The sequence below is a fragment of the Orbicella faveolata genome, unplaced genomic scaffold (genome assembly GCF_042242905.1).
Source record: "Orbicella faveolata isolate gen_17 unplaced genomic scaffold, um_ofav_v1 contig_2, whole genome shotgun sequence".
NCBI classification, from domain to species: domain Eukaryota; kingdom Metazoa; phylum Cnidaria; class Anthozoa; order Scleractinia; family Merulinidae; genus Orbicella; species Orbicella faveolata.
In genome coordinates, this window is record NW_028301547.1 from 13967317 (window position 1) to 14037500 (window position 70184).

A 70184-nucleotide genomic window follows, 5' to 3' on the forward strand; every position below is an offset into this window, starting at 1 on the left:
ACAAGTACGTCCGCTGCCGACAAAGCTTCTGCGAGAACAATAACATCAAGTCTCTGCTTAATTCAACAAAGAAGATCCGGGCCTAAAAAGTGTAGATGTTTAATCTGTTTAGCTAAGTTTTCACTGAAGGACATGTAAAGGAGAAAAACAGGCAAACATATTGTTGACTGATGCAAGTTGAAAAAGGCAACTGACACAAAGTGTAAGTCAACATTTTCTTTTCAAAGATGTAGGACAATGGGTAATGGTATACACTGTATTGAGCTTATGCTATTTCGTCTGTAATGGTGAATAAATCGCGAGAGTTTTAGTTAGAACAAACCTCGTCAACAAAGGCAACGACAGGATCGCAAACGGACAGTACGTTAGTTGTTAACTTATTAATAACGTGAATGATCAAATTCTGGCTTTCATAGAGGACACAAACGTGAACCACAAATTTTTCCTCGCAGAATAAATCATTGCTCTTTCAAACAAGATGCTTCACGCATCGAGAGGCAAACGGAAAGCACTCGTCTGAGATGCTCAAACTTAAACTTTTAGTTAAAATCGATCGAATGAAACATTGTTATGTACAATTTAGGACATGACAAGGCATATGATCTTTGTTTGAAATGAGTAGGAAGTGAGGCAATATACTACTGCTCAGGGGCCTGCTCAAAATATAGATGGCTATGACGAACCGATTGCTATTGTCGTCTTAATTTCACGACAGATGATGTTAGTGTCCTTCCCTATTGTCGCTTTCCAAGTAGCAACTGATTCAACAAAAATAATCTAAGTTCCCTGATAGTTTTCTGTTTATATCTACAAGTCCACGATTTAAAATAAGAGAACTGTTTTGGACATAAGAGCGAGAACCACACCTCAATCAAAACGATCCAGCGTGAACCAAATGTTCTGATGATGTCCTTTTTTCCTTTTTCGAAATTACTTTTGGCAATTACTACTACTACAAACCGTTAAAACTATAAAACTATATATTTTCCCCCTGTTTTAAATTTTTCTTACACTGGATGGTAAATTAAAATGTTATGCCTTTTGTTTGTCTATTTGTCAGCTTATCTCTGTGCTATCGTAAAAGTAGAAACTGTCGCTTCCTGCTTATGTCAATCTGGGTCCTTGAGTTAATTTCATATGCTCTCATTGGTTGAATTTATTATTCCATAATAACATGTAATAACAGTATTTGCCTTGCTTGATTTAAACAATTTGAAACATCTTTGGGGACCTAAGAAGTATATCTGTGATATGCAAGCAAAGGAGAATTCATGAAGATGGTGAGGTAATTTATGCCACAATTTCCAAATCTCTTTTTCTTCGAACCTTTACTTTTGCGCTCGAAAAATCAATAGAAGAAACAAAAAACAACAACAACAAAAAAAACCAAGGCCAGATAGTAGAATATTTGTTTATTTGGAATCAGCTTCTTGTCTAATCCATTGGTGTTGCTGATTTCAAACTGTGCTGTGGCTGTCAAAAGCGGTACATTTGGTTGTCCTAACTTGTTTAGAGAAGCAATCTGTTTCCTTTACGATCGATAGCTGAGAAAATAGCCATTTATATTTCTGGAGACCCCATTTAAGATAGCAGCTGGAATTTCCAATCATTTTCTTTCACATGACAACTGCCTGCAGGGCTGTGGTAATCATCGAAGGGACAGTCGGTACTTTTAGCATGAACAATGCCCACAAAAAAAGAAGAAGAAGAAGCAAAAAATCAAACCATAAAGCATGGTCTATTAATTTTTATATAATAAAGATAAGATTATGATCTCGCATTAAAAAAAAACGGCATTTCATTTAACTTTAACGTGCGTTTTTCTTCAGGGCTGGCTAGTTGATGTCATGCCTGCAACAGTCTATACTATTGCAGCAATACTTCTCACAGTGGAGGTCACCAGCCTCGCCGAGCTTGAAGTGTTCCGTGGTCATTGTCAAAGAACAGGATTGTTTCAAGCTTCGACAGAAGGTAACTAGACTTTTTTTCCGTTTCGTTTACTTTTTTTACTTAAGAAGAAGAACGCCACTTGGTTTGGCTCATCATATAGATATAAATTGACTTGGCAATCTTTAGCACAAAACGCGGACATAATTTCGAAGTCAGATGTAATATCACCAATTTTCAAAGCACGATTAAAGCTACCATAGGCTTACGGGCTGTGGGGGTGGGGGGGGGGGGGGAGGGGAGGGGGTTTACAGTTTCAGAAATCAGTGAAATACATTGGGAAAAACGCTCATGATTCGGGAAACATGTCCGTACAGCTATTCTTTTTTTAATTAGGCTTGGGAATTTTGAAGGTATTTGTTTTTACTGCAGTTTGAGTGAGTGTTTACTCCGATTTCAACAATGGATAGCTTACGCATTCAGGCATTGTGTGATTTTTTTCCGGGCAAGAAGGAGTTCACCGTCCTCCCTCTTCCAAGTCCGAAGGTGCCCGTATGCTTATGAAAGCTTCAACGGGATTACTGCAAATTTTACTCTGAATATTCCGATTTGGCTATCTTTTTTTGCCAAGTGAAAAGATAGATATTATAACGATGAAAAAAGAAACTGGCCTACACAGCTAACTCCAAGCATAAGCAACATACACATAGGAAATTGTCCTGACAAAAGGCGCGCAAATTAGAAACATCTTACTGCGTCTGCGTGTGTCAGCTTATATTTCTGCTTATGCGCTAGTGAAAACAAACCTTGATGGAGAGATAGGAAAAAATCCTTAGCCTATGACATACTCATTGTAACTGACTATAAATGTGAACACGTTAATTCTTTATTTTAAAAAAATAGAATTCAAATCATCCGTTTGAATTAACCATAAAACGTCTCGACCAATTCGCTCTTCGAGTCCAAGCTCCTTACAACCTTAGTCCGACGAAACGAGTGACTTTCGTACAAACATAGCATTGCAGGATCGATTTTGATTGGTTTTAAGAGCAAAAAATACCCGAAATTAAAACATCAAGGGGCTCAGCGATTAAACTACATTTTTAACTAGGCATGGTTATTCAACCGAAAGTCTAGTTTCCATGGTCGCTCCTTATCAAAAGGAACGACGTCTCTGGGCAGGAGAATGCTTGTCACATGTTAATTTTGTTAAATTCCCAGATAGAGCTTTGGTGGGATACAAACTAGACACTTAAGTATATATATATGAAAATGAGGGTTTAGTTTTGGAAATTATTGCTTTTTATATCATAGTTGTAGAGGGGAATGACTGGGCACAGAACTTATTTGTTGTTTACTACTGACTGAGGGACTAATCAGTGGTTCGTTTGATGTTTGCCGAACTTCATTTCCCTCTATTAACTATGCTTATATTGATAAAGAAATGTACTTAATTTAATAAAGTTTTGATAAAAAACACAGTCACTCCAACGAGATTACCATGGAAACGTTAAAGTTGATGAACACCAGAGTTAGAGTCAAATTGTTGAAGTCGATTTTTTTTTCATGCATTGTCCAATTAACCATTTGTTGATGATTTGTTTGTGTATAATACTAAAAACGAATTATAAATTTTTATCCCTGTATCAAGTCTTATGGTTCCTCAATTATCTCCATGTATATCAGTTATATCTAAGAGGTAGTAGAATCAAAATGACTTTCTCGTAACTGTTATTACATTCAGATACTTAGTACAAGATGACATAGAATGTGGAAGACGATGTGTGAGTTATGAGGGATGTATGTCATACAACTACGAGCATAAAGTCAATCACACTAACAGACGCACTTGTGAACTCAACTCACAAACCAAAGAAAGCAAGCCACAGGCCTTCAAAGAGAAAGATGGCTTCCAGTACTATGGATCGTTACATGAACGAAAGGTGTTTGTTTAAGTCTGTTCTTTATATACTAAAATGTCCACAAGAAATATCACCATCACTGATTTCAATAACTCAAAATAGACTTCATGAAACATTTGTGTGGTAAAAATCTGATTCTTATCATGTCTGGCTTTCTATTGTATGCCAAAAACTGTTTCTACAAATTGAAACCACTTTTACATAACAAGGTTATCTTAATTTTAGCTAAGCTTCATACTTGAGCTTCTCAGAATCATGCTAACCTCGCTAACAGAATGAGAAGCTGAACATCCTTGAGTCCTTTAATTTTAATTTCCATTAATTTTAGTTTTAATTTTATTTCAATGTTCATTTATTGTGGTAACGAATCGTTGTTATGTAGTAATTGGCGCACGACTCTTAATGGTGAAAGGTGTGGCCCAGCAGGGCAAACAAAGCAGACCGTCTGCATGCAATGGTTATAAAGGGCCAAAAACACTTTTTGATTTTATGAAGCGTTCCATAAAAACAAATTTAAAAGGTCTGATAGGGTTTGCCGGTAACAGACAGTCCAAACTAATGTATCTTAGACTGAAATGCATCTTCTGTCTATGTCTACAGACAAGTGTTGGATGTGAAAGGTACAAGTGCTATAACAACGGAAGATGCGTGGGCACATGCCATGGTGACATGTTTTATTGCCAGTGTACTCAGTTATATCGCGGTAAACAATGTGAACGAGCCAAAGGTACGAGGCCTGATGGGTATTGTCTAAAATACGTAACTAAGACGCGTCCTCATCGATCATTAATTGCTGGCGAGGGATCATTCAGTGAAATAAACAGTCATTGCATATGTGGACATAAGACAGACTTGTCTGCTAAAATTTCAGTGGCAGCGATTGGCTTCTTTAGTTTTTTCTTAACGCTAGATGACATTTTCTGGTAGACGAGATTACTGCTTTCCACCTGGAGAGTTTTTTCCACCTTTAAGGCCACGGCGAGAATATATTTTATTATAAATTCCAGTGAACAACCCAAACGTCTGCTAGCTCACTGTACCGACGGACGTTATTAAATAAGCTACCCTATGTTGGTAAACCGGATTTCGGTTTGTCGAGGGATTCAGCCAGACCAGCATCGTAGGTGCAATATAATAGCTATGCTGAAGATTTTAAACCGATGGAGATGTACTTCTTTTAATTCAGAACACATAAGCTAACCATCGGCTGTATTATTAATTAGGTACAGTGTATGAGAAAAATGAAATTCAAAATACACTCTTTTTTCTTGCCCGAGTCACTAACAAAGGTCGCGTGTTTCAGAATCAATGATGGCCGTATTTACGTAGTCAGATGGATAATTCATCTCAGGCGACTAATGCATTTTAGACGTATTATACTTTTAGGAACATGAGACGCATTCAATGGCACAGGTACTTTCCGGTTTTTGAGTCTAAATTATGCCGCCTAAAACCGACACACTATAGGTTTAACACGTAAAATGCGTCAAAGCAAATGTGAGACGTATGAAACAGACGAACTCATCTGAACTGAGAATTCCCTCTACTAAAAGCTGTAGGCAGGCGACCAACAGTCTCTCACGATCGATAGCTTTTTTGTCAATACTTGAAGCTTCTCGTATTTACCAAGACATTAATAGTGAAAAACCTGTCCAGGGACTCTGCGCCAGGGTAAGTCGGGTGGGCGACGTCACAATCCGCCAGGGAGCTGACGTCACCGTGGGTTGGAAAATTCTACCCTACTAAATGTATGACATCATTTTCTATTTGTAAATTTTGATGTCATCGCTTCCGTTGAAGTCAGCCCCCTGAGGGATTTGACGTCACTCACCCGATCCACCCTAGCACAGACGAAATTGATGTTAGACAAAACATGTCTAGCCTTGAGACGCATCACATATTCGTCTTCCCGGTAAATAAATACGGCCAGTGTAAGGAATAAAACGTTATATCACATATACTACCTGCACATACTAGATGTTTTCATTTATGTCTTGAAAAGCTTATTTAATATTTTGATATAAGTTTTGTTTTGAACTCCACAGCTCGCAACTGCAAAGAATTAATTGATTTCGGCCAAACTAGATCCGGAGGCAACCATGTGGCCCCCGATGATAAAGATAATGGATTCTCAGTGTACTGTGACCAAACAACTGATGGTGGAGGGTGGCTTGTATTTCAGAAACGTACCAGTCCGTTCACGACACTTTTTTCAAAGTATTGGAGGGAATACGAGGAAGGCTTCGGTCATTCAATAAACACATTCTGGCTTGGGAATCAATATCTGTCACGGCTCACAAAAACTCCGGTGCAACTGCGAATAGAACTCGTAGATCGAGACGGCTATAAGGGTTATGCTGTTTATAACAACTTCTCTATAACAGGTCCGGAAGACAATTACCGTCTTAACGTCGGGGCGTATGCAGAGGGAAACATCGGTAATGCGCTTCATGGTGACAGCGACAAGGCGTTTGTGAAGGACGGCATGCGGTTTACAACTGTTGACCGAGACAATGATAGAAATGACCTGGGAAACTGTGCTGTCGTGAACGGACCATCAGGCTGGTGGTTAAATAACTGTGGTCGGGCAAATTTGAATCAGGCTTACATTCCTCAGTGGGATGGATGGCTTTATTCCTCGTCAATCATCTCCTCAGAAATGAAAATCCGGTGATGAAACGCGCATGTGGACTTATATAAATGGAGTTGTAGAGTCTTAACTCTTGCTTTCACTTCAAAGCTTTTTGCAATTAGATATCACACCTAAGCGACCTAAGTTAACAACCTAAATCACGTCTAAAAAAAACACTCATTACCTGTCTTTGTGGCAGTTTATAGAAGCACTAAAAATTTCAAACAAACTTTAATTATTTGCGAAACCTTTGGTTGAAAGGAAGAATTCCCAAGAGTATCATCACATGGTCTGAAATGAGGCAACAAACCGCCCAGTCGAAAAAGGTCTATTGGGCCGATACCATTATGATTGGATTGACTGACGGGAGAAGTGCTTTTAGCCTCAGAATATAGACCTTATTGGCACAAAGACGTAGTTTTTATTGAGTATCTTTGCAATATTCTAAATGGTTGGGTGTGGGATCTTCAAATTTGCATTCCATACCAACCCCGTTTAGAACAATTCCTGCTCCTGAAACTGTTACACATGCGCCAGGTTGCCTAAGTTCTCCAAATACTTTATTGTTACGAGTTCCACAGCATTTCGTTAATAAGCTCCACATATGACGTCGAAATGATCTGTCTTGTGTAGCATATATAACGGGGTTTACGGTAGAGTTTATCGATATAAATGCGTACGAGACAACGCGAAACAGTGTCTCCGTAGATCCAATGTTGGTCTGTATTGTCGTCGTGTCATTTATCAGCAGGAACATCTCAAGGAAGTAATAAATGAGGTTAGGAAGCCAAGATATTGCCAGGACCACAGTTATCACTAAGACGGTTTTAGTAACACGTTTCCTCGACCTCAGCAATGTACGCTGGGATACATTAGTTGTGTGGTCACTATTAAACCATAGCCGGCGCACCACGCGACCGTACAGGATGCTCATGACACCTAGTGGAAATAGACCTACGGCAAAAAGCCACATGGTTGCGTCCGCCTTACCAAGCCAGTCAGGAAAGTCAAAAATGCAGGCTGGCTTATTTTCGTCATAACGTATGACAACCGTCTCAGGCAGCAGAAAAACAACTGAAGAAATCCAGATAAAAATAAGGAATTTTCTGAGCCTTCCCTTTGTCATGCGGACTCGAGAGTTGTGTGGATGGATTATGGCGTGGTATCGCTCCCATGCAATAACTAACAATGTTATTATCGCCGCCACTGATGCCATCCAGGAGAGGTTTGCGTGCGTAAATGTCTTGCACAAGAAATCCCCAACCCACCCTCCAGGGTGCCTGAATTCTGTGATGAGTAGTCTCCGTGGAATGAAAAACAGCGCAAATAACATGTCTGCCAAAGCAAGGTTAGCCAGCAGATAATTCATAGGAGTTTGCATTCTCCGATTTCGTAGGACGATCAAGATGACCAGCGTATTGCCAAGAAAGTTAACGATGATCATGAAAGAGAAGACAACTTTAAAGGTGATATCCGCGGTCGATGACATTTTCAAGGCGGACGGCGCTTAGCTAGTCTTAACCATCAAAGAATGTTTGGCTCTCTATGAAGGAACAAGACATCAAATAAGTCTGTGAAAATCTGACGTTAGCTGAAAAGTTGTTTCAGGGAAAGTGAACTTAGAGCAAATCAGTAATGTTAACTCTCAGCTTGATCAATAGGAGTCAACGAACTGAGAACGTAAGCACATTTTTGTGAGCTCGAGAATCATGTTGACTAAATTGATAATAGAAGCTGAATGCATTTTTATGAGCAGATGTATGGAAAATAATCAGATCCGGATAATTTTAGATGATCTTATCTTCGTGAAGGAGAAAAATAACAAGAGAAATGTAAAACAGTAACCAGATTGTTGAAATCCCATGAGAAATTTCGACAATTAGGAACTTCGCATGTGGATCAAGAAATAAATGATAATGAGAATCACCAGACAGGAAAAAACATGTATTTATTAGAAAACCCGCTGAATTGCTCTGAGAACACAGGGGCCTAGCTAGGGGTGTCCTGGGGTGCCCGTGACTCCTCCTTTTGTAAGCGTTTTTTAAGCAACCAACCTACAACAGGTAGCGAAAGCAACATGACAGTCTGGTGAGTACCCTCATTTTGACACAGTGTGACTCCCGCCCCCCCCCCCCCCCCCCCGCCGTCCATTTAAAAATGAAAATTAAAAGAAGTCACTGTCAACCTGTGTTTCAAAAACATTATCAGATACGAACACTGTAGAAGCCGTGAAACTATGTTACACAATAAGAATGATCGTGACCGGTAGAAAATTTTTGGAAAAGTAAATATTTCATAAATTTAAAACTTCCTGTTTGCAGGTGTTCCGTGGGCTTGCGGTCGGCTGTGAACTGTGAAAACCGTTTAAAACTACATGATCGACTCTTTTTCGCAAGAGAACATCACCACTAGGAAGAATTTTTAGAAACAGTCACAGGTAAATTAATACTGAAAAACAATCTACACTGAGAAGTAATTAATTAAAGGACTCCTTGCAAATTTTGTATTTACCTTCCACTGTGACGTCTCCGCTTTCATGATCAGGAAATTGGTTTAACTGACCCAGCAGTTCATTTATTAACAAAAAAACAAAAAACAGTGAGAGAAAAAGCAGATATAAGTAAAGACATAGCTGAAGAATAATGATTATATCAAAAATATTTTTAAGGAAAGCGCATGATTTGGTCCAGCCAAAAACAAATGCATCCTGATATGCGTGATGGCAATGACGATGTTGTCTTAAAAGACGTTTCGCTCCATTTGTTATATACAAACACTTACGGATGTTTTTGTTGATAACGAACTGAATGAGGGATATTGAGTCAGTATTGAGCGATATGGTTGTTTAATTTTGTTTTACCGGCAGGAAAAAATGATTATGCAAACTAAAGAGGAGTGGTAATTTCCATGAGAAAATAGTTCTTAAAATAATGTATGATTGTTATGGTGTTCGCCACAAATTAAAACCACGTCAAGAAAATTCAGTTGCGGTCATAAAAAAAGTGCTTGCCTGTTAATTTGCTTGTTACGAAATTTATTTTCTTTTTCTTCGTTCTTCTTTGTATATTAATACATCTCAATACTTGAGGAAACATGCATATTCAAAGCAGAACCATTAATTGCAACATCATCCGACTAAAGTCTGTTTGTTCAGTCGCTACAAGACCACAGAACGACATTAATTAAAATGGAAAAAATATTAACATTGTGTTCATCACGAATACTACCTTGTAAAAGAAAAATCCCCGACGAGGGGTTTTGCCGTTCTGTTCTGTCTCAGTTACCGCTTCTTGTGCTCAATCTGTAGTCACCATGCTCAGGCTCCGAATCAGATGATGTGAACTACTTTCCCTAACCTTAAAACCAGTTTGATCCACACAATCTTACAGATAAAATAATTGAATCGCCACACATTCAACAGTTGAATAAAACACAATAAAACACAATAAAATACTGACCTAAACGTTTTCCTCTCTTTCGTCGTCAGAGTACGATTGAATCGAAGGCCGTCAAGAGGACGCCTATCTCTGGGGCTAGGTGGCGTCGTTCCGAATTCAATCCTTCCGAACTGGCAACATAAACTTATCTGTTTTGGAAAGTTTCCATTATCTAAATAACGTTTTGTTGTCACCTAAAATAATGAGAATACAAGCACTCATTCACATTGAATAAATTAGCTTTACCACCTCACTAATTGCCTCTGCAAACGCAAGTCTGTACATAATTAAATTGAAAATTAAAGGTGGTTACCAATGACAACGCTGGAATAACATTGCTTTTTATGGCTTAACAGTATATTGAATATCTCTTTATCGCTAATGACCTAAGCTTTTTCAAATTGAATGTCATAAATATAACGTGTGTCCAAAAACCGTATGCATTTACGTATTGTTAATGAAATAGATAAACTGAATATTCATATGTCTATAAAAAAATATCAACAACGGAAGCTGGATGATTAATCCTGCGGCTAGTCATTCTTGCTGAGGGAGATAAGAAGATGAGCGCATAATACGAACAAAAAAACTGAAAAACAAACTGTACAGATCTGGAAAGAAAATCAATTTCACTGTCAGACCCTGTTAGTCTTGTCGATGATAAACATATATTTCTGCCATGATTAAAAAAACGACTGTCGAAATTGGCAAACGAGTTTGGAGGTCACCACTTTGAAGCAGCTGTTAGGCAGCGATTTTACAAAATAAATGGACTACAAACTATTTCAGTCAGTGACAATGTAAACATTTTTCTGGGTTCTAGGAATAAGAGTCAGTGTAGTGAAACGTGATCAACATATTCATTTCTAAGTCACAATTTAAGCACTTTTTGTAGAATATTTTAAGCTAACAAAATTGTGGAAGAGTGCCATTTTAAGGGTTTATCAAAGCTCAGAATAAAAACAATATTTTTAGGCTAGTAAAAGAGCTGATTGCTTGTCGGTAGACCAATTTTAAAACTATACTAAAGAAAAAAACACTACATTCCATACTTGCAACTGCCGGTCGGGGAATTTCTTCACGCCAGAAAATAACAGCGAAACGACAAAGAATGAACTAAAGATATCACCTACCTAACTAAAGTATAGTTCCTTAAACTGTATTAAGGTCGTTTCATATATACCGGACCAGTCGACTTTCCAACGACGGTTTCGATGATTAGATAAAACATACTCGGCTTACTAATGCTACGTGAAATAAATACGTTTGTGTTTCCTCTGTAGGAATAGAACTGGAGCCGACTAATTCAAGTGGATGAGAAAAAGGAAAACATCCCACAGTCAATATGAACAGACATTACAAGCAGAATTATAATGCGATTCACGTTTCTCAAAATGGTTAAGCGCCTTTTGAATTACGTTTCTACAATGGTTTAAAATCACGGCTCGCTGTTAAGACCTGTTTATGTTAAGCGTTTTATCACAACTTATTGAGTCTATTCTCGCCGTTTAATTACTAAAACGCATGCTTACAAGCTTTAAAGGCAACACAACACCTCTGGTAACTACAGAATTGAGTATTTTGTTTTTGAAATGTGTCCATTCTTTCGATCTTCTTTAAAAAACCGCAAGCACTCTTATATACCCAATCAAAAGAATAATATACCTTTTAACGTAGGGTGCCCAAAATGCTAATATTAAAAATAAGATTACCAGTACCGTGCTTTATTGATCACGAACACCAAACAGCGACGGAAGTCGTTTTATGTTTTAGGAAGAAAACTTACTCCAGACCACCTTCTCAAGATTCTGATCTATATAAACATTTCTATTTCTTTTTCCTTTAATTACCTGGGGACACTGGACTTAAGAACTAATAATGTGGTATTTTGGTTCCGAAGAGGATGTCACTGGATAGAAAGCATGCAGTTGATTATTCCCCGTCATCATTTAAATTGTTTTCACTTGCGGAGGCTTTTCTCACTGGTGTCACGATTTAATCACGCGTCGTTATGAAATTGCGAAAAAGCTTTTTTAGCTATTTGATCGACAAGGGGTGACTTTTAATATTGAGGTGAAGCGTTTTCATTGATGAATTCACGTCTCTTCTGTTAGAAGACCTGAAAAAGTCAAATTTTCAATGATTGTTTCGTCCTAAATGAAGTTGCAGTACCTTATTTCAGAGATCGAGATGTATGGTAAATGCGTGGATCTAAACAAATTGCGCATTTGCGTAGGAACATTAACTTGCAATTGCCGAATACGGATGAAAAAATATTTCTCAATAGGATCGAACGTGCTAGTTTTTTTGTTTTCAATTATTTGACAATGGCTCCCTTGAATGGTCAGCGGTCCGTCTTAGCGGTTCGCTACTCAGGGCGCGGCTCCACACACAGAATGCTCCTTTCTAGTTAACACATAATAAATTACTATACCGACTTACTAAAATAAGCCACATGAGTGACTATTCCAACAAACCTGACAACTGAATTGCTTTGGACACTCACGAAACCATCTCTGGCTAACCTCTTAAGCCCAGTTCCCTTATGTTGTAAATCACGGAATTAAGTGAGAGTAATTAAAGCGCTGAAAAACGATCAAGGAATTCCTTTCTGAACCTCCAACGCTGGATAGGAGATTGAGCATCACAAGAGATCAAAAAAAAATTATTTCGACTTGGCGGCATTGAGATCCACCACCTCCGGGTTCGATCAGCGTTTCTCCATCGACTGAGGTCAGACGGTAAAGCTTTGGAATAGATTCCATGTTACCGTGCATCTGTTCAGTAATAGATAACAGATGACGTCAAAATGTGGTAAGAACAAGAAAGTGTTGCCTCGTGTGCCACTGAGGTGTTCTTGCCTCATTTTAACGTCTTCTGTGATGAAAAGACGCACGGCAACATCGATTTTATATGGTAAAGAAACAAACAAGGGTATTAATGACGTCACCTATGCGTCTGTTCTCCAATAGATTATAAGTAAGAACCAATCAAAATGCGAGAATAATTTGGTTCATTATATAAACGATGACTGCAAAGATTGTCGCGATTTTCGTGATAAAGATTGGTGGTCTGGATCACTGACTGGTCTGCATGTCACCGCAACGATCATTCAATGATCGGTAGGTCCTGGGTTTAACAGCAACTCATTCATACTTGTTCAAATTTAGGAACGTGATAAACTGCATGCGTAATTAATTAGATCTAATTATGGTCAATTAACTCGCTTTATTATTGGTGGAGGGTACTTTTCACCTTTCATTTAATGCGATGCCTTATTCAAATATCAAACGCTTCCATATCTCCAGTTTCCATGACAGATAATCTTACTTCAATGAACAAGAGTTGTACAAAATTTGTATAAATTTCATGTAGATTGGAGATGAATATGCCTCAGGAGATTTTGACTCTTCGGTGATCATGATCATCTATTCAGCTCAAACAACGACTAAACCAGCAATTAATTACAACGTTACCTCATTTTAACGTCTACAGCATTAAACATTACCTTTGAGCTTTTCCAATAACACGACTATTATGACTTGAATAGATAGAGAGAGGGCGTGAAATACAACAATACCGGGGGAGCTTGTTTTATAACAACATAAAGTCAGTTACCTAATGGCATAGAATTAGGCTTGTGATGTAATCAACCTTAGCGATTCATCGGTAAGATCACTGACCAGTTGTTTCCATATGATGTAACAATCACTGAACCTTTCTTTCAGCGATTTTCGCGGTGGTGATCGTAGCGATCTTATAGGGAAAAATGCTCTTAGCGACAATTGCTCACACCATGGGAACACGTCCAATTTTTATCTCTTTATTTTACATGAGACCAGTCTTTGAACATTACTACATTAGTCGGATGGAAGAAAACTGAAATGGCGCCATCAATTGTAGAGTTATATTTAGACATTTGACGTCATTACTGTTTTCAAAATAATTGGCGCAATGCTTCATACGCAGTCCACAAAGATTGGGGAACATGATTATTGCAAATACCAACATTTAAATGACGCATTTGAGGTTTGCTTGACCACCTCATATGTGATACACGTAAGACCATTGTCGTAAGGTTTTTCTGCAGGTAATAATATCCCTTTTCCTGACGGGAAGTAACCTATAAGCTACCAAGAAACCGATAAATATCGTGAAAAAACATAAGGGATGTGTTTTAATAAAATAGATATTTTTCGCTCGCGCTGATCAATATGCATACCAACTAGACATATTTGCAGTGAACACCTTTTTTTAATAAATGTCCTGGAAATGAACACTTTAACGCTGATAACAGACGGAATGCTTTCAAGTCTGTACAAACAGGATCACGAGGTATTTGTTTTACGCAATTTCAGAAGAAATTCTTACAGTAAAACCTGCTCAATACAGAAGCAGAAGGGATGTTCATCTGGGCACTCCTTGGCCTGAAAACAATACATATTTTGCATTTCCCCATCTAATTGTGTCTTTTTCTTCAACTAATTTTTGATCTTTGATATCTCGATCAGTGTCACCGCTCATCATCAAGGATGCAAGCACACGGATATACTTCGACATTTTTGACACGCAATCAAAAAATAACAAAAGGTAAAGGAAATAATGGTATCGTTTTTCAAACAATACTACGATCAAACATTATTTGTCGCCTGAGAGGAACATTAAAACAAACATCGGCAATAAGAATGATTCAAAACGGTAAACAGGACGTGGTTGGCTACGTCAATGCTACTGCACTTTAACACTGAAACAAAGACGAGGCAATACTGGGTGAAATAGCAAAACAATTTGGAAATGTCGATTGTTATTGAGACGATATTCAAAGTTTTATTTTCTGTTGTGATTGCATCAAATCTTGTCGGTAACTTGTTGGTTGTCTTGGTTGTTTTACTTAACCGCAGAATGCAGACTCCTATGAACTACTTACTTGCAAATCTGGCCCTTGCTGATTTTTTGGTCGGACTTTTCTTGATACCCAGAACACTTCTCAATGATCTATTCACACATCCTGGTGGTTGGTTAGGAGATTTGCTTTGCAAGATGTTGACGCATGCTTGCTTTACTTATCTGGCTGCCGTAACTTCGATGCTGACATTGATGTTTATTGCATGGGAGAGATATTACGCTGTAATGTATCCCCACAGCTCTCGCGGACGAATCAACGCTGGCAAACTTCGTCTGTTGATTGCTGTCTCTTGGCTTGTTGCGTTTGGTTATGCTTCCCTTGAGTTCTGGATCATAAAGTTTGACGAGCAGATGAAGGCTTGTATCTACGATTGGTCAGAAACGTTGTGGAAAACCGATGTCTTTGTGTGGTGTATTGGCCTCAGTTTGGTACCTCTTGGAATCGAGGTAGGCCTGTATGCACGAGTCGTGTACCGCTTGTGGGGGAAAAAGACCCAAACGACAGAAATCTCCCAGCGTTCACTAATGATACAAAGGAAAAGGCTAACAAAAACTGTTCTTCTTATTTCCGTCATAAATATAATCTTACGGCTTCCAATCGATGTTCACTATTTTCTTTCCACCTTCGCTGGTGGCACCTTCACCACGGCGGATTGGTGGAAACCAGTGTCCTTCTCACTCAGCCATTTGATGCTAGTTCTTAACTCTGCAGTAAATCCCTTGATATACGCTCTGCAGGATCGTACGTTCAGGAAACGTATGTGGTGCTTGATTAAGAACGGATGCATTCGAAGTGGTAGAGTGATGAACACGAGCGTTCTGGAAGCAACTAACTAATTTTGTCTTCGTGAGTATTAGAAGAACATAGAAAGGTTGAGAAGACAAACATTATTAACACGTCGGCTAACATTTCGACTTTTATTTAGCCTTTGATTTATTGTAGATTCATACTGTACATCTCTTTGTTATTTCAAATTTTAGGCATGCAGCTAGGTCGTCTTCTACCTACAACACTGCACTTCGGTTCTGAGGGGAGCTACTTCACGGAAGGCGTATCTTGAAAAAACACTGGCCAGTTATTTCAAGCTTGCCGTTTGTAATCTGTCTTAATCTTGTTCGTAATCATCCTTGTTTCTTTACTTTTTTAATACTTAATCTTCTTTGACGTCATTTTCTCTTAGTACTTTATTATTTGAGATTGCTTTCAATAATTCAGTATATAATATTGTTAAATAGCTCCTTTAAAGTAACAGAAAAAGAGTAGAACAATGCTCCCAAACATTAAAACAATAGTCGTGGTGTAAATAACAAGTGAGCAAAAACAAAATGGTTTGTGAGGAACAATAATATTTCTGAGAGGTAGTACTTCAATGATACTGTAGGGTATATATTGATACATATTTGTCGGAGTTCTCAAACATGCGGATAAGTCATAGAGTTGAGCTTTATTTGATGATGACAATAGAGCCTGTTAAAGCAGAAAACATATCAATTTCTGTGAAGACGATGTTTTAGCAGATCTTCAGTCGTTATTAGTCGTACCATATTAAAGTTTCTAATTGCTGCCTGCATAAGGCAGCCTCCTATTTCTGTCCTGATATCTCGACTTCAGGTTATCTGTTTGTAGCAGTTCCCAGGCCCAAAATTCGTTGATGCAAAGGGAAAGCTTTCGAAGAGATTGATTATTTTGAAGTAGTTTATCTCCTAAAACAACGACGAAAACACCCATTTCGTTCGTGACGAATTTTTAACGTCCAGGTGTTTCAACGTACTCTAGGCAAAGAGCCTGGAAACTAGTTTTTCATCGTCTGATGTAATGCTTGGTTACTAAGTTACGGAAGTTCCAAGAACGCAACAACGAATTTTTTATGCAAATTCTACCGAAAACCTGTGTTGAATGAAGAAATATTTGTTAACAAATACTGGAGCACGCGGGCATGATGTTACGTTTATTCTATTAAAGAGCTTTAAAATAAATTGTGGGTAAAACTTTGAAGTGCTTTTCGTTTCACGTTGTTCGGTACATTGGAAAGGCTTTATTGTCAATTTTGTTAACTGTTAAAATTTCCACATAATCCAGTGTGTTTTCCGCATTATCGACGCATTTCTCCGCATTCTCCTCCTCGAAAATGTCAGATGGCAATTATTTACCTCTTGCACTGTCTTACTTATTCCTCTTGGTGGCATCTAAAGTATACCAACTTTAGACCCCTAGGTGTAGGTGCAGTGGCCTCATGGTTAGTGCTCTCGTACCCATGTGATATCTTTATGTCTCATCCCCACCATCTTTCTACATGGGGCAGCAATTCAATTCCAATATAGAACCCCTAATTAGTTTGGTTAACAGCAACTGGATATTCTAAATCAACTGCCACTGCTGCTGTTGGAACACTGGATAAGCATTGGTTGGCTAGGAGTTCCATATTATTTTTCGACAATTCCAAGGAAAAAATATATTTATTTTAGGTGTGACTTCCTGGCTGGCTCTGGCTGCCTGCTTGCATGGAACAATTTGTTGGGAAGTTTTAATAGTCAGTTAAAATCACTATATATATGTCTATAGTTTGAACATTTTTATCATTCTTCAGTACCCCCAATAGTGTCAAAATTAGCAAAAGCCGCTCCCTTGCGGCATGTCTATGCGGAATACCCTTGTTGCACACTTTTCACAAACACTAACTAGAACTGAGTGTCAATCACATACTAAGCGGCCAGTCCCTTAGCATGTAAGATTAGGGATGACGTTATAAAAAGTCTTCAGAAATACACAAAAACAGCAGTAATAAAACCTCCACGAAAATAAAAAATAACCACGATAACAAACTTGCATGAAATGGCAAATTTTGCACGTGATCGGAGGAAAGAGGAGGTCACAAGTTTAACTAACAATAAACTTCTCCCTTGAAGTAATGTACACACATACAGACTAAGTTACTTTCGTCATAGGTTTATTAAATTTTTTGCTTTGCTTCGTCTTGTTTTTGCGTTTGTTATTTTTCCCTTTAAGTCATTCAACATTTTAAATTGCTTACAAATTTCCTTTGTGTTTTCTTTCATTTGTGCTCGCTGTTTATTAATAAATCGCGCGAACCTTTGTTATACAGTGAAACCTGTATTAAGCGGACACTCTCTATTAAGTGGACACCAGCTTGAGTCCCAAAATTTTCCTCCTACATTTACTGTAAAATAAACCTGCATTCAGTGGACACCTCTGTTAAGCGGACGTGGACACCAATTGCACAAAACCTGTATTCAGCGGACACTTCAAGGGCTTTTTACTTCTAAAAGCTCAGTTCAGACTCCTTTAACAATGTTCAGCGAGATCGTTTCAAAGCTAAGTGGATTACACCAGATTGATGCACTGACTGACTGGACATTGTGCTATCCTTACACTGTGTTACACTGAGTTACAAAAGGTTAAATAATTAACCATGATCATTGCACAGTATATTAGAACCTGCTTTGAGCGGACACCCTGCATTAAGCGGACACTAGTGAGGGTCCCAAGGGTGTCCGCTTAATACAGGTTTCACTGTATATGGTTTTTTGGCATTTTTGGACCCCACTGACGGAGGGTGGTTGATTTACGATTTAATTTCAATAGCAGGTGTAATCAACGTTTTCACTAAAAGCCGCTTGGAACTGGTAAGACGCGGTCCTCAGGGACTCTTTGGTTTCTCTTCAACTATTTCTTCGCCGTTTTTTTCCTGTCGTTGCGACTGTCTCTCCCTCCCACTGGCTCCCTCTGGGTATGTGAAGACAAACAACTACCAAACATTGCTTTGACATGCAAAATATTTTCCTTTTACTTTACTTTTGTGTATTTCGTATCTCTGACATTGACGCATCAACTTTAAAAATAAGTGTTACAACTTTTGATTTTCAGTTTCGGAGCCTGGCAACTTCCGCGGAAAATGTTCCGAAGAAGGAACATCAAAACGAAACTTTCACAACTGTTCGCTAGATGAGAACTTTCGATAAACGTAACTGTTAACCGTTGACAGTTCTGCCTCTTACATGGAGCGACTTCACATCCCATTGTTGCATCGCATCATTAGTTTTCTCCATCCAGAAGATATAGTACGTTTAGGTAGGACATCGCGACGGATGCATGCAATGATGCCCGAAGTTACTCTAATCACAGAATTGTGGAAAGGGCCATCCTTTAACATGTCAAGTGCTGGCTGTGGAGACTGCCATCGTGAATTGTACTTTGACGGACCGACTCTTCCTAGCACCGTCAAGGACATGCAACTTTCCGTGGTGTGGCGAGACAAGGGCCATGGAAACAGAAAAGGCCAATTGTTCATGAAATTAATGCGACCCACTGCCAATGGGAAACCAAAGCAGATTGCAGAATACCCAAGCTTGTTCGGCTTTGCAGAGTACCATAAAACAAAAGCATATAAAGCGATTCGCCGCTCGGATCATCCTGTCGTAGCCGAAGCCAAGGCGGGAGATTTTTACAGGTTTATGAAAGACAGCGGAGAGACTCACGGACTGAAGGTGAAAAACTTCCAAGTCCAAGCTACCGTATACACAGTAGTGTATTAGAAGAGTAACCTATTGAGAAGAATTCTGCTAGAGTAAATTTTCCTACTGTTGCTTCATTAAAAGAGTGGATTTTTTTTGGACTTGGGGGCACGGTGATCTCCTTGCCCGAAATCAAAATTACTCAATGCTCGAATGTGTAAATGTTGAAATCGGGATACGAGCGCACTAAAATTGCAGTAGAAACAAACAAGTTCACAATTCTTCCGCCTAACGAAACTGTTATCGTTCAAACTGGAGGTTAGGAGATGGGGGAATGCAATAATTCTCCCAGGAGAACCATAGGATACACCTCTCTACCATCCTCTTTACAAACACCTACAATGGCCACATCTCTTCACCGGCCACCCCTCCCCAACGGCAAAGGCCCCTAAAGCAAGTCCCAACTGCCAAAATAACCTCTCGACAATGGGCGGTAAAACAACAATTGACGGATAATCCAAAACCCCATTTTTTAACTTGGAAAATAAGTTATTTTCCAAGCTGTGGGAAAGGAAAATATTATTTTCCAAGTTGTAGGTATAGATGAGAGATTCAATCGATCTTTCCTCTGCTCCTTGAGGGTCTCAATGCCTTAACCGTTAGCCGTAAAAGAGTCCAAAATTTAGCCGCTAGGCGTTAAAATTGGAAAATTTTAAATTTAGCCGTAAAGAATATTAACCGTAAAAATATTTAAGCCACGAAAGTGAAAGTCTCGAGATCTCTTGTGAAGACTTTTTTGTGTCTTGTAACTGTGGCTTGTTAGCTATATCAGTATATAATTCTTACAATAGTACATTTTTCCTTCCCGGAAAAGCGAAAATAAACGTTTCCAAAAAAAGTAGTCGACCTACTTTGAAAACAGTTTCATTAAGAAAAGAAATTGGCAATCAGGACCGAGAGGGGATCAAATGCTTTCATCGACATTTGACGTTTTGTAAAGTTAGAGCAAAGATCATCAAAGAGGAAGTGACGAAACTCTGCTTGTGCTGAGCAAATCATCAAACTCAATCTCTATCACCCGGCCGATAACATTCCTCTTACTCTTGCTAAGAACAATTATTTTCTTCAGAGGAAACTTTGTTCCTGAAAATATAGAGGGACCTCAGCCTCGACTGTGCTCTGTTCTGTTGTAAAGCACCCGGGAAACACGAGACGTAGTCGAGTGTTTCTCCCTACTTCTTGAGTGTTCTACCGCTTCCTAAGTGCTTTAAAACAGAGCAGAGCACAGTCGAGGCTTCTTTATTCGTTTTATGATAAAGAATCATTTAATTTCTCCAAGCATTCGGCTCAATTTTCAAACCAAACATTATTTTCCAAACGAGGAAAAGTGGCGTCAGCGTGCATTTGTTCTCTGATAAAGTATGATAAAATGAGCCAATCACAATCCTTGTTAGAATTACTCTAATAATTTGATTGGCTAGCGAGACAACTACTGTCAATTACAAACTGGACTTCAGCTAAAGTTTCGGTTTCTAGTGGCTTTCGAGTGAAGAAAGGTCACTTTAAAGTTTGTTGCTTCAATTTTTAAGGACATAAAGGTCTCTAGTCCAGAGAAATCCGGCCCCGTTGTGGCTCAGGAAAATGAGCACTTTTCTACGGAAATTACGAAACAAGGAGCTCAAAGCTTGCGGATAAAAATGCGAAATGCTGAGTTGTATTTGAAAGGAGCTATAGTTATTTACGTCTTGCAGCAAGATTGCCGGAACTAGCGCCAAAGTTGGAAAGACTAAACTGCTCCCACTGGTTCTACACCGAGTACAGGGGAATATCACAGCAACCTTTCAACTGATCACTCGTCGGGGGTGAGCTTGTAATTGTGAGTTTCACTTTACTGAGATGACCGGAGATTGTTAGTTAGCAAACAAGCGTTACTACACTCCGTGTAAGTGTTACTTGAACATTTCTACAAAAATAAAGCTTCTCATCAAAAACAGAGACGGCTCAATTAGTGTTTTCTGTCGTTGTTTTACATGTATAGTATAATTACTTCCTTCGAAAATGTTAAGAAGACAGTTCCGAAGTGGCGTGACGCGCGAATAGCGCGCGCGCGCACGGAAACATTTTGAATTTTTAACTTAAAAGTTTCGCGTACGTTAGTTGCGCGTACGAATTTAAGTTGCGCGGACGTTTTATCGGGAGAGTTGAGACAGTTTCCGGTGAGCAGTTGTTGCGCCTTTTAGAGAGTTTTGAGCCGTTTAGAGTTTACCGTTTTACCGATTTTGAAGTGCTTTGGTCGAGTACCGTTCCGTTTACCGCTCACGAACATTTTCTGGCGACCACGACGGGAGAAAGGTATGAACTGGTGTTTGCTTTGAGGTGTCGTTTCGTGTTTTGAGTTTTTGAGTTGTGCGGTTATGACCTCCGATACCGATGATACTGCTGTTACCGAATTTACCAAGGAAAACGCCGAGCAAACAGGACTTAGAGGAGTCGAGAAAAAGAAGGAAACGGACATTCTGTTACTACAGATAAAGAAGCGAAAGCGTACCGAAAAAACAAAAGTCACGAAACTCCGACATGAGCTGGAAAGGGTTTGTCTTAAAGATTCCCAGTTACCGCGTCATCGAAAGTGTGATTGAGCAGCTTTGGACAGCCCTGGAAACTTTGGAGGAACTGACTGCATTCTATGTCAAGGTCGGAGATGAATCTGGAAAAAAACGAAGCCATTGAAGAGTCGGAAACTATCGAAAAAGAAGTACAGAGAGCGATTGAAGCTGGGCAAACTGTAATAAAAGCTCGCGAGTGCAAAACCGTAGATACAAGCCAGCCGATTAACGCGAACATGACGGATAGCTACGACCTGCAGCCTGCCCTGCAGTATCAGCTGAACGAGAGTAACGGAAATCACGATGACCGACGTCGATTTTTGAAGCCGTTAAAGGTCCTGACATTCAATGGTGACAAACAAAAGTTTGATGATTTTTGGGCCCTCTTCGCAAGTCTAGTAGACGAGTCAGCGGAGCCAGCGAATTTGAAAATGGCAAGACTACTACAATGCCTTACAGGGAATGCATTGGAAGCCATCCGCGGTCTATGAGTCTCAACTCCAGAATACGAAGAGGCCAAAGAAATATTAAAAACAAAATATGGTGGCGCGCGCCGACTTCTGCGAGCCCAGAACAGATGCCATTAATCAGAAGTAAAGATATTCACGCTCTGGAGAAGTTTGCAGACCTTGTGCGAATCACAGTGGTAAAGCTACAGGGGGAAGGAGAGCTCGGAGAGGCGCAAAAGAAAAATCAGTCACAGCTTTCAGAGATTGGCTTAAAGACGAGGTCAGATTCCGAGTTGAAGCGGCGGAAATGGCGAACGGGATTGAACCGAAGACTTTCGAGCACGTTAGCCCGCCAAGAGCACCAAAATACCCGGATCTTGGTAGTTTGCGAAATTTCCATAGTGCTGTAATCGGGAATGGAATAAGAAACATGGGGTCTCCCTGCTCTCTCTATCAAAGTCTCGATCATGACGTGTGGTTCTGCAAACATTTTTACGACAAAGGAGTGGATGACCACTGGCAGTTCGCCAAAGAAAAGGAGCTATGTTTTCGCTGCTTAGCCACTGATCATAGGGGGAAAGATTGCAGAAAAGCCCGCATATGTGGAATAGATGGTTGCCCTCGAAATCATCACCGCCTTCTCCATGGACTTGAAAAGTTGTCAGAAACCGGACCGCTGACTACGTTGCCCCGTGTTGACGAAGAAAGACACCCAGTCGTTCCTTGGGAGGGGGTGCCCGTTGTGACCATGACCAGCTGTAATGCCGAAACGCCAATTGAATCATATTCGTTACGAACTGTCCCTGTGTGGATGAAGGCATAATGGTAGAAAAGTGAAGATAAATGCTATCCTCGATGACGCATCAAACGAGACTTTCCTACACGAAGAAGTTACTGGGGTATTGGGACTACAAGAACCTTTCCAGAAAGTTCAAGTTCATGTTCTCAATGATAGAGTAGAAACCTTTCATTCCATGCCGTTAAAGATTGAAATTGAAAGCGTCGATGGGCAGTTCTCAAAAGAAATCAACGTGAAAACGTGCCTGCAGAAAGTCACAGGCAATTACAGAGTTGTGAACTGGAACGAACATCAGAATAAATGGCCTCATCTGACCCAGTGCAGCTTTGCCAAGCCCGCAAACAATGGACTCAGAAAGAAGCTGCGCCGAAACGCATACAGTTGTAAAGTGTGGAGACTTGATCCGAAGCGGTTCTCTAGCTGGACACGTTTGGTTCGAGTACACGCAAGAGTGAGAAGAGTGCTGCACAACCTGCCCAGTAGAGACGACAGAAAGGCAGGCATCGAATTGCCGCCCAAAGAAATAAAGGATGCTGAAGAGGAGATAGTGAGCTTAGCACAACGCGAAGCATTCCATGACGAGTACACAGCTTTGAGCTTGGGTAAGCCGATACTACAGAAAAGCCAGTTGATCAAGCTTAAGCCATGCATAGACGAAGATGGCGTCATCCGGTGTGACGGGCGTTTAAAGTTCGCAGAGTTCCTTCCCTCCGACACCAGATGTCCAATCATTCTGCCTCGCGGACACAGGGTGACAAAACTGATTGTGAAGAATAATCATGAGAGAGCAAATCATGCCGCTGGAGTAAACTTCACTCTTTGCCAGTTGAGTGAGAGATTTTGGATCATCGCCGTACGTGAGGAGATCCGTGAGTGGGACCATGAATGTAATAAATGCAAGTAAAGACGGAACAAGCCAGCTTATCAGATTAGGGCGCCACTCCCGAAGACAAGGCTGCGTTTTACTTTCCGGCCCTTCGCCCAAACAGCCGTGGATTTTGCAGGTTCTCTGTATACCGTTCAAGGACGCCGAAAACTTCGACAGAAAAGGTGGCTGTGCCTGTTTACGTGCTTGTAAACACGAGCAGTGCATTTAGAGATGGCCCGAGGACTAGATACCGACACGTTCTTAAACGCCTTCACTCGTTTTACCAGTCGTCGTGGAGTTCCTAAGGAATTGATAAGTGACAGAGGCACGAATTTCGTAGGTGCAGTGGGCGAGTTAAAGAAATTAGCCAGCCGGTTAGACAGACAGAAACTTGAGAGCAAGACAGCCGAGCTTGGAGTAACATGGAGATTCAAAACACCGGCCAGCTGCTTCGCATTTGGGAGGAGCCTACGAAGTGATGGTGAAAGCTTGTAAGAAAGCCACTGATGCCGTTGTACGAGACCGAGTTGTGACCGATGGAAGCTGATCACAGTGTTTGCCGGGGTGGAGTCTCTTCTTAATTCCCGTCTGTTGACCTATCAGAGCTCGGATCCACGAGACAGCGTTCCATTGGCCCCTAACCATTTCTTGCATGGCCAAATGGGAGGACATTTCGCGCCTGAGTCTGTTAAAACCGCTACTTTCGTCCACCCCAACGATGGGGAAAGGTTCAAGACATTATTTCACAAGTGTGGAGAAGATGGCTCAAAGAATGTATTCCTGCCCTTAACAGCAGACCAAAGTGGACATGAGAAAACCAAGACCTAAAAGTTGATGATGTAGTTCTCGTGATTCAGCCCGATTCTCCGAGAGAACGTTGGCCATTAGGGCGGGTTACTGAAGTGTATCCTGGACGAGACGGGCACAACCGTGTAACTAAAGTTGTATGTGGCGCCAAGACTGTCGTGAGACCAATTACGAAACTGATTCCGCTTGGAATTAATTGATAGTCAGTTATTTAGAGACACACTGGGACTACCTCCCAGTGTGGGCAAAATGCTAAGAAGACAGTTCCGAAGTGGCGTGACGCGCGAATGGCGCGCGCGCACGGAAACACTTTGAATTTAAGTTACGCGTACGTTAGTTGCGCGTACGAATTTAAGTTGCGCGGACGTTTTATCGGGAAAGTTGAGACAGTTTCCAGTGAGCAGTTGTTGTGCCTTTTAGAGAGTTTTGAGCCGTTTACTGTGTACCGTTTTACCGATTTTGAAGTGCTTTGTTCCAGTACCGTTCCGTTTACCGCTCACAAACAGTAACAAAGATGATGTCTTTTATCGAAGCATTCGCTATGACCATTTTGTCGGCATCTAGCAAAACTTGTTGTTTTAGTACAGTTTTTTCACTACTGTTATTGACAATGGCCTCCATGCAGCAATGTTTACTGCAGACAAATAGCCCATTTGCACTGCTATTGTCTGAGTCACAGGGGATGCTTAATTTGGGTCAAATTTGTTAAGTTCTGAAGCAAAAAGAAAAGTCGGCTTACCGTGCATCTGTTATCTGATAAAGCACGCTGTTTCAGCCAATCAGAGCGCAAGTTATTTGGAAACTTCATCACAATTAACAATTAAAGAAACTTAAGCCGTGTATTACACTGTGATAAAACATGACGGGCATTTGAGAACACGAGGGAAATGCAGAAAACACGAGCCGTAGGCCAGTGTTTTCAACCTTTCTCGAGGGTTCTCAAATGTCCCGAGTTTTATACTCTGATAAAAGATGGTTTTTTGACCAATCAGAACGCGCGCAGGGTCCTATCTATATTATAAAGTAAAATATAAAAACGTTCAGGCTAAATGAATGCTATAAAAACAGAAGCTTTCGATTAGCTGCCCTAAACAACAGTCTTCAACCGGCCAAATGATAAAAAAGGGAAGAATACAATAGAACAAAAACCAATTTTTTATTCTAATGTATTCTTTTTATCACAGTGTATTTTACAATTTTAGAGTCCTTTTTATCGTTTCGCCCTTGGAGGACCGCAGTTAAGGGTAGTCAAAAGCTTCTGTTTTATGCCATTTTTAGCCAGATGACGTTTTTAAATTTTACTAAAACATTGTTCCTTTGTTTGAAATGATTCCACCAGAGACAAGATGAATACCGAACCAATCATGATGATGTCTAAGAAACCAGCCATCATAAATGTTTAAATTTTCCCTCATCGCTTTCGCTCTATGAGAAGGTAGCCGTAATAAAAAATCATAAGAATGTTTCGCGAGTCGTGGGCAAGTATTCGCTTGGCTGTTTCGATATTTTATAAAGCTTCCATAGTGTTTCTTATTTCTGTGAAGAGTAGTCTAGTAGCTTATTGAATCCTATGGGGTTCTGTCATACTCATATCTGCTAAGGAACACAGATAAGTTTTCCCTTCCATCCCTTTAATCCACAAACAACATTTTCTAGTTATCAGCACTTCAGTCAGTGAAGATACGCGGTTTTAATACATCTATGCTCTATTGATCGATGGTTTCAAAGAGTTTTGTGTCATAAAAGGCTGGTTTAGTTCCACGGTTAGTTTCCTCGGGAATTGTTCACCTGTTAACTAATTCAGTTTTATTCAGGCATATTCGCTATTAAGAAGTTATTGAATGCTGCAGAGGCTAGGCAATAAAATAAAACATGCCCCTTACTCTTAGGTGGACTTTTTATTCAAGCTACAATCCATTACATGCTTTAATACTTGTAAAACGAGTACTGATATTTATGACAAAATAATTACAGTTTCAGTTTTTCATTTAGATGTTCATCCATGCGTCGAAACAATAACAGCCGGATTTACATATATATCAAGTTTCGCAAGTTTGTTTAACTTGTGAATATAAATTAGTTTTCGCTTATTTAGACCTTAACTATTTCTTTTCGATAATTATATAATTCCGTCTGTTTGGTCAATTGTGAGAATGCGACCATAGTATCATCTGTTTTAAAATAAAGGTCAGTTTACGGAGTTTACGGCGTTTATCACTTTCTTTAAATGCACATATCAGCGGAATGGCGGCAACCAAGTGTGTAGGTGTCGCAGACAGACCTCGTTTCAAATTCTGTGGCGCTTGTTGACCTGTAGTTGTCGCTTGTTTCCATTTTAAAGCGATTTTTGTCTAAGGAACTCGGCTGTATCCGTGGATCACTGACCGACCGAATGGCACTGATTGCAATTGACTTAATCGTCCTTGTCCAATTTTCCCGAAAACACACTAATATCTTGAATTTCTCCATCCTTGATCAACAGTGTTGTTTAAATCTTTCCGAATGGGATACCTTTCGTGCTCCCCAGGAAATAATAAAAAGATGATAGCAACTGCCAAACCAAATAAAACAAGAGATAAGGTAATACGTTTTATCCAGCGGAAGGATAAGCAACCCATGGCTGGCTAAACAAAGATAGCTGTCTGAATATGAATTATTTATCAACATAACAATTTTTCTTTTGTCGCGACACATGTTAATATTGACAAGTTTTAAAGCGGACAAAAAAGTTTTCTCAGGAGGGGTAAAATCGACTACATCCACACCACCAGCCCGAGAAACAAATACCAGACAAGTATATATATATAATATAAAAATAAAATTTTTGCTGTTTTGTTTTGTTTATTGTAAACAACTATATTTCATAAACATACAATGTTATTGCCAGAGAATCCTCCAGATTGATACCATAGCTCCCTGTGTTGATATAGACTCAGTCACGTGCTAAATGTCTTGTTAAGAACACAGCACAAGGGCGATGAGTATGCTGATTTCTGCTGGACATCTCCGAACTGCAGCGCGCAAACTAACAGATAAGACCCAGCGTGCCTCCTGACACCCAGATCAGAATTGTTATAAATTACAAAACTGCCTGGTGAAGTTGCTTCATAACGCAAGAGCAAAGTGAAAAAAACATGAGCGACACACGCACCCTAGTTAAAGATTTACTATACGACGAGTTTGAGCTGTCCCACTTCGCTGCTGCGACAGAGCCGCACGCTTGGACGCGCAACACTGGAAACGAGGGTAAATGTTGCGCAAGGACTGGAAACTAATCGGCTTCCAAGATGGCGGTCAGAACTTCAAAGACGACGGACCGGGAGATGGACGAAACATTGGATTTTTTATCTCTAACGTTCGACCCATTAAAGGCTCTTTACGCCACAGGCCTTCAGCCACCTGTACCCAACATTCAAATTTTCAATAACGTCGCAGAATATGCACTTGCAATCAAGGAGGGTAAGACGAGGTCCACTGAAGTCGTGAAGCCCGGAAGCACTGCGGACTCATCACGACATTCTGTCTCCAGAACAAAGAACCTAAAACCAGAATATAGACCACTTCAGAAAGAGGATTTGCAAGAAAGGCTCAGAGCTATCGCCGAGTCTAAAACGGGTAACACAGAGGACACAAAATTGGAGAAAAAGAGTGATGTCAGAATGGATGACACAAAACTACAGGAATTTATTTTGGCCGAGGAAGCCTTCAAAGCAGAACAGAAAAGAAAGAAACGGATGGATGTGATACAGAGGATGGATGGTAAGAGCCGTCAGTACTAAAACGTACTTGCTCTAAATATTTGTTTCTTGATTTCTTAGTGAAGCTATAGTAAGGGTAAAAAATACTGGGTCACTACAAAACGAAGACCTAAGATCTAAGACCCAAGAGCGAAAATCGAAGACTTGTTTTTTAACAGGCCTATCAAACCAGAGACAGTTAAACTGGGTCAAAGCTTTTCCTCAGACACCAACTGACGCAAAATCAACGGGGTCTTTGTAGATAAGGCTGATTCGAACAATAAAATGAAGACCCTGATGATGTCAACTGACGCAAAATCAATGGGGTCTCCGTTTTGTGGAAAGGGCCACCTGGATATATAAGACGAAGACCCTCCCTCAAAATCTTTGTCAGACGCCAATTGACGTGAAATTGAAATCATACCGTCACTTTGAACTTTAAAGTGCAGACCCTTGTTTTAACGCTTTGTTAGAAGTCAACAGATGCAAAATCAATGGGGTCTTTGTTTTGTAGAAAAGGGTGCTCAAACTATAAAACCAATACCCTCGCTTAAACACTTTGTTAGATGTCAATAGACGCAAAATCAATGCGATCTTCATTTTGTAGAAAGGGCTGGCTCCAACTATAAAACAAAGACCTTTGCTTAAACACCTTGTTAGATATCAACAGACGCAAAATCAGTGGGTTCTTCATTTTGTAGAAAGGGCTGCTCAAACTATAAAATGAAGACCCTCGCTTAAACACTTTGTTAGATGTCAACAGACGCAAAATCAATGTGGTCTTTGTTTTTTAGAAAAGGCCGGCTCGAACTATAAAACAAAGATGCTTAAACGCTTTGTTAGATGTCAACTGACACAAAATCAATGGGGTCTTTGTTTCGAAGATATTAGGTCCGGCTCGAACTATAAAATGAAGACCCTCGCTTAAACGCTTTGTTAGATGTCAACAGATGTAAAATCAATGCTGTCTTCATTTTGTAGAAAGGGCCTGCTCGAACCATGAAATGAAGACTCCTACAGTAAATGTTTTGTTAGATGTCAACTGACGCGAAGTCAATGTGGTCTTCGTTCTGTAGATAAGGCCAGCTGGAACAATAAAATGAAGACCCTCGCTTAAACACTTTGTTAGATGTCAACAGATGTGAAATCAATGCAGTCTTTGTTTTGTAGAAAGGGCTGGCTTGAACTATAAAATGAAGACCCTCGCTTAAACGCTTTGTTAGATGTCAACTGACGTGAAATCAATGGGGTCTTCATATTGTAGATAAGGCCGGCTCAAACTATAAAGTGAAGACCTTCGTTTAAACTCTTTTTGACAGAAGCCAATGGACGCAAAACCATAGGATGCCTTGAACTTCAAAAGGAAGACCCTCAAATAAAGAAAATCAAATAGTGTTTTATTTGCAATTGTAGGAAAAACGTACAAACAGAAAAAACTTCTGTGATTCCCAATAGAGTTTACAAACTGTTAATCTTTATTGCGTTCGACGAAGTGGAATGCAAACCTAATTTTGACCTGTGGCTTTTCAGAGTTGGTCTCCCTGTGCATGGTTATAGGCTGAAAAACCCACATTCCTGTAAGGATACCAAAATGGCCACCCCGCTTGATTTTTGCAGGGTCATGTCATGGCCAGTAAACTGGTACCGTTTAATGCTTAGACATGTGATAAGATGTGGTGAACATGTGAGTATGTGAGCAGGCCACGTGAGCTCGTCTTTCCAATGGATCTTTCTTTGACTTCTTTCCATTCAGTCGCCCTATGCCTCGCTATTATGTGCTCTCAGCATTAGATTTTCGCGAATTTTTAACGCTTCGACTGCAGCATTTATCGAAATCTGAGGGAATTTTCCTTGTTTATTAGCACAACTTGGCTTTGGGATGATAACCGTGGGAACAGCTACATTTTGATTGCATTTGTTGATTAGTTCCAGTTGGGACAGATAGCTCAGTCTTTATCCAGTTGAAATTTTATTGTTTGGAATCGGTGGAAAAGTACTCTGAAGGCAAGATCCATAAGACTACTTTATTCGTCAGGGGAAATACTCGAATTAGTCGCACGGAGTTTGTTTACGGGAAACGACCACGCGATTGCAAATGCTAGCTTAGAATAATTTAAATATTCTATGAAACTTGAGAGTCTACAGAAACTGGCAGCGTCACGCAATGTATGAACAAATCGTGACCTCTTCACTAGCATGGACTTTGACACTATGCATATCTGACTGTAAAACCTCAGTTGCTGCTGAAAAATGTTGATTTTACCAATAGACAAAGGCTGAAAGTCAGCTAGTGAAATCATTTATTTACGGTATATATTTTAAAGTGAGAGCATCGAACGCACTTTCATAATCTCTGATTACTACTAGTATTTATAGTTGAATAACATTACCAAAGACCAAGTTGGACAGGAATTAAATGAAACAATTAGCGGTAGTGACTGACTCCCTTTCTATCCCTTTTTATACATTTGAATTGATATGCAGACATGCCTGTTTGTCAAAATAGGGCATGACCTAGTCTATTTTGGGTGTGTATGATTTATGAAACATAAATTTTAACCAGAACAGATTCAGATTAAAGAGATAAATTCAAAGATAATCAAAGAAATCAGAAAACTATGCAGTATATATAGAGATCAATTTCATTTCCTTTCATTTCATTTCATGCTGTGTATTGAATAATTCAATTGATATTCGACAACAGGAACAAAGCTAGTGCCTATAATGTAAAAACGTAAAGCCAATGAAATGTGAAAACTAAAATGCAATTTCTCTACATTTTAATGTTTGTGCCCCAGACACTGGCTTGAAAACATCTCTACGTGTTAACTACAAACTCAACAAAATGACTGCAAACTCGATATACATGGTTATCGTCCAGTACCTGCAGGAGGAAGTAATTCAATCACATGTCAACACTAGGCCAGTATTAAAGGATCATAATTTTGTAATCATGCAGTCACGGCAACAGCACAGATCAAAACTTCCTTTACAAAAAAGTAACTCCCTTTGAGCATCATCATCTGACGGTGTTAAAATGAAGCACAGCTTCTACATGTAGATGACGCATCTAAACAACACACACAGCATCCAGATAATGATGTCTCTCCCTCCATCTTAGAGATACCAGGTAACTGAACTCTCAAATATGCCTGCATTATATGGGGGCTGAACTCAGAGTCAAAGAGACTTGCATATGCATGGCATACTCAAATGCAATCAAGAGCAAAAATTGTAGTCAGTTGCTTTCAAAGTCAATTTACAAGACTGGTAACAACGAAAAAGCTCAAAAACAATGAACTAATGCCAATTGCTTAAAGAGGTAATAGATTACCCAGTAAATGTTTGCTATAGGTAGTGTATGGGTGTTAAGCAAATAGGTAAATAAAAATGATGTGATTTTCATCATGTTAAAGTTGGCAACTAGCTAGCGATTTTGCTTGGTGGTTAGCTTTTAACGATAGTGAGCATGTACATGCAAATTAATCATGAATCTTAGCCGATAACAACTGTCGCTTTTATGGTTGAGGGGATTCAAGAACCCATCAAACAAACAACTAACAAAGTGTTTAAGCAAGGGTGTTCATTTTATAGTTTGAGTCTGCTTTATCTACAAAACGAAGACCCCATTGATTTCGCGTCAGTTGGTGTCTGAGGAAAAGCTTTAACCCAGTTTGACTCTCTGTGGTTTGATAGGCCTGTTAAAAAACAAGTCTTAGGTCTTCGGTCTTTGTTTTGAAGACACCCCTAAAATACTTGACCCAATTTGTTAAAATAACAGTTTATTCAATGATATTCCCAAATCAAGTGTAGTTTTTTTTTTAAATCGGGGTCAATCCCATGTCCTCCCTTACCCATATTGGAGATTACCACACCCAAATTTGCAATTGATCAATAGGCCCTTTGCAGCTAAGCCATCACATGACCTATTTTTCATAAAATTATGGGCTATAACTTAATGAATGCCAGAAATGGAAAAAGCACATTAAAAATATCAAAATGGCCAAGTTTGACACCCCCATCATTAAAGAATGAGATTTTATGAGGGTCTTAATTTTTAAAAGGATAAGAAGATCTGTATGGAAAAAGTTGTTGGAGAGCAAGGTCTTGCTCTCCAGCAACATTTTCCATACAAATCCACTGTCGCATAAACTTATTCTTTAATTCCAGGGGCCTCAAACTTGGCCATTTTGGTTTTTTTTCGATGCGCTCTTTCCATTTCTGCCATTCCTTAAGTTATAGCCCATAATATAAAAATTTTCTAGGAAAAATTTGGTCACGTGACCCCAGCTACAAAGGGCCTATTAAATGCCACGTTTACTGTACTGATATTCTGTGAGTCACTAAATTAATATGACCAGATTTATGGTCAAATTTTAGTACCGTTGATACTTACCAATCATAGCTTTTTCGGTATGCTTTGCCAGCACATCAGACTCATGGCAAGTCTTGCCATGGTTATTTTGACGTGACTGCATCTTGCCAAACTACAAACCTTGGTTCAACAGTACTTTTGGTTGTCTCAATGATGGTTTTCTACTGTCCCTACTCCTATTAAGCAGTTACCCCAAATTTAATACACATAGTTTGGCTTTGTTTGGAAAAGGCGTGACAAATAGAAGACTGAAATAGGAAGCCTCACAACCAATAAAAACATTGAAACAGAGGTTTCTTATGATTGTCTTGACATGTTTCTAAGTAATTAGCAAAAAAACTTTGTGACAAGTCCATCAGGAAAAGAGTGATAGGCTTTATTATGTGCAGCAGTAGTCAGAAGCCTTTACTGATGTTTCTACCAAGGCTCGGGCTAATAATATATTCCTGACCAACCTGCATTAAGCAGCCAACCCCTATTAAGTGGTCACCTCCCATTTCCCTGAGGGTGGCTACTTAAAATTATAGGGATTAGACTGAAAGGAAGTTATTTAGTAATGTCAAGACAGTCACGAACACAATCTGCGACATACGCAAAGTGCATGATGCAAAGGTGGAGTGTAATACTGTCAAATATACAATGGCATCCCTGTATTTTGATTGGCTGTATTTCTTTGGCATGGTATAAAATACATTATATCACTGCTACCACATGTTTAAAGCTCCAGCCTATAAGGACCATTTACTTTTTGTGACTTACAGATTTAAGTTACCTGTGGTGTAGGTTTGGTTGCCTAAACTGGACCAGTACACATTATCATCACAATTTTTGCAGCTTCACCCTTACCATGCATCCTTTCCATGTTGGGGGAGGGTTGTGGGTGGACTCTACACGGCACTGATAGCAAGGTTTACCCCCATTAGGTGCTGATAATGATTTTTAGGGTCTTCCACTTCAAATCTTCACACCAGCCACTTACATGTGCACATGTTCTATGTTACACACTGTACCTCTTAAGTTACATTTTCATGAAGGAAGCTGCAAGAAGTGTGGAGTATTGTCACTTCCCTTTGCTAAGATTTAACATGAAGATGTACATATATCTAGTCCATCACAGGTTTCTGACATCCATCACCATATTCTGTGGTATTTTTACATTTTTACCTTATTACTGGGAAAATTATTATTTTAAATGCCAGTCCCAAGAGAGATCATATTTCTCTTCAAAATAAAGATTAATGGCAATAGTCGAGGATTGGCAACACTCCTAGCTCTGTCATGCAACAGAAACTGGAGTTCAGCACCTGCACTTATAAGCAATTATCGTTAAATGGCTTTTCTTTATTATAACTGCCTGTACATGCAAGGATATGTTTTTTTCTCTCTCTTCTCTATCCTTTTCATCCTGACTGGCCTTCTTAACTCTTACTGTTTTCACATAATCATTTACTGTAAGTGTCCATAGTAGAATTAAGCTTTTATTCAAGATATTCATGAAATGATTAGCTGCTTAATTTTCATAACCTATTTTCTTGAATTTGTTATAAAAAGGTCAAAATTTATTTATTCATTTCAGCTTGAGATGAACTCAGTTGCCTCCGTTTTATTTATTTGTTTTCCATAGCTCTTGCGGAAGGACCATTCAGTATCCTTTACACCTGTCTCACTGAGAGACGGAGAGTAAAGGTATGGACTAGAAGATACAAAGGACTGCGCAGCGTCTTGGCTGGATACCTTGTTGCCTTTGACAAGCACATGAATCTGGTCAGTAGAGTAATCAAGTTGTACAACTGCTGTTTTCAATAGGAATTACTTGTCAAACATTTGTTATTTATTGCTTTTTTATTATTATTATTAGTCTAATTTTGAAGTTTCACATGTACACTTACATGTAAGCACTAATTCACACAGTTTTGAAAAAAAGTTTTTGTGATTTGTAATAGTAATTGGACTGAGTGAAGAACAATTTAGGGAGAAATTGTATGAGTAATTTCAAAATTGGAAGTGGGTGCAACGTGACACAGATTTGAATTTGCGAGCACAATTACCTTAGGAATTGTACAACGCGAGGCCCAATTACTAATTAATTGGATCCACGAAAAATGTCGAGATTAAAAAAGATGTGTTTTTAGAACTTCTGAGCAAAAAAGTCAGTAGCACTGTCCATAAATTTTAAAAACTTTCTAGTAGGAAACTCTAAGAAGGAATCCATTAAAGTGCAGTTAACGGACATGCAATTGGTGTAGTTATTCAATTAAAAACTGTTGTAGTTGGATACGTGTAATTGGACACCCACGTGATCACGCGTGAATTACGCGACAAGCAGGCATGTAGAGAACCAATCACGATTGAGAATTTTCATTGCAATAGATTTTAAAATAATCGTCTTTTTGTACATGTTCATCTTACACAAGCTGAATTTTTGAGTGTTGACAATAATTACAGTGTGATTTAGAACAACTTTATTATTGTAAGGTGTCCTAGTACATAAATTCCCTTGGTGTTTTTCAACAGTTTTAAGTGTCTATATCGCCTGCAGAGTTCTTACAGTTTTGGTGTTTTTGTAAAGATTAGATTTTCCTCTGAAATCAGCTTTCTTAGAAATAAACTTTAAAGTTTCCGCTTGAGCCACACCATCCAAGTTGACTGAGTGTCTCAACAGAACAGAGCGTAAGTTCTAATATGATCTTGACATCATTTTCGGGAATGACAAATTTTGCAGCAAAAAAATTTACAGACCAGGACAGCAGTGACAACAAGCATAGGTGAACAGTCTGGGGGTGGGGGGAATCAAAGCAAACGAAGACCAAGACTTTTGTTTTTGTGGTGGCTCTGAAAAGAGCCGTTTTAAATGGATTCACAAAGAGCTGTTTTAAAAGTTTTCTTGAGCTTTTCGTACGAGGAAGAAATTAACTTTTTCTTTTATCTTTCTGATTTTACTAGGCTGTCGATCGAGGTCATAGAGTTTGCGAGGATTCCAAATAACCATTTTTGTGAATGTTTTTGTTTTGTTGCAATCGGGTTGCGTAATAGTATCCCGATTTCAACACTCACCCATTAGGGCATTGTGCAGTTTTTTTTTCATGCAAGAAGGTCATCCCACCCTGCAACCCTCAAGTCCGAAGGTGCCCGTACACCCATGATTTCAAGCAGGACAATGACTAAATATACATTTATTAGGCGTCTTCTGCAAACTGAGAATAACGTGAAATGAATAGTTTCTAAGAATTTTGAAGAACGTGAAACACGATGGCTAATTTTACATCCTTCTGTTTGGAAGTCAATGCCTTCTTCATGTGCTCTTCCTGAAGTAATGTCAGTAGACACCAATCTCCAAGCACTTTGTCAACTTGGAAAGGAGAGGCTTAACTGTAAACTTTAAAGCTTGATTTCAGTGGGGGGGGGGGGGGGGGAGGGGTGAAGCGTTGGAATTGCAACAAAAATATTGTTGGGCCTTTATTCAATTAATGTTGCAACAGTTTATAACTGGTAGAACTGCTCAAAACAGTGATCTGAAACTTTTGATAGCTAATTTGTCTCTCTATTTTCACAGGCCCTATTTGATGTCGATGAAGTCTACACTTTAGAAGAACGAATTGAACAACAAGAGATAAAAGATGAGTCTCTAGAAACGAAGAAAAAGAAGAAGAAAAAGAAAAAGACAATGTCACCAGTTGAAAATAAAACTTCAGGTGAAACCATTGACAACACAATTGCTGAAAAAAAAAATTCTTTATTAGTGCCGTCTAATGAAGTCTTAAATACTCCATCAAAGAAAACATATGAAGAAAGAATTGCTAATGTGAAAACCGACAGCAAAGAACTCCTTGCAGTGTCTGCTTCTGAATCTGATTCCCAGTTTAACACAGAGTTCCTCCCATCTAGTGATGTTACGCCACAGTTTTTACATTGCACTGTACTTAGGCACTGTAACAATTTTGGAGGCAATTCTGAAGGTTATTCCGTTTGTGACCATTCTATGGACACTAGAGATGACGAGTCATCAATGCCTTCAGCAAAGGCTCTTAGCGTCGCTTTACAAACTGCAATCCTTCCTTTTGTTCATGCTGAAGGTTCACCTCTCACAGAGGACAAAACGAACACCGCCGGTAAATGCAATCCTGAACAACACGAAGATACAGGAGATTCAAATGCAAACAATGAGTTAGTGTTGGATGATTCTGATTCTCGAACTATGGAAGCTGAATCCTTGGACCTGATCGGTACAAGTACGTCTGGTCATAGTAAAGGTATTAGAGAGACTAATGCTTCAGTAGCCGACGTTGTCTTATTGGACGAGGAAGTGACCACCCAAACTCAACAGTGCGACTTTGAAGAGAAAAACGAGCCTGGAGCTATTAATAGAAATACACTCTTACGTCAAACGGACGGTGAAAATAATGATATTATACATGCAGTCAGAAACTCTAAGGATTTGGGTGTCTCTCCATCTATCACCAAAGAACAACATTTTGTTTTTTCTGTCGATGCTCATGGAAGTGACTTCGCAGTATTAGAAGACGGTTGCATATCTGTTGACACGAACAATTCAGTTAACACAATATTAGAACATAAAACGGCCGAGTTGTCAAAGGACGTTAAGCAGAACAGTGTTATTTCTGTAGATGGCAGTCGATTGGTAAATGAAAATAATGACATTAGACACAAGGACCAACAAAAGCGGTTGCGAAATGGCAGAGAACACAATGAACAGAATGAACGTTTTGCTGGAACTAACAACGATTCGCCTTTGACAGAACTCGAGTGTTTTGAATTAGGAGAAAGTGAAAGTTGCCCAAATGACCAGTTTCAGAACAATGATGAATACGTGCCATGTTCAAAGGAGGTTGATAAAGGAGTCTGTGATACGTCATTAAGCGGCGAGGAAGTAATTCAGGGTGTGTCAAGTTTGTTTGACGGTGAAGCCGTCTTTTTCAAGTCCAACAAAAGCTTTGGAATAAAGTGTGCAACCGACGAAGAGGAGAAATATGAAGGGTCGAGCCATATAAAGGTCAAAAGTGAATGCAATGTGAATGATGTAGAGCCGAGTGGAAATCTAGCACTTCACGTGTTTAGCATGATGCAGTTACAAAGTGAAAGGATGAAGAGTGCTGTTGACACGGAAGCAGGAAGTATGGATGTACCCAAATCCGTAATAAAAGACACATCTGCAATGAACATGTCAACTCAACTTGAAACTGTTTCTCACTTGGAACTGAAAACTGTTGAACCGCTAAAAGCTCAAGATGAAAATTACGATCGACCAAGAAACGATTGTGAAGATACTGAAACTTTGGAAATATTCCAGGGTGTAACACCTGAAGGTACTAAATTAGGAGAATGTGAACTTTCAAGCTCCCCAAAGGTTGATAAAGGTCTGGCTGATACAACTAGCTCATTTAATTTACAAGGCAATCAAGTGAGAGAAATTCTCCAGCAATATGAAACGTGTCCAACGCTTTGCGCCAATGTAGAAGCTACATGTAGCAAGACATTTGAGATGCACATTCAATCTTTCTCGTCCTCGTCTTCTATGGAGCTTCAAACTGATTCACTGAGTAACTCGTTTATTTCAAATTTGCAAGACTGCCGTCTCTGGCCAAATGAAGGGACAAATGATACTCCTATGGCTTTAGATGTTGCACTAGAAAGTTATAGTACTTTAACTGGAGTGAGCGATGATGCCGATATCAGCCAAGGTTTGAGCGAACATGGAGTTGTTGGAACTCAACAAATATCCTTAAACTCATCGCCGAGTAACCATGAAGTTCTGTCCGAAGAGGGGAAACGTTTACATCTTACATGTTCTACCGTAGAACACTCCGTCTTTGTTTCTGGGAAACACCTGGAAGACTCGGACAGTCTATTGAGGGAGAATAGAGCAGTATCAAGTGATAAGCAATGCTCCGCTTTGGAGCTCAATTCAGATAACGTACTTTCAAAGGATGAGGAGGCCAGTCTCAATGCACACGTTCCCGCGAGTAATCGTGAAGAAAACGAATGTCGACAAGCCGTCAGTAAAGAGTTTGGGCATAACGACGAACAACTGGAGGAATTGCCAGAAAAACAACAAACAAGGACATTGGACACCGATCAAAATGCAACACATCTGAGCGAAACAGACGTTTCACGTGAATATTCTGCTCAAAACAAAGACGGCAAACGTGATGATGGCGAACTCATTAAATCACAGGAGAGTCAGTGCTCGAGTTATTCGCCTCATAAAGGCAGTGCTGAAACCTTTGCGTCTGCCGACAATGAAAGAGATTCGAACACTTCTCTTTGTGCCATGGTAAATCTGTTAGAAAGTGAGAACAACCTGAAAGATGTTTCGAGATTTACAGGCCTTAACTCTTCTTCGGAACATTCGGCAACAAAATTTTCTGTGAAATCTGAGGGCAAGGACGTCTCTGAAAGGAATGAAGCAGAGTTCACCTGTGACAATGTGATAACCGAAGAACAAACGAACGTTAAACCACGTGTTCCAATGACAAACAGAATTGATGAATCAAAAAGGAAGGGAGACGATGATAAAGAAGAAGGCGAAATTACCTCCGATGAAGACGACACTTCTGAGACTACAAAACATATGAAGAAGGAAAGAGAAGAAGGTGAACTTTCTTCATCTGAGTCCGATGCAGAGGCTTCACCACACGAGAAGCCTGGAGGAGCAAGTGTTCCCAGGAGTGAACTCACGCAAACTAAAAGTGTATTCAGTAGAAAAGAAAATGAGCTCTACCCTCGTAGGCGACATTCTTTAAGCGAAGTACCTCACAAGGTATCCAAGGAAAGGTCTAGAGTACCTGAAAATTCAAGAAGTGATAGAACAGCTTCTTTGTCTTGCTTTAAAAAGACAGATTTACGGACAAAGCTGATTGAAGCACGTCAGACGAGATCGTCACTGAAAGGAAGACGTACAGGTGTCAATGATGAAACGAAAGGTAGTCGTCTTCGTGAAACATCTGGAAAACGTGTTGAGAGGAATAGCACTGTGGAAAAGCCTGTTCAAGGAAAGAGTGTGCGCGACTCAACGAAAACTGAGAATAAAGCGAACGTTAAGAGCACTAAACTACAGCGAGCGTCTCAAGTAAAAAGAAGAGAAACACGACCGCGAAGCTCTGGAGCCTCCAATGAAACAAAACCTGGAAGCAGCCAGCGAAGGGATGAGACAACAGAAAGTAGCCTTAAGTTTGTAAACGAAACTAAAGGAAAGTGTGACAATTCTCTGCAAGGAGACGATGTTAAGGCAAAAAAAGCGAGTCCTACAACCTCAAGACAGAAGATACACGAGGGTTGCGATACATCTCAGGTTAATCCCAGCAAAACATCTAAAGACTCGACAGTTCGTCTTGAGACTCAAGGCAATAGAAAGACAAGATTGTCACGCAGTGATCAGCGTAATAGGACAATGGTGAAGGGAAAAGAATCGATGATCAAACTCGACACTTCAGACACAGAAAAGCCACGTGATTGTAAGGGAGGACACAGAAAAACCGCTAAAGATTCACGCGTTGTGTCGAGGCCGAAAGTTAAAACAAATGTGTGTCTTCAAGTCTTGGACTCGCAAAAGGCACCTTCACGTGCTAAGAAAGAAAAGATGGAAATTAACACAACAGCCAAGCTCTCTCTAAATGATCCAGATAAACACCGAAATGAGTCTCGCGTTGAAAGCAGTCTACGGCCTCACTCTGATAACGAGACAACAGCAAAGAAAGAATATGTCCTAACCCACTTGAAAATCGATAACAAAGTTAACAAAGGAGGCGAGAAAACTAGTTCAGCTCTTCTCAGCTCAGACGGTAAAGTGCAAAACAAGCCTGAAAACTCTTCCAAAGCGACAGGTGAAACAAAAACAATGGATGGTGTAGAGAGACATGGCCGCCACAGTGATAAAGGTAAAACGAAACGAGTTAAGACCCCTGTGAAAGCGTCTCTACGAATTACACCAAGAAAAGTTCTTAAAAAGTTGCCTTCCAATGTCACTTCTAATGCGAAAGTACAGGCTCGACATGTTGAAAGGGATAAGGCAGGAAATACAAAGAAACGTTCAAGGGCTGTAGATATCACGGACCTGAGGCAAGCTAAGAAATTGCGACTCGAGAAAGGAAATGGTTGCTCTTCAAAATTACCAGTTGATGTTTCTACAATTGAAAAGCCTACACCGTCCATGAAACGTGGCGAGTATAACAACAGACAAAATCAGCCACCTTCCTTGAAGCTTGGACGTTCTGAACAAGAAGTAATCTCTCCTGGGGGCGATAAGCTCAAAACTGCAGATCAAGAGATAAGTATGAATGATCCTGAGACAAGCTCCTACAACAAAACACTGTCAAAGACGCTTTTAATTGGTGGCAACAAGCGTTTGATATTTAAACAACGTCATGTAAACCAGTTGTTTGTCAGAGGAGACAATGTTGTCATGGTAGCCTACGCCAAGTGACTTGGAAATACTCTTTCTGGTCATGATTTATGCCTGTTATGATCTGAACCTTATTTTTCAAGCCTCTGACTTGAAAAGCATACTCCTCAAGACGTCAATTCAGTTGGACCAGTTGAAATTTAATGAATAAATCAACGGTAAAACGTCGAAATATTTTCATAGGTTTTTGTAGCACGCTAGAATACAATATACGAGTACGTTGTGTAATACTGATGTACCTTTAGATTGGTTAACGAAACCTGCAAGCGAGTACGCCTGAACTGCTGCAAATACGATCAGGGTTACTCAATAAATCAATCAAAATTCATAAAAAAATATGAGTGCTTTGGGAAAGAGAAAATGTGTAAAATCAATACATATAAGTAAGAACATTGCTTGCTATTTATTGGCCTTATTTATTATAAATTGTGAAACGAATTCATGACTTGTTTTACATTGTTCAAGAATTAATAAGCCAGCGCAGATATTCACAAAGAGCTAAATTTCATGCCGGCATTGAATAAAAAAAAAATCATTAAATCTCATAGACCCCAGTGCCCGACCTCTAATAAATGGTGATTATTGGTGAACGGCGAAAGTATAGGCTGGTTTTCACAAGTGCACAAGCATAAATAAGCATGAGCCGACATAGGCAGCGTCCACACTACGCCGGAGAAATTGAAAACGAAGGTTTCACTCTGAATTTCCGTCCACATTAGGCCACAGAAATTCAAAAACGCAACAATCACCGGTCATTGTGGGTTTGTGTTTGACTCGGACAGGCAAATATCCTGATTATCGTAACCTCATCGTTTTCGAAAAGCTTCGTTTTGAAAATGTTTTCTGTCCACCCTAGAACGCGAAGCCGGCGTTTCCAAATTCCTCCGGTTTGAAGAGCGTTTTCGAAAAGCTCCGGATTAGTGTGGAAGGAAGGCCTAACCGGAGAAATAAAGCTCCGTTTTCAAATTCTTCCGGCGTAGCTGTGGACGGGGCCATAGACGCAGTACGATGTTGATGACTGTCGCTTTTTGTTAGAACAATTTCCCAGCAAAAGGGCGACACTTGACATCACCTTGCGGCGTATGTCCGCTTAGGCCTTCTTCTTGTGCGCTAGTGAAAACCAGCGTTATGAGATAGAGGCTGAAATTATAACATGCCGGAGAAAAAGTATGAAGACTAGTATTATGAATAGAAATGCTAAAGCCAAGAAGGACTCGCATTACTTGACAAAACACCGAATTGATTTATCATATCATAAGCAGTTTTTCCTGCAATTTATTTTGATGAGTGATAAACTGGGACATGCGAAACGTCACGAGTGGTTTTAAGTACAAATAAAGTTTCTACTCGCCGTTCCTAAAGTAGGTAAATAGGTTCATAATAAGGGATTGGAAGTATCAAGCGTCGTATTCCATGGCGTGGGACTGCCTTGGACAATACGCTGTCATCCTAAACACGCCCGTCCAGTGGAAATTCGGCACAATCATAACTTGAGGAAAGTGTCGAGGGGTGGTGGGAAGAGGGTGTTACATGTATGAGGCCCGGTCCACACGTATCCGGATATTTTTGAATCCACAACTTTTTCTTCCCAGATTCAAAAATTTACCCTTCCACACGAAGCAAAAATATCCGGATTCGCTGCCGAATTCGCCGGATGCGTGTGGACGGAAGCCGTATCCGGGAAGAAAAAGTTGCGGATTCAAAAATATCCGGATACGTGTGGACGGGGGCCAAGTCTCCCAGTTTATAAATACACTGCGATTTTCCTGGCTGGCTCGTATTTTACACGAAACTGACTCATCAGAAGGGCATAAGGACATTTTGTTTCATTTCTGAAGAAACGGACGGTAATATTTTGGCTACAGAGGTGAACTTTCTACTCGGTGATGATACTAACCAATCACAATTAAGTCCGTAATTTGTAATGTTTTGCGTTCTCCGATCTCGAACAAACTAGTGGAAACATGTTGCTCAGATATCGGTAAAATAATAGCCACAAGCGCAATAGGAAATTAAAATGTACCAAATTGAAAGTTCCGACGACTGAAGTGGTTCTAAGTTGGACTACAACGACACAGTGTGAAAAAATACATATCTCTTTTCGCGTTAGGTTGTAGTGATGCATACATGGCGGCAAAATGTCCGCCAAAATTCAGTTCGTTGTACCAAAACTGCCTCCTCCACGGGGTTTTCTTATTTTTAGTGCAAAGGGCGATTGGAAGACTGGGAGTGCGCAAGAAGGCGCGAGCGGGAGCTGGTGGCGAGTAAAGAGCGCGAGCGCAGGGAGCGCTGGGAAGGAGAAAAAGAGGGAAAGAAATTTCCTGTCCTCCCATGATTCCCTGCGCCCCTCCTCAATAATTAACTATTATAATTTTTTACTATCGCGCGGGCGACTAAGGATGAGGCAGGTACCAAAATGTGACATGGTGCACCATTTAAACTGTTGCCAAAGTACGCTTGACATGTTTATCGTTATAATGTTGAAAACAAACCGGTGAAAAGTATCCTATTACGCACTGCAACAATTATCGTTTTTCATTAAGTTATTGGGAAAAAAAAAATCTGCAATGCCACAAGAGTTACAGTGCAATTTATAAGCTATAGGGTGGGCGGGTGGGCGGGTGGGTAGAACAAAAAGTTACTCTGGGCATTATCCTCAAACGGTGGAAGAGATTTGGTGACATTCTTTTGGCAGTACCGGTTCCTCTACACTTAGTATATTCTCTAGGCCGCTGCAATCGACAAGGTCAAATTACTCATTTGGTTTGTTGACTTACATGCGATATCGATATTTTATGCAGTGCGAATAGGCGTTGTCTGTTATAATGCAATAAGGTAAGATAAGGCCATTCTTTATTTAGAGTGAAAAACTCCGCTTAGTTAAAAGGCCTCTTCCCAGGAAGCCCACTAATAAATAACATAAATGTACATTAATTAATAAACAAGTAAACAATCAAAATACAGACTACATAAAAACTGTAAGTACATAAAGTTAAAAGATTACTTACTTGAAAATATATATTTGATGATCTCTTGAGATTGATTGAAATTGTTTTAAACTGTCTGTCGTAGTTACACTACTTCGGCTGACCTTGTGACGGCAGCTCGATTTGTATAATTACGAGTAAAATTATAATTTAAATTCAATTGGAAAATCCCTTTTTAAAAGGTCTGAGCAATAAAAAGGAGTCTTCAATAATATTCATCTATCTGTTATTCTGTTGGACACCTGAGCTGTCCGCACTCCAATCAAGTGAAAAATAGGACAAGCTAAGAACCAATCAGTTTCCAATTACGTTACGCTTAGAGCAGTTTTAAACTGAGTGTCGTAAAAACCAACCTTAAAGTTGTCAGTCGGGTAAATCACAAAGGACACGGGTAATCCAATGAACCAATCACAACTCAGTCAACACGAAGCAAATGCTTGGGGCTGATGCCAAACGCAAAGCAAAGCCAAAAAAAATAGGAAAGTGAAAACTTAACCGCTGTAGATCTATGCATGTAATCACGTGTTTTTGCTGTTGTTTAAGTGTCTGTCACAGTATTTGTAAGCTGAACAACAATCGCAAGGTCGTTTTGTTAAATTCGGGTAAAGATTTAGTACTGCTATTTGTCAAAATCCAACAACTAATCCATCTGCTCTAGGATCTGATCCAGACCAGTAAACAGATCTATTTGGTCCAGTTTTGCAGGGTGCACTCTTGCGAGCGATTATTTGGCCCCGACCAAACACACTCCTACTATGTCCAGATACAGGGTACGTAACACTGTGCCCAAGCTCCGTAAGCTTTTTTACAACGCTTTCTGAGATGCCTTCTTCTAGGAAAACGGTCCCAAGTTCTTGTCCCTCACTACTGATACAAAATCGAGGTACATCCAAAGCCTCTTGAGGGTCCATTCCAAAATCAATCATATTGAGAAGTACCTGGTCAGAAAGTAATTTGAACCAATGAAAATAAAGCTCTTCTTAAGAACTTAAGTAACAGATTTTTAAGAGGTGTCTTCCGGAAAAGAGATTACTTATACTAGCATGCGAGACCCAAGAATAACAATTGCTGCAGCTTTTCTTTAGCTTCTAACCAACTAACATCCCAGTAATCTGTCACGAAACCAAAGAAAATGCTGGAAAACAAGGTAAATTTGCAGAGCTCTCTTAACAACTACAGAAATAGTTTTCTTTGTTTGTTTTTTTTTTTGCAATCCAAATATCATTTTATTCTCTTAGGACGTCAAACTAGCACTCTTTCTACTTTAAGCTCGTTGCTTACGCAATTGTTAAATTTTACTGTTTCTGCTTAACCGCAAGTCAGATTAGAGCTCTACAAAGAGTCAGGGTTACACTGATTTAGTGACACACATCATTAAGCCGAAATCCAAGGCGCCAATTAGTACTTTATGCAACTAGTCTGATGTGTAAGGATAAAATAACAGGTCATTTCAATTCAAGTGTTTGTAGATGAAATCTCAGCATGTGGTGATGTACATGAACGGCGTTCAGAGTTACTCCATGCACTAGTTTTGCGCAACGTTTGGTAAAGTGAAAGTTTCAACTTTTTATGGCATTCTCACAAGGATTAACGAGGATTAACTCGCCAGGCTAACCTGAACATGTCCTTGTGGTTGCATGAAGCCTCCCATGACACCAAAACAAGCATATAACTCTCCAGTATCCCCCCGAGTGGCCATTCCTGGGATGATGGTGTGGTAGGGTCTCTTCCTTGGCTCTAGGACATTTGGGTGATCAGCACGAAGTGAGAAATTGGCTCCACGATTCTGTAGAAAAAGAAATTGTCCAAAGGTATATTACAAACAAGGGGGCCTGCTGTTTTTAACAAATGTGCGGTAACACCAGAAAACGTAATCTCGGGCAACATCGAGATTCTCGGGAAAACAAAACTGATTTCCTCGAGACCAGTGTTTAAGTCTACAGTGCTCTTTGAGTTAAAAATTTTGTACGTCTTTGAGAAGATGGGTTGAGCCATCATTCCGGAAAATTTTGTTGACACAGGTTTTTCTTGAATACAGGATTTTCCTTTTATTTCATTTGTTTACCGTTGCCTAGGAAAAAGAAATCTGACGAAGAAATAAGGAAGTAGAGAAATACAACTTGTATGTTCATGGACCGAAATGCAGTAGAGGTCAAACAATAAGGAACAAGGGCAAATCACCAAACAACATTAGTAAATGAAGGATTCTGGGTAATTCAGCCAATCACTGTGCAGAATTTCGTTGATTTTGCCCGCTAGCTCTGCTATGTAATAGAAGGTGGTACTCTACGCACCTGGAGAGTGAATCCACATCCCTCAGGAACAAGACCTGTTCCAAAATTTGTGTAATTACTATTGATGAAAGAACACGCATTGCCCTGATCATCAACCACACTGAAATAAACAGTGTCACTGCCACTGAATGGTGATCCTCGTTGATAGCTTCCTAGTGCTCTGTAAACCACGTATACAAAACGCGTTAATAGAAAGGCACCCACTTTAACAACCAATACATCAGTACAAGTAAGGGATCTCTGCAATAACTAACAGGGTGTCTGAAAAACCACACACCTCCCGTCACAAACCCACTTCCTCCCCGTAAGAGAAACATCCAAGTTTCGAGCCGATTAAAGAAACACAATACAGATCACGTGTTGCTCACATTTAGGCGCCACTTATGGTGAAACCATACTTATTGTCAAGGAAATATCATTTTTTTACAAATGTATCCATGAAAATTACACTGCCGTCAATAATATATGCCCACCTTTTTGGTTTGATCAGAGCTCGACGTTTTGCAGCATAGTCCTTGTGCAGAAGTTCACCCACAGGCACTTTGACTTTGCTCGGGTCAGCATTATACCAGAGAGTGTCAGCAAAGCTTAGCGACAGCGCCTCAATAACAGTGTGAACGTATTCACTTGAGTTGTGTGCCATTCCTAGGGAGGAAATAGGCATTGTTGTTATGGTTCAAACTAGGACTCCAGCTCAAACTGATCCAAGCCTTTGATTTCCACTTCAAATTCTCTGCTGTCTCTCTCTCTCACACACACCAATGGCATAATTAGTAAGGACAAAAATGCATAACTCACAATGAACCGATTTTGTTTTGACCAAGGTCTAATGCTTTGAACTCCATAATTCACGTAAATTATGAATGAATGTAATTATTTTAAACTTTTATGTTGCCCTTTCAAGTCTCATTTTAAATCAATAAGTGCTTGCCATCGTGATAATATTAATTTGACTGCTACTAATGTGCCACTGCTGCTGTTTGCTTTGATTGTACTGTTACTGCTGTTGTTGTTGTCATTGCGACCAATGCTACTGCTACTACCACTGCTGATACTACTGTTAGTGATGCGACTGCTTCTAATGCTGCTCCTAATGCTACTGCTACTACCACTGCTGATGCTACTGTTAGTGATGCGACTGCTTCTGTTGCTCCTAATGCTACTGCTACTACCACTGCTGATACTACTGTTAGTGATGCGACTGCTTCTAATGCTGCTCCTAATGCTACTGCTACTACCACTGCTGATGCTACTGTTAGTGATGCGACTGCTTCTAATGCTGCTCCTAATGCTACTGCTACTACCACTGCTGATGCTACTGTTAGTGATGCGACTGCTTCTGTTGCTCCTAATGCTACTGCTACTACCACTGCTGATACTACTGTTAGTGATGCGACTGCTTCTAATGTTGCTCCTAATGCTACTGCTACTACCACTGCTGATGCTACTGTTAGTGATGCGACTGCTTCTAATGCTGCTCCTAATGCTACTGCTACTACCACTGCTGATACTACTGTTAGTGATGCGACTGCTTCTGTTGCTCCTAATGCTACTGCTACTACCACTGCTGATACTACTGTTAGTGATGCGACTGCTTCTAATGCTGCTCCTAATGCTACTGCTACTACCACTGCTGATGCTACTGTTAGTGATGCGACTGCTTCTAATGCTGCTCCTAATGCTACTGCTACTACCACTGCTGATACTACTGTTAGTGATGCGACTGCTTCTGTTGCTCCTAATGCTACTGCTACTACCACTGCTGATACTACTGTTAGTGATGCGACTGCTTCTAATGCTGCTCCTAATGCTACTGCTACTACCACTGCTGATGCTACTGTTAGTGATGCGACTGCTTCTAATGCTGCTCCTAATGCTACTGCTACTACCACTGCTGATACTACTGTTAGTGATGCGACTGCTTCTGTTGCTCCTAATGCTACTGCTACTACCACTGCTGATACTACTGTTAGTGATGCGACTGCTTCTAATGCTGCTCCTAATGCTACTGCTACTACCACTGCTGATACTACTGTTAGTGATGCGACTGCTTCTAATGCTGCTCCTAATGCTACTGCTACTACCACTGCTGATGCTACTGTTAGTGATGCGACTGCTTCTAATGCTGCTCCTAATGCTACTGCTACTACCACTGCTGATACTACTGTTAGTGATGCGACTGCTTCTGTTGCTCCTAATGCTACTGCTACTACCACTGCTGATACTACTGTTAGTGATGCGACTGCTTCTAATGCTGCTCCTAATGCTACTGCTACTACCACTGCTGATGCTACTGTTAGTGATGCGACTGCTTCTAATGCTGCTCCTAATGCTACTGCTACTACCACTGCTGATACTACTGTTAGTGATGCCACTGCTTCTAATGCTGCTCCTAATGCTACTGCTACTACCACTGCTGATGCTACTGTTAGTGATGCCACTGCTTCTAATGCTGCTCCTAATGCTACTGCTACTACCACTGCTGATGCTACTGTTAGTGATGCCACTGCTTCTAATGCTGCTCCTAATGCTACTGCTACTACCACTGCTGATGCTACTGTTAGTGATGCCACTGCTTCTAATGCTGCTCCTAATGCTACTGCTACTACCACTGCTGATACTACTGTTAGTGATGCGACTGCTTCTAATGCTGCTCCTAATGCTACTGCTACTACCACTGCTGATGCTACTGTTAGTGATGCGACTGCTTCTGTTGCTCCTAATGCTACTGCTACTACCACTGCTGATACTACTGTTAGTGATGCGACTGCTTCTAATGCTGCTCCTAATGCTACTGCTACTACCACTGCTGATGCTACTGTTAGTGATGCGACTGCTTCTAATGCTGCTCCTAATGCTACTGCTACTACCACTGCTGATACTACTGTTAGTGATGCGACTGCTTCTGTTGCTCCTAATGCTACTGCTACTACCACTGCTGATACTACTGTTAGTGATGCGACTGCTTCTAATGTTGCTCCTAATGCTACTGCTACTACCACTGCTGATGCTACTGTTAGTGATGCGACTGCTTCTAATGTTGCTCCTAATGCTACTGCTACTACCACTGCTGATGCTACTGTTAGTGATGCGACTGCTTCTAATGCTGCTCCTAATGCTACTGCTACTACCACTGCTGATGCTACTGTTAGTGATGCGACTGCTTCTAATGCTGCTCCTAATGCTACTGCAGCTACTGCTACTGATGGTATCCTGCAATCGCAAAAGATGCCTGATAGCGGGCCTAGCTGTTATTTACTGCTAGAACTACTGCCCCAACCACTATTGCTGCCGCTCCCGTGTTGTTGGTTCTGCTACTGCTGCTGCATATACTCATCCATGTTAGAAGTTCTAACTACCACCTGCTACTGCTACAGGTTGTATGGTGCATTCTACTGGTGCTTATGGAGCGGTCATATCGTTCAACTGTAAGACAGACCATATTAATATTTGCACCCTTTTTTGAAAACTTCTTCACCATGGTCTTTGTACCATCTAACCTTTGATGTCAAATCCTTCCAGAATATTCAAGGCCAGAAGTGCAGTGATTCCCTGCCCGTTTGGTGGCATTTCCCAAATATTGATCCCCCGATAAGAAGTACAGATGGGTTGGTCAAAAGTACTGCAGTGCTGTTCTAAGTCTTCAAGAGATAACAGTCCTCCATGTTCTCGAACAACATCAACTATAGCCTTAGCTACACGTCCTTTGTAGAAACCATCTTTCCCTTTTGAACACAGCTCCTACAATGATATCAATATTAAGGGCCCATTAACCGATCTTTTCGAGCCCTTACTAAGGAAAATTTATTCTCATATAACCTCATCATTTTCAGTTAGTTCAGAGTTATTTCATGTGTTTTAGCTTTTTCATGATCAGAACACTAGTGATGACGTCATAAGGCCACGCCCACTGTCATGTGACTAATACTGAAAACACGCAAAGGCTCCCAGGCAAATTACTTTATCGGGATTTTTTTCATTGATTTAATATTTTAATTTAAATCCTCATTACGCTATGCATAGATTTTGTTTCATTTCTCAACGGTCAGATTTTGAGAGAATTTCAAAATAGTGAAAAATTCGTAATTTTCTGAAAAAAGCATGATTTCGTAAAAGGAATGCTTAGCTATGTTTCCAACTTTGATTTAATCGAAATCTGTCAAAAAAGGCTGGAGTTAATGAAAAACCGCGTTTCTTTTAGCATTTGAAGAAACCGGAAGTGCGCTCGATATATATTGGAAGTTACCCTATCAGCGCGTGCGCAATTTATACTACCAGTGCACTTCGGTAAGATCAGACAAAGCCACACGGAGTTAGTTTTTCTCTTTCTATTGCTCGTGTTTTTCTGTCTTTCTCTTATTTTGTCTTTGCTTGCACTTTTTTTACTTTGCATTTTGTGAAACACAAAGAAAAACATCTAAAATGTAAGCAAATTTGGAAGTTATTGACTTGTTGTTACTTTCCGCGCTCAGGCTGACGTAAGTAACCGGAAGTGAAAATTCACCTCCTTAGCAAGGCGTGCGAGCGTGCGCATAAATCGGTTAATGGGCCCTTAACAACAATCTGATTAAGTTCTGTGAAGTACTTTTTAATTCACAAAAAAGGAAAATGAAAAGTAGAGAGATGTTAATGATATACATGTATAGATCTACAAATTTAGTTAAGAAATAAGACCTCAGATTTTGCGGTATGTCTTGACACTCTGAAATGGACCCTAGGCAATTTGCTTCAGAGATGGTGTAAGGAAAACCCCTAAAGATGCAACTGGGTATCTAACAACCATTTGAGGGACAAAAAGCAAAGTGATGTGCTTAGGAACAGAAATTTTAGTCCTGTTATGAAATTGCTACTGAGTACAATAGTCATGTAAATAAGCAAAGGAGAACGCTCCAATCAAAAATTTTTATAACCCCGTGATTTGCACACACTAAAAGTTTGACATTGTTTTATCAGATCAACCATTTTTTGTCCTCTGTATATGATGACAAAAATATGAATGAGAATCTCAGCTATTTTATAATTCAAAAATAATGGACTAACAAAGGTAACTGCAGTTTTACATTGTGATCAGATCAAAAGGATCAGGGAAAGGGAAAAAGTCTTTTAATTTTTATAATAAATCTTGGGTTCGATTTCCAAATAGGTGAACTCTCCAATTACATGCACGTTAAGTTGTTAAGTTAGCACAAAAAGTGATCTGGGATTATATCTTCTCATTTTTTGTGTGGGAGATGATTTCTGTAACTGTGTCAACCAGGGTGTAGGCATAAAAGCCTGGTTAATGTTTGGCTGGTCTGGTTTGTTTATCCAGCTACACTGGATTATTATCCTTCACCTTTCAGCCCTGAACACCATGCCCCAAATCATCAATTTATTATTCAAAGGCTCTTTGGAGCTTCCTCATGGTATTAATAATGAATCTATTTTTAGCGCGTCGTTCACCTCCTTCAGTTGCCCCTATTTTTATTCATAATTTACACATCTGTCCTATCCCCTAATGAGTAGTTCCAGAAAATATCCATACCTCCCCCATGGAAGGGATTTTTCCAAGACATCCCACCCCTCTGGAAATTCCAATTAAACTTGATACATTTCGTTAAATTTTTTGGTCTTAGAGAACCCCCTAACCCCAGGAAATTCCAATCCCCTGTGGGGGGAGTATGGATATTTTCTGGTACTGCACAATATTATTTGCACAGAAACTTTGGGGGCAATAGCAAACTTAGGAGCAGAGGCATTGGAAAACACAATTAATCCAGGTCTAATGCATAAGTTAATTGTCTAACAGAATGGACTGAGTGAGTGAGTGAATTTTAGGTTCATTTCTAAACCCATAGCATGACCAACCTCATACCATGAGGTAAAAATGAAGTGCATTTATGTGACTGTGTGACAAATAAACACAAATTACATGACATGGAAGAAGAATAACATCATGTCATTCAGATTTTTTAAGTGCCACAGAGTAACATTACAGAGACTTTGTCTAAGATGCATGGGTACTGGAGGAGAGGCTTTTTTGTGTGTGTGTGCGGGGGGGGGGGGGGGGGAGGGGCAGGTTATTTCAAGCTGTCCTTACAGTAATGTTTACCTCAAATGTTGTAGCTAAATGTGGCATCACCATTACATCACCTCCCCTAGGAGGCTCTCCATTCAACAGCATATCTGAGCCATGTTTGTTTGCAGGATCTTTGAGGCAAACGCAACACTTTCCCCAGAAATATGCAGCCACAGGGTGAACAGGAAAGCCTTGTTTTGCCAGGTCAATTGCTGGTTGAAGGATATCCTTCATTGATAACTATTTAACAAAAATGAACATATATATAATAATATTAAAATGGCATTGTTATCACTGTCAGTTGCATCTAAGGGTGAACAAGGCATAAAAACGTGATTTTGGTGTCATCCGACAAGTGTTGCATGGTTCAAAGCAATTATTAATCACTTGAAGTTTTTGTTCCCAAAGTACTCTCTTGACACAGATGTCCTATTCCAGTTCACTAATTACAAGTAAGTGGTTTCCATAACTTCAATATTTCATGCACATGTACCACAGCACAAACACACATTACCTTTCCACTGCCAAACTGTTCCACTGTATCACACCACGCTGCAGCAGCTCCAGGAACTGTGACAGAGTGAGAAGAATTGTATGGCAGGTGATTATCTCCAGGCTTCACAACACCTTTACTCTTTAGAAGATCTAGTGTCAGGCTAGATGGGGCCCGTCCACTAGAAATCAACATTGATAATTTTTAAAAAAAATTAATCAAGTTGCCTTCTGGAACAGTATCTAACATCACAGACATGCCATGTATACAAAAGACTCCAACTTGAGGTGGCAGATGATACCTAAAAAACCTCTTGGGTCTTGAAAACCTTTCATCATTGTATCTCAAAATCTTGGAACCCTCTACGATGAATCACCAAGTATTATTTTCCTGTGTGTTTGATTCATTTTAGAATGACAATTAACAATGTGAAAAGTGAACAACGTTTCAATGACTCCATGTCATCATTATCAACTTCGAAATACATGATAGAATTGAATAAATATAAATAGCAAAAATGGTGTGAAAATATTTAGGGAATTAAAAGGGTGTTAAAGCATTCAATTGTTATGTAAAGAGTTTGGTGCAAACTGAATCTGACTGCGTGTAAGGTTTGGTTTTATGTTCCTGATGAACAGAATCTCGAAGATCAAGCAGTCAAACTTTTTGCGGCATTTCTTTAAAACTGTAAATTGGTCTTGTAGATTAGTTGTCTTCTTTCAGGTGTTTACCAATAGCAGAATGTTTATGTTCGGCGATGGGTTGAAAGAGATGTCGTAATCTATATCCAACATAATCTGTATCACACAGATCACACAAAAATTTGTAAACAACGCAATGTTGGTTGATCAGGGGAGGTTTGGTCTCCACCATTTGGTTTTTTTTTCCACTTTTCCACTTTTTTATTATAACCTTGTGAGGTTCAAAAACAAAAAGAAATTACATAACACCTAACATAAGTAACAGTTATTTCACACGCCCTGATATTATAATGAAATTAAATAAAAAAAAGACTGAATACTATAAATTAAGTTTCTAATATGAATTTGACATACGGCTACCACCTAGCCTGAAAGTAAAGTTCTGTGTTGTTTTTCATAGCTATATATTTCTCAGTTCTAAATTTCATTTTCACAATTTCTTTAAAAGCACTTAGATTAGGAGTTACACCACATTTCCTACTTATCCAAATATGTAACTAGTTTAACAAGCGTAATAAAGTAATTCAATATTTCTATTTCTGCGTCTAATTTACCTAGTAACACATCTTGTAGTGCAAGGCTAATTTTGCCAGAAACTGAAGACCAAAAGGATGCAAAATCATTCCAGATTAGGTTTGATGTCATCAATGATTTTACTACTAGTAAACACTGGGTGCAAATAACTTCCAATTTTCCTGCTAAGTTTTTGCTAAGTTCGCTACTTTAACACCCTTTTAATTCCCTGAATATTTTCACATCAATTTTACTATTTATATTTATTCAATTCTATCATGTATTTCGAACTTGATAATGATGACCTGGAGTCGTCAAAACTTCGTTTACTTTTCATGTTGCTAATTTTCATTCTTCAGTGCTTTACAAAAACTTTCATTCATTTTCAAATTTAAAATCATTTTAGTCTCAGCCTCATGTTTCCAAACAAGAATTTTATTGTCTTGAGGATTTGGTGGGTGTCAGATTTACCATCATTCACCCTATAGCTATATGGCCTTTGCACGTTATAATCTGCAGTAGCACAAACAGAAGTGTTAGTGTATGTAAAGAGGTATTCGTAGCTACACATTCCTATGAGTGTGGAGTGTGTCTAAGATGCAAAATCCACATGTATATATGTTGATTGGGAGCATTAACTACTAATCAAGTTTAAGGAAGTCTCAAAAGGCAATGATAATGCTGGGAGTATGCCTCAATGACTGCCATCATCTATGGTTATGACTTACGTCACAAAGCAAATCAACATAAGAACACAACATAAGGAAAATGGGCATTGGAGACTACGTGAGGGTGGGTGGTGGCAAAGCTGGGCTCTCAATCAAATGTTCTGGGTTCACAACCCCAACATGTGGTGATTGTGCTTGTTTAGGATACTTCACTCACACAGTGTCACTCACTCTCAGCACCCAGGAGAATAATGTCAATGTAGATGAGTACTGTCAAATTGTCAGGCTTAACTACCCTGAAAAAACACTGGATGGACTAATATTCCACCTCTAGTGTTAAGGCTACTGGCTAGATGGCCATCTGGAGTTCATGTTTTTTTGTATTTTTTTCTAGGGGTCATCTTGATACTTTGTACTTGGACTATATCTAATCTACAGAGTACAGACTTAGCCACTGGACAGTCAAATGTAAGAAGCTAATTACTCGAGTGGCTAGGTGGCTCGGTAGTCACAAAGCATAGTCAGTGCGTGTCCCTCAACCCTCTTCCTCTCTTCCCCAAAGAACAATGGGCCCCATGTAAGCTTAAAGGGAACACTCCATTTTTTATCAGTACCCCTCCCTCCCCCCCCACCCCTCTCACCATTTTTCTACAGCCTCTGGCATAGGGCCTGTTGGGATGTTTTTTGGAAGAAGGTAACAAAATTCTGAACCTCTCAGATGCAAAATTCAAAGCACCGAACAACAAAATACTGGGGTGTTGAAATCTGCCCCCAAAGGAGGGGCGATGTGGATAAAAAAATACAATGTCCAAAGTCTAAGTATTGTTCACTAATTGACTTATGTGCAGATCGAGACTAAAACAACACCATCCTAGGAAAGTCAGTGCATTTGCAGGTTGTTTTATAGGTAATTACCTTCCATTGATCCCTCTGACGATCTTCTTTTCGGCGTCATAGAACAAACAGAAAGCATCCCCGCCTATTCCTGTACTACAAGGTTCAGTCACGTTTAAACACGCGGCAACAGCGACTGCCGCATCAGCTGCATTTCCGCCAGCTTTTAGAACCCTTACTCCCACTTCCGTCGCTAATGGTTGACTAGAGGCTACCGCTCCATGCATTGAAACAACTGGAGATCGACGAGAAATGAACTTCAACGGAGCCGCCATGTTGGTTCCTCTTCTCTCCTACCCAGGGCCCCACAGCTACGCTGCTAAAGGCAGCCCAAGCATAATATTGGGCTTTATATGAGATTTGTTATCACTGGCCGTTTTCACACTAGACACGGATAATCCGTCGGATTATCCGTCTATTTATATCCGTCTGATTATCCGTCTATATAGACGGATAATCGGACGGATAAAAATAGACGGACTATCCGTCTAAAATGAGCACCGTTCCGTTTTCACACTAAGACGAATTATTAAATTCTCAGCCTCGGATAATGCAATTCTAGCTTTCTGATTGGTTCACTGGATCTCGGTTACCAGCCATTATACCTGTGTTTGACCTTATATGGAAATGAAAGCGGCAAACGTCGCTCGGCATAAGCTTTTTCGCGTGAAGCGAAGTTTCGTCGACAAAAAAAATGGATGAAAAAAAGCACATTCGGTGAGCTATCTACACAGGAAATACAGGAAATTATGGACAATGCCGTCCCAGTAACAACAAAAAAGCCACAAAGTTCGATATAAGGTTATTTAACGGTACGTGTACGTTAAGTTTCCCTTAAAGTTGCAAAATTAAAATATCACCGGCGAGATTTTACGCATTCATGAAGATTATGTGACAAAAACAATGTTTACCTTAACAGAATGGCTTGCTAGTCCTGGTGGGACCAAATTTTCGAAACCGATATAAGAAAAGTCAAAAGAAGAACTGAATGTTCAGTTGAAGTGTTTTTACTCGTCTGCGAGGAAGAAAGATGACACGTATTGCAAAAGTTCATTGATTAAATCCATTAGAGCCGCCGGTTGATCATTTCCTTTGCACGCCGCCCCACAACAAACCGTTTTCCTTTATCTCTGACCTGGCAAATAAATTATTAGAGCATATGCATTTGTAAAAGGCCGCAGGAAAACAGGCATAATTGCCGGCGTAGTCTATAAGAAACCAGTTTCCAATGAGCAGATGAGGAAACTCTTCGACTAAGCAAGCTCGGATCGGCCGAGTGCAAAAATCCCGCACAGCTACAGAGGACGATCTAGTTTCATCTCAGTCTCTTTTTTGGCCGACGACGACAAGAGAATCAACGACAGCTAGCGCCAACAATTCTGTCCTTGCGAAAAACACCTCAAGGAGTTGAGTGTTTTGAGCTGAACCGAAGCCCGGTTCTTTACCAGCCACGAAAAATCACCAGGGTGGCCTCGGAGATTCTGAAGATGAATGTGACGCTAAGATAGTTTCTGTCCTTGACTCTAAATCTGGCCAACAATGAGCTCCACACATACAGCTCGAAATGCCAAGGCTTTCAAAGCAAGGGAATCCTGAAAGGGGTCTTGTCGAGAATAATTTTGGCACAACGTCTGTGTCACATTGCGATCAAAGTTTTCCGCGGCATTATTACAACGGCAATGTGCAAGTGCACAATTATTCGGCTCTTCTCCATGACTCGAACTTGAACGCTTTTCAAACTTTCTGACCAGGGTTATATCTCCTTCATTTGATAGACTTTCCTTGAATTCTACGTGATTGTAATTTCATTCAGCAAATTCGCTTGCTTCGCTTTCAAATTTTTCATTCAACTGATTTTACAAACGACGCGCATGTCATGTGATTTCCCACTTGTTGTTGTTTTTGTCACATCGACTTCCGGTCATTTTGTAAAATTAAAATCCAATAAAATTAAGCTATATTTCCAAGAATACAAAAGCACCGAATTTAATAAAACAATTATTCCATTCGCGCTTGTTGGATATGAGATTGGTTATAGCCAACTCGGCCCTACGGGCCTCGTTGGCTATTTACCATCTCATATCCAACGCGCGCTCATGGAATAATTGTTAATTATCCGTTTCTAGTGTGAATTACAACTTGAACATTACGCAAAATTGAATGCTTATACTATAGTCTGTAGGTTGGAAAACACAGATAAGAGCTAGTTTTTAATGATATTTTCAAAAAAATTATGTCCCATTGCTTTTTTCAGTTTTTTCCTGCCTTCTCAGGTCTAAGCATAAAGCCATAGATATAAATCCAGAGAGAATTTGATGATTTCTTGATAATTTTTATGTTGAAGCGAGGGATAGTTTTTCAACAAATATGTAATCGGTTGAAAAGTCGCTAGATCGTTAGTGACAAAAGCGCATGAATTTTAATAGAATGAATTTTAAGGAGACCTAAATACCCGCTCCTTGCTGATCTTAAAATGTCAACATGACCAACCGACTTCTTTTCTCAACTAAGGAATGAATCAATCCATCGCTTAAAACGACACAGAACAGAGTTTTTTGTTTTTTGTTTATTTTAGCGTGTTGTGCGTGGAAAACTATCTACTGCTATCTAGACTAGAGTCACTAGACTAGAGTAGACTAGACTAAGGTAATATTTTCGTACTCTATAGGATTAAAAGTGCACTTGACATGATGAACCAGCAAGTTTAATTTCATGTGTAAGAACATCTTTAATTCCTTAGGAGGAAGCGGTTGTTATATCAAACAACTCGAGATTTCTATCACGCACAGAAATCGAGAGCGAACAACCTAATTGTTTTAGTATAAATCTACTATAGTCGTTCAAAACTTTATCTAAATCCGCTTCACAGACACTTTAAAGACGCAAAGAAGCGGCCCCCATTGCACACTGCTAGGCTACTCACTGTCTACTAAACAATTAGATTATTCGCTCTCGATTTCTATTTAAACTATAGAGTGTTTCTGTCGAGGAACTATCGGCTGATAGTTGCCCCGCAGAAATTTGATGTTCTTAAAACAAATATTTGCCCGAGAAGCAAAGCTTCGAGGGCAAATATGCTGGTTTTAAGACCGAGTTTACCAGAGGATCAGGCAGGGGTGATACATGCCATCTCTCCTTTTTGGATGAAACTTTGCCAGATTGAAGGTATTACAAACAACTCTAAAAGACAAAGTTGGCCGCCTTTGCGATTTTTCCCTTCGGAGCTAGACCACCCCCCCCCCCTGGTTTTCTGCCCAAAATCCCAAAAATGTCACTAAAATAAGCATCAAATTTAGACACCATGCCTGCTTACAAAATACATCAAATTGTATTGATATTTTACATAAATATAGATCAGACCTATCTTAGTTTACACGAAGAGTTTCAAGTCATTTGAAGCGACAGGTGCTAATCAAGGATTGTCATTTCCTACCCATGTCACGCAACATTTAGCTACAAGGCAAATTAGCTCAAATTCTGACTCAAATATTACTTAAATACAACTTTCTGAATCAAAACTAATTTTACCACAGTTTAGAGTCGCCCTTGGTCTAATGAAATCAAGAATAAAATTTTTGGCGTCTGTTATTTTTTGGTAACAAAAACTGTTCAAACAACATGACAAGAGAGTAGTTTTAACAAAGAGATAAAGACATTATAGAATCAGTTTGTCAAAGTTATTTCTATGTTAATGTCATTAACAAAGTCTTTGAATATTATTTAGGGCAGTGGAAGCTCAATGAATGCAAAACTCTTTGCAATATCCCTTAACCCTCGGACGTACAAGGCATGGGGGAGGGGGGATGAATGCCATCCCCCAATAAGGTTTTTTCCAAATTTCGAAAAGACGATTTACTCTAAGGGGCTGAAACTTTGAGTAGCTGTTCATTCATCCTTCACGAATATTTTGATATGTCAATTGTGTGTCCACCATTTTGACGTTTCCATAGCAACCGCTAGTTTCATGTGGGTTTGGCCGGAAATCAACTTTTTTTGACATAATTCTGTATTTTTTTTCCAGTTGTCTTCATCAAATTCCAGAAATTCACCAATTTGTACATTTAATAAGCATTCTGGCTTGATTTTGTATCAGTTTCCGTTATTTTTTGACTTTTTAAGAAAAAAGTAAAATCCAAGATGGCGGATCCAAGATGGCGGTCAAATGACGTCATTTGGCATCATATGACGTCACAACCAACATACATGGTATCATTTTGTAGACCAAACTCAGGGCTATCTAATTAATATAAATTTATTTTGCTGTCCCTAAACAGAGAGAAAGCCCAAAGGGGTTCCATCCACTTCCCCCTTGTACCACGGGTCGTACCACGGTGGGGGGGGGGGGGGGGGGGGTTACGAGTTAGCTTGTACGTCCGCGGGTTAAAATAACAGTGCAAAACACCTAAATTCTATTCGTAAAATCCAAATATGGGAATGAATGGCCATGATATTAAAATTCTAAAACATTGACTAATTAGATGAGAGTTTTTCTGGGCATATCTTACTTTTTAGATTACTCTTGAAACCCTGCTCGATCATTACGAACGCGTCACATGTTTGATGTTGCGATGGATTATTGTCAACTCTTACTTTACAGTCGGCATACAAACTCATCAATCCTGAGAAGTATTGTTCGCCGAAATTATTGTTTGCCCTCATACATTAACTCTTGAGCTCACCCAATGAATATCCATTTCTTGCGAATCTAGTTAAAAAAAACATCTTTGAATTTTTTTACCTTGCTGCATCAGCCGGCAAGTAATTCTTAATTGATATAAGAATAAACATTGTGGATATAACTTCGAAAGCATGAGAACAAGAACCAAAGACCTTGGTCAGCAGTAAATAATATCACCAAGTGATAATTAATAGTTTGTTGGTATTATTATTATTATTATTATTATTTTATTTATATTTATTGTTGTTATTATTCATTGTTAATAGTTTGTTTTTATTATTTATTAAATATTCTTTTATACAATTACCTGTAAAGCAAACATGTTCATTGTTGTAAATATGTCCAGAGAAGTCAGAGAGCCCTTTAATTGTAGGTTAGTGCATTTATAATTGCTTTACATAAATCTGTTTAATTGGGAATGAATGACACATGACACATCTTAGACCACTGCGCAAAGGATTTTTATCTCTATTTATAGATGTGCACACTCCAATGTTAAGAATGGCTTCGATGTTTTGCTCAATTTTAACTTTTTTTGAAAGAAAAGCGTGACAATACGTACCGGATGTCACCTTTGTTCTCATATCATTCTCTCACTTCCCAGCTAAGCTACATGTATATACACAATAAACTTGACTTACTGACTGACTTACTTACTTATTAGCCTTAGAGAGTGCACAGGCATTAAGATCGTCAGATATGATTTCAGTGATCCACAGGCTGGAAAGGATGTCTGTGACAGATGAATTGCCACAGTGAAGAGCCATGTGCGTCGTAGCATAAATGAAGGCGACGACATCAAAAGTGCTAGTGATGTCCTATGGCGGGTTAAAGGGTGCCAGGCATATCAATAATATTGTTAAGACTCAAGAGTCAGGCCAGACCACGAGGCACACAATGTCTGGGATCCTGTCTCTACGATTTTTTAGGTTTGAGAGTGTAGAAGGCTTATGATGTCGGCCCTGGTAAACGCGTACGTTTCACACCTGCACAATGAGGAATGGATTTGAAAGACCTCAAGGGCCTACTTAAATGTACTGCAAGAGAGACCACTACTTTTAGATCCAGGAGTTTGACGAGTGTCAGCTCCAAAAGCCTCAGTCTAGGCATAGTAAATAGAAGGGAATTATTATAAAACTCAACAAAGTTCTTTGTTGTATGTTTTTGTTCTCTTTTTTGGCCTTGAACTTGCACAAAACACACTTGTTGCATACTACTGACCGAGGAACTAACCAATAGAAACGTTTTGGTTACGTAATTCATGCATAGTGTATGAGCACAAAAAAGATTGTGCATGGACGTGGACCTTCCAACACAAATCTTGGCATCTTTGTTTGCTTCTTTGATGTTTGCCGGGTTTCATAATCATTCCCCTCTATTAACTATGGTCTAGGACCTCGCAATCTATTGAAGAAGAGTCCCAAGTTTTCAAAGCTACGAGAGTGTATTCCTCCTACCCTGGAAGGTGAGGAGACAGGAAGAAAATGTAGTGGATGAGTGCAGTAAGATGAGACACTGCAAAAGAGCAGTGGCAGGAAAATGTCCAGCAAAGAAGAGTAGCTTGCTGCAGACCAAATAGCCCAATACTTCTGCAGGTTGTCTGTGATGTATAGAAGTGGCCAACTCACCATACACCATGCTGATCTGAGGGCTTCTCAAGATTAAGCAGAAGAGATCTTGACCAGGCTTGCAGTAGGAAAACAGTACCACTTCCCAGCTGCTTTACCATCCACCCTGTAGTATATGTAACACAGTCTTGTGACCAGAAAAAACAAATTACTTATTTCACAGCGCTATGGAGCTACGGATGTACACAGGAGGTTACTGAGCAGAGAAGAAAACGATAGCCGAGAGCCACTCAAGCTTCTTGAGTGCCTAGAAAAATTCAAAAAGTTCAGCCATGGCCAAACCTTGCTAAACCTAGGGCACTGGTGCCGTGTATGTTGTCATGTGTGCTCGATTGGACCGTAGGTTTTTCAGATAATTTCAGCTACTAGATCTTCTCAAGACCCAATTCTTTCTCAGAAATGCAATTTTTTTTTTCACACATCTTCTTACTCGCAGATATGCGATTATTTATAATATTTTGTGTTAATATCTTTGAAAGTATAAAATTTATCAGCGGTTAATTCAGTATAGGGACTTTCAGAAGAAAAATGCTAGCTGAAGCTCAATCTTACAGTTCAAGTAATATATACGTGTTTAACAAGATATACTTGCATGCCTGATGTAGCAAAATCAATATCTCAAGGGTGTTTTGAACTCGGAATGGAGGCAAACAATATTTTCAGCAAAGAATACTTCTCAGGATTGATGAGTTTGTATGCCGAATGTAAAGTAAGAGTTGACAATAATTAATTGCAAGATCAAGTATTAATGACTTGTAATGATTGAGCAGGGTATCAAGAGTAATCTAAAAAGCAAGATAGGCCGAGAAAAACTCTCATCTAACTAGTCAATGTTTTAGAATTTAAGCATCACGGCTGTTCATTCCCATATTTAGATTGTACGTATAGAATTTAGGTGTTTTCCACTGTTATTTAACTCGCGGACGTACAAGCTAACTCTTACCCCCACCGTGGTACAAGGGGGAAGTGAATGGAATCCCCTTGGGTTTTCGTTCTGTTAAGGAAATGAACTAAACTTACATTGATTAGATAGCCCTGAACTTGGTATACAAAATGATACCATATTCATTGGTTGTGACGTCATATGATGTCAAATGACTTCATTTGACCCGCCACCTTGGATCCGCCATCTTGGATTTTACTTTTTTCTTAAAAAGTCAAGAACTAACGGAAATTAATACAAAATCAAGCCAGAATACTTATGAGATGTACAAATTGGCGAATTTCTGGAACTTGATGAAGAAAACTGGAAAAAAAATACAGAATTATGTCAAAAAAAGTTGATTTCCGGCCAAACCCACATGGAACTAGCGGTTACCATGGAAACGTAAAAAATAATGGACACACAATTGACATATCAAAATATCCGCGAAGGATGAATGAACAGCTACTCAAAGTTTCAGCCCCTTAGAGTAAATCCTCTTTTCAAAATTTGGAAAAAACCTTATTGGGGGATGGCATTCATCCCCCCGCCTTGTACGTCCGAGGGTTAAGGCGGTATGGTACCCTCAAATGGACCAAAAATTTTGTTTAAATATGGTGAAGAAAGATCAATAGTGCGCTATTGCACTCAAGAAGAGAAATTAAATTTCTAGAGTTTTACTCAAAATGGTGGCTATGGAAACCAGCCACAGCCTTTTGAAGTAGTGTTTTATAGTATTGGCGCCAACACTTCCTGCTCTTTTACAAAACAAGAATTGACTGTCAAATAAGCATATAATGTAAGTTTCTGATTTGTTCTGTGCAATGAACCTAAGTTTTGACAGTTAACTCTTATTTTCAGTGCTTTTTACAGCTTTATTTGGAAATAACCTTATTTTTTACCACACCCAGTGGACAAATCATCTCATGTCACGTGACAGATCTTAAAATGTTACGATTTTTTTGGTTTATGACATCACGACACTATTGGTCTTTGATCAGCCCAAGTTTCGGGAATTCTACTTAAAAACCTTGCAAAGTAGAAATGTTGGCGCGAAGTCAGTCGGTGCAAAAGTAAACTTTTGAGAAAAATGCACTTTAAGTTTCTTACACGAACTATTAAGCTTTTAACGAGCCACAAATAGCGGGGAAGGGGGTGCAGATTGGATCTCGGGGGACGGGGTGCAATGGTTGTTCTATTTTGTAAAAAGTTACCGCAGTTGTGGGAAATATTCCTTTTCATAAGGGAAATGAATGAGCCTGTGATGGCAATTTGAGGCAAAGCTTTTCACAAATAATTATACCAATCGAGTTGTGCATGTCTTAAAAGTTTTTTTCTAAATAGTTTCGTTCATATAAGTTAAAAATAATCTATATTTTTGGTCACGTTCTTATAGTAAACAGTCGTTGTTATGGCCGTTGCTGCGTGAAAAAACGTATACCACTGTGTACTTTCCTTAAATTTCACACTCATCTGGAAGGAAATTCGGTAAGATCGTTTCAAAATGTTTTTGACAAGTCCTCAAGGGTCTTAAGTCTTGTATTTCCAAGAAATTGATTTTTTCATGAACATCGCCATATTTTAGGGTACCATACCCCATTAAGGGATATTGCAAAGAGTTTTGCATTCATTGAGTTTCCACTGCCCTAAATAATATTCAAAGACTTTGTTAATGACATTAACATAGAAATAACTTGGATAAAATGATTCTATAATATCTAATATTTTAGATTTCAACCTTGTCTCTTTGTTAAAACTAGTCTCTTGTCACGTTGTTTAAACAGCTTTTGTTACCAAAAAATAACAGATAACAAAAGTTTTATTCTTGATTTCATTAGACCAAGGGTGACTCTAAACTGTGGTAAAATTAGGTTTGAGTTAGAAAGTTGTATTTAAGTAATATTTGAGTCAGAATTTGAGCTAATTTGCCTTATAGCTAAATGTTGCGTGACATGGGTAGGAAATGACAACCTTGATTGGCACCTGTCTCTTCAAATGACTTGAAACTCTTAGTGTGAACTAAGATAGGTCCAATCTATATTTGTGTAAAATATCAGTAAAATTTAATGCATTTTGTAAGCAGGAGTGGTGTCTAAATTTGATACTTATTTCAGTGACATTTTTGGGATTTTGGGCAAAAATCCAGGGGCGGGGGGGTGGTGGTCTAACTCCTAAGGGAAAAATCCCAAAGCCGGTCCACTTTGTCTTTTAGAGTTATGGCTGGTTTACATTGTCACGCCATCAAAAATAAAAATCATAACCATTCAATAAATTAAGTCAAGAAGCTGGGATATGAAAGATGATTGATATATAAACACCCTCGTCAAGATTTAGGTCTGTGCAGTTTTTCATTCTCCCGTTATTCGGAGAAGTGTTTCGCACAAATTTATAGAGCTTTGTATGGAGTCGCCATGTTTGTGCCACTCGGAGGGACACAAACATGGCGGCCGTAAAGTAACAGAAACATCTGTCATCGAGTTTTGTCATTGAAACGAAAAGTTATTACTTGAGAGCTCCGAAACATTGAAATTAACACTTTTTATAGAGCAACAACTGTTTAGTTAGCAAAAACTTGAGCAATAACTCTTTTTGACTACTCGAGAGCCTTATCGGGCCGCCTTTTTAATGTCACGCAACGCATAAACTTGGAAATTCAAACGTGTCCTATTTCAAAGTGAGGAACCCTGTCGAGCTTAAACGCTGCAAAACGTCAAGTTATTAGAGGGTCTTACGTATGATGAAACTAAAACTTCAGAAGGATTGGTAATTTCTTATTTTAGAAAATGATGACGTCGCATGAAAAGCGGCAATTGGGTAGTACCTTCAATGTGGCAAAGTTTCATCCAAAAAGGAGAGATGGCATGTATCACCCCTGCCATTGGTCCTCTGGTAAACTCGGTCTTAAGAACATCAAATTTCTGCGGGGCAACTATCAGCCGATAGTTCCGAGACATAAACATTGTCTTTATTGTTCACCACTAAATTTTCTTCCGCGTGCAAGTTCAAAAATCATATTGAATTATTTTCAACTTGTTTAGATGAAAGCCGTGAAAGCCAAACGTAAAATTTGAAAAAGAAAACGGACAAAAACCTATTTAGTACAATTTCAATTGTTTATTTTCTCTAAGCCCGCCTGTTTACAGAAAAATTTTCACGGACGAGTACTATCCATCCGGGTATTTTCCTCGGAAGTGCACTATGGGCTGATAGTGTCTCTCCGCTGACGATCACTATCGCGTCACGTGGTCAATTTAGACCAATAAGAATCGGAGAAAATTTAGTGGTCAACTATCGCGCGATAGAAATCGAGAGCGAATAATCTAATTGTTTTAGTATGAATCTTCTAGTCGTTCAAAACTGAATCTAAATCCTCTTCACAGACACTTCGAAAACGCCAGGAAGCGGCCGTCATTTTGTTAAGAAGAGCATACTGCTACGCTACTCACTGTCTATTACAGAATAGATAGTGAGTAGCGTAGCCAATCAGAGAACGGCATTCGTGATAGAACGCTAGTAGATTTATACTGAAACAGAATAGTGAGTAGCGGAGCCAATCAGAGAGCGGCATTCGTGATAGAAAGATAGTAGCTTTATACTAAATATAAAGAACTCTACTAGTATACTAATGCAAATGCTGTGATCTGATTGGCTGAGCCATTGAACACTATCAGCCATTAGTATGCAGTGGCTGGGGGCCATCTAGGAAATGCTGACGTTTTTCTTTCGTTTTTCCAAAGTTTTGGAGGAACATTTTGACGTAAATGGGTAATTACATTCCTGAGAAGTCTAAACGAAGGACATTTACGGTTTCTTGACTTTTAGAAAAGTTGAAATTATCGAAAAAACTGATGCGCGCGCACAACTTCAATTTTAAATGACAATTCAATCCCAGCGATCTTTTTCGGGCACAAAGTTTGATAATACGTCAAGAAATAATTTGAAGGTGTCATTTGAAGTAAATTTTAGTTAGAATTCTACTGAAACAATTAGATTATTCGCTCTCGATTTCTATGACGTGATAGTTGATTCGGCCTTCGGCCTCATCAAGAAGGACAAGGACAAGAAGCGCAGTCATCGCACTAGCTTTCCTTACTGAAGCAGAGACAGTGTGGCCAGTTTGGGAATGATTCTACAAACCCGTCTTTCTTCATTCCTCCTCGTCTTGCATCATAAGTCCCCTTACGTGTATCAGTGTCTGATCTGGTTTATCAGGACTGTCTGTTAGGATTTATTTCATGTATAGACGCCACACCTGAGTCCATTTGGCAGATAAGTGCGTCTGGTTAGTAGATAGCATTTTTACGTTTGTAGTCAAATCATGGCGGTGCGCCTTTGTGGCTCACAGTCCGGTACGAAGTTAACTCAGTAGTTCTTTCTTCAGTTTCAAACCGTCTTTCACGTGCGTGTCCAATGGGACACAGCCTTAATTCAGGGGCGCAGTATTGTGAACAAACGATTTTTAGACTTTGACGAAAGCTCTCAATAAATATAAAATACAAACACGGATTACAAGCACTGTTGTTTGAAAACAACCAGTAGCCGAAGGCATACAAAAAGGGGTTTTCGACGGCGGTATTATAAATGGGATTACCATTAATCAGTAAGATCATAATAACAGAAGCTGGTGACCATAAAATAACAGAAGTTATCAGTACAACTGGTATCATTAAAACAGTGACATTCCGTGCTGTACGAATGGCAAGTGCGTGCTGACTGTTCGAAACTTCCCCAGGAATGTTTCTTCTCCAAAGACGATAAGCAATTATGGAATATAGATCAATCAAAACGACAAACGACACAACTAAACAAGTCGCAGAGATTAAATGATGTTCCTGAGAGCTCACTTCAGACTTTATGCTTTTCGGCGTTCCGTCTCCACCATAGTATTCAATTTGTGTAGACATTACCGGTTCGATAGCTAAGAGAGCAGAAGCCAGCCATGTGGCTGGAATAGCTATTTTAACCACCCATTTCGATGACAACTTGTAAGTAAGTGGTTGAGAGACAGCGAGAAATCGATCAATGGCGATGGCAACGAAGTTAAAAACCGAGCAGAAAAGCAGCACAGAAATCCCGAACGCTGCGAGTACTTTACAAGTAATTCTTCCAATCGTTCCCCCAAACCACTTATCGCCGGCGAAGAGCTGTATAACAAGAGAACGGGTCAATATCAAGGTGGTCAGAATATCACAAATTGCCAAGTTCATGATGAGACAATTCGTTGATGTTCTCATGGAGCGATGTTTGGTTATGACGTAGATGACAAGAGAGTTACCCATCACAGACACTAGGAAGGTGAACAACATGGCGCTGGTGAAAATCACTTTTGTTGGTAGCTGTATTTTGTCAGGGATGTACTGAGGATCTGTTAATCAACAATTTGCGAGAAATTTAGATCAGTAGTTTGTTTGAGATAAACATGCAAAGTTTGGAGAATTTTGGGAAGTTTGGAGATCACTCAAGAAGTTACATGTAGAGTCAGCTGTCGGCGGCACTTCGAGCAGATCTTATGCTTCATTCGCGTCCTTCAAACTTTCCGCTTGCATTATAACTTGGTATACAGGCACAGAGAACACATAGATCTCAATTGATGAAGCCGACTTCACTAAAATTAGTTTACAGAAGGGTTTTTATAAGACTTAATACTCAGGACGAAACTAGAAGCTATGTACTAACAAACTATTAAACGTTAAAAAAATAAAAGACTTACTGAAAAGAATGATGAATCAATCACAGAGAGGTTTTAAAGAGACCATTAAACATGATGCTTTTCTTCTTGTACAGTCGTTAGCAGCAAAATTAATAGTTGTCCAAAAACCCTATTTTCTGTTGGCTGCAGCTTGATTCCTTAAGTTTTTCTTGTATCTAGCGTTATAATCATAAAAATCACAGTTTAAGTTACACTTAATACGTAGTACGTGCAGCTTTGTTTTGTGGTGCTTACGGATCAGACATAAGAGAAGTGTTACCCTCTAGTCACCATAATCAAAAGCGGTAAAACAAGGTTTTTTATAAAAGTTATCCGAGCACTGAGAAATTGCTTGATCTGTGTAAGGAAGCCAGGCTTCTTGTCTTCTTGCGGATGTGATCCGCATGATCCTTCCATGAATAATCAGTGTTCTCATCAATTATATTTTTATAAAGTTTCCATACAACGCGCGCTCTGATTGGCTGAAAGAGCGTGCTTTATCAGAGAACAGAGCACGGGTTGATGACGGTAAGTTGGCTTTCAAATTTTTGCTTCGGAATTTTGACAAATTTGACCCAAATTAAACATCCCCTGTGATTCAGACAAACACAATGGAAACGAGCTATTTGTCTGTAGTAAATATGGCTCACAGAGACCATTCGGTTAGCAACAGTAGTGTTAAAACTGTACTAAAATAAGAAGTTTTGCTAGATTCCCGCCGACAAAACACGTAGCGAAATGAACAAATTCTCAACCTAAACAGTGCTTCGATAAAAGACATTATATTTGTTACGAAGGCAGAAATTATACTTAAGAAGTAAAACAACGACAGAAAACAACAACTAAACTGTCTCTGTTTACGATGAGAAGCTTTATTTTTGTAAAAATGCTCAATTGCTCAAACAACACTTACATGTAGTGTAGTAATGCTCGTTCTCCGGTCATCGCAGCGAAGTGAACCGACGAGTGGTCAGTGCAAAGCTTGCTCTAATATTCTCTTCTGTGCTTGGAGTAGAACCAGTGGGAGCCGTTTAGTCTTTCTAACTCTTACGCTAGTTCGGGCAATCTTGCTGCATGCGGCTACAAGCCGTAAATAACTGTAGCTCCGTTCAAATTCGACTCGGCATTTTGCATTTTCATCCGCAGGATTTGAGCTCCCCGTTTCGTAATTTCCACTGGAAAAGTGCACGTTTTCATGGGCCACAATATGGCCGTATTCCTCTGGACTATAAACCTTCACCTGCCTTTATATCCGTATTTAAAATTTAACTGAAAAGCGAACTTCGAAGGCATCGTTCTTCTCTCGAAAGCCGCTCAAACTACTCGAAACTGAAAGCTTAGCT

At 39.5% G+C, this 70184-nt stretch overlaps 6 protein-coding genes and 1 pseudogene across 10 annotated transcripts; 4 read left to right on the forward strand and 3 right to left on the reverse strand.

Annotated features, from left to right (window-relative positions):
- The first annotated feature begins 1847 nt into the window (after positions 1 to 1847).
- On the forward strand, positions 1848 to 6487 carry LOC110048150 (ficolin-1-like; annotated as a pseudogene).
- Positions 5770 to 11183, reverse strand: LOC110048031 (neuromedin-U receptor 2-like). 4 transcript variants are annotated; one of them, XM_020753797.2, is made up of 3 exons: positions 11012 to 11183; positions 8953 to 10072; positions 5770 to 7984 (listed from the first exon to the last, which is right to left on the reverse strand). In XM_020753797.2, exon 3 carries the CDS (start codon positions 7928 to 7930, stop codon positions 6863 to 6865), a length of 1068 nt encoding a protein of 355 aa, XP_020609456.1. In that variant the 5' UTR covers positions 7931 to 7984; positions 8953 to 10072; positions 11012 to 11183; the 3' UTR covers positions 5770 to 6862. The 4 variants fall into 4 exon arrangements, with proteins under 4 accessions (XP_020609456.1, XP_020609477.1, XP_020609470.1 ...); XM_020753818.2 differs by lacking the exon at positions 11012 to 11183 and having other exon boundaries at positions 8953 to 8998; positions 9900 to 10663; XM_020753811.2 differs by lacking the exon at positions 11012 to 11183 and having other exon boundaries at positions 8953 to 9797; positions 9900 to 10663.
- A 3385-nt stretch (positions 11184 to 14568) lies between these two features.
- On the forward strand, positions 14569 to 16779 carry LOC110048063 (QRFP-like peptide receptor). The gene has a single exon (XM_020753837.2). It carries the CDS (start codon positions 14673 to 14675, stop codon positions 15618 to 15620), a length of 948 nt encoding a protein of 315 aa, XP_020609496.2. The 5' UTR covers positions 14569 to 14672; the 3' UTR covers positions 15621 to 16779.
- Positions 16780 to 18692: 1913 nt separating this feature from the next.
- Positions 18693 to 19417, forward strand: LOC149112067 (uncharacterized). Its single transcript, XM_089289714.1, has one exon. The coding sequence runs from the start codon at positions 18801 to 18803 to the stop codon at positions 19335 to 19337; it is 537 nt and encodes a 178-aa protein (XP_089145840.1). The 5' UTR covers positions 18693 to 18800; the 3' UTR covers positions 19338 to 19417.
- A 7236-nt stretch (positions 19418 to 26653) lies between these two features.
- On the forward strand, positions 26654 to 41914 carry LOC110048083 (uncharacterized). Its single transcript, XM_020753859.2, has 3 exons — positions 26654 to 28544; positions 34522 to 34661; positions 36451 to 41914. Exons 1-3 carry the CDS (start codon positions 28073 to 28075, stop codon positions 41335 to 41337), a joined length of 5499 nt encoding a protein of 1832 aa, XP_020609518.2. The 5' UTR covers positions 26654 to 28072; the 3' UTR covers positions 41338 to 41914.
- A 2240-nt stretch (positions 41915 to 44154) lies between these two features.
- Positions 44155 to 56312, reverse strand: LOC110048105 (uncharacterized). Of its 2 annotated transcripts, none has more exons than XM_020753891.2 (8): positions 55946 to 56312; positions 53170 to 53329; positions 52689 to 52895; positions 50098 to 50338; positions 47071 to 47242; positions 46598 to 46757; positions 45919 to 46089; positions 44155 to 45241 (listed from the first exon to the last, which is right to left on the reverse strand). In XM_020753891.2, the coding sequence occupies exons 1-8, from the start codon at positions 56197 to 56199 to the stop codon at positions 44930 to 44932; spliced, it is 1677 nt and encodes a 558-aa protein (XP_020609550.2). In that variant the 5' UTR covers positions 56200 to 56312; the 3' UTR covers positions 44155 to 44929. The 2 variants fall into 2 exon arrangements, with proteins under 2 accessions (XP_020609550.2, XP_020609556.2); XM_020753897.2 differs by having other exon boundaries at positions 53170 to 53225; positions 55946 to 56072.
- Positions 56313 to 66889: 10577 nt separating this feature from the next.
- On the reverse strand, positions 66890 to 68639 carry LOC110047756 (substance-K receptor-like). The gene has a single exon (XM_020753507.2). The coding sequence runs from the start codon at positions 68456 to 68458 to the stop codon at positions 67469 to 67471; it is 990 nt and encodes a 329-aa protein (XP_020609166.1). The 5' UTR covers positions 68459 to 68639; the 3' UTR covers positions 66890 to 67468.
- Between the last annotated feature and the right edge of the window lie 1545 nt (positions 68640 to 70184).

Excerpts from the sequence above, each read along its gene's own strand:
- LOC110048031 (XM_020753797.2), bottom strand. The coding sequence starts at position 7,930 with ATGTCATCGACCGCGGATATCACCTTTAAAGTTGTCTTCTCTTTCATG.
- LOC110048063 (XM_020753837.2), top strand. The coding sequence starts at position 14,673 with ATGTCGATTGTTATTGAGACGATATTCAAAGTTTTATTTTCTGTTGTG.
- LOC149112067 (XM_089289714.1), top strand. The coding sequence starts at position 18,801 with ATGGAGCGACTTCACATCCCATTGTTGCATCGCATCATTAGTTTTCTC.
- LOC110048083 (XM_020753859.2), top strand. The coding sequence starts at position 28,073 with ATGGCGGTCAGAACTTCAAAGACGACGGACCGGGAGATGGACGAAACA. Across the intron at positions 28,545-34,521 it reads TGTGATACAGAGGATGGATG|CTCTTGCGGAAGGACCATTC; the intron begins GTAAGAGCCGTC and ends TGTTTTCCATAG. Across the intron at positions 34,662-36,450 it reads TTGACAAGCACATGAATCTG|GCCCTATTTGATGTCGATGA; the intron begins GTCAGTAGAGTA and ends CTATTTTCACAG.
- LOC110048105 (XM_020753891.2), bottom strand. The coding sequence starts at position 56,199 with ATGGCGGCTCCGTTGAAGTTCATTTCTCGTCGATCTCCAGTTGTTTCA. Across the intron at positions 46,090-46,597 it reads GATGTGGATTCACTCTCCAG|AATCGTGGAGCCAATTTCTC; the intron begins GTGCGTAGAGTA and ends CTTTTTCTACAG. Across the intron at positions 45,242-45,918 it reads AACCACAAGGACATGTTCAG|GTACTTCTCAATATGATTGA; the intron begins GTTAGCCTGGCG and ends CTTTCTGACCAG.
- LOC110047756 (XM_020753507.2), bottom strand. The coding sequence starts at position 68,458 with ATGTTGTTCACCTTCCTAGTGTCTGTGATGGGTAACTCTCTTGTCATC.